This window comes from Nilaparvata lugens, chromosome X (assembly GCF_014356525.2).
Source record: "Nilaparvata lugens isolate BPH chromosome X, ASM1435652v1, whole genome shotgun sequence".
Classification (NCBI taxonomy): Eukaryota; Metazoa; Arthropoda; class Insecta; order Hemiptera; family Delphacidae; genus Nilaparvata; species Nilaparvata lugens.
In genome coordinates this window covers 95,943,507-96,015,595 of record NC_052518.1, presented here as the reverse complement: position 1 = coordinate 96,015,595, position 72,089 = coordinate 95,943,507, and positions in this window count along the sequence as shown.

Genomic DNA, 72,089 nt, shown 5'->3' with positions numbered 1-72,089 from the left:
CTGTGTCGCAGTGGTCCTTGCAAATATTGTGCTGAGGTAAATTCTGTAACTTGGCACAAGCTTTGCTCTGGATTTGGTGGTCGGGCTTGGTCTGCTGGTGGACAGAGCACGCGCGATCATACATTGATAGCGAAATTTCATAGACTGTAAAGGAGCCTGTGTAAGGTAGATTGATTGGAGGTGGGAGTGTAGGGAATTCTGAATCTTGCATTATGATATAATAGCAGAACTTACGTCTTTTTCTATCAACTGTAGGCTATTTCTATTGTTTCAGAGAAGAATCCTATTCCTTATCAAACAAATTATCTCGATTAGCGATAATCAAGTATCTTCAATTCTTCTCTTTAAATATAGCATTTTCAACATTCTTTCTATTTAATCGCAAAGCCTTAGTTATTATAACCTTACTTAATCTCTAATAGCATGGACCTCAACATTTCCTAGCTATTTTCCCCTTCAGTTCAAAACACAGTGGTTTTGTAATATAATTTATAATCATTCAGTACTGCTTTTCTTATCCAACTACTCTTTTGTGGAGTCTTGAGTAATTTTTATAGAGGCTTCTAGATAATAAATAAAATAATAGATTCCGTCATTTGACATTGATTGACTTGATTGTCTCTGTTGACTAATAATAAAATATATTCAAAATCTAATTGAGAGAGCAGCTTCTACTTTTGTTTATGAATAACTTTATTGAATTGCATGGTGGGTATTGCTTATTGTTGGTGTTGGATTATTTTTTGTTTAACTCATGTGTTTTCCCAAATAACTGGATTGCATGCTATACATTCATGCATTTAAACTGTGTTTGTCATATTAAGTGATTACATAACGAAGAAAATTATTCCCTTCCACTGGTTCTCATGATGAATTGTTCTTGTCATTGATCACTGATAGAAATTTCCCTTCCATTGTTATAGCAGCTACACCCCTATCTATTCTATTCATCTACTCCAAAAAATACTCAAAAAATTGAATTGACTGTAATCAACTAATCTTAATCTTCAATTCATTTCATTCCAATTCGTAGTATCTTTAACCAGGGTAGAATGATGAGAAACATGAAACTTTCTTGCTTGCAAGGAGTACCTCCTTTGTGTGGGATCCCACCAGTTGTTATCGAGTCGTCGTGCCGAGTGGTTGTGTTGAGTTCGTGCTGCTGCTCTGTGATAAGATTAGGCCTGCTGCTTGTTTTTCGTTTTTCGTTTTCTATTTTGTAATACTTAACCTAACACTTTTATAGTTAATAGTTTATTCAAATAGTTAATAATAACCAGGAACTACTTCAAAATTTAAATACATAATCTCTAACAGTAGTTTACTCTTATGACTACAAGATCTATAAAATAGCTATTAAAACATATAAATAGGAGTAATAGCTATCTCATATCATGTAATAATCTCTGTTTTTTTGTTTCATCTAATTCAATTTTCCAATTCATCTGAATAAATAATACTTCGAAACCTATATTTATAAAATTGAATAATAATAATTTTTCTTGACATATCTAATCTAATTCAATTTTCCAATTCATCTGAATAAATAATACTTTGAAACCTATATTTATAAAATTGAATAATAATAATTTTTATTGACATTCTACGTACACGGACTTAATAGCCTCTGATTTATTTTAAAGTTCATTTTGCCCAACTATTATAATAAACCCTTAGTTAGATAATAGAGAATGGTTCTTCTTAAACAAAGCTTTTAGAATATAACCTGTTTTCTTATACTTTAAATACTGTTTTCTTATACTTTATATTTTTAGGCCCTAAATTCCTAAACAATTGATCTATAATTCCTATTAATTTTTTTCTTTCTAGTCTGTTTCAAGATTTCATCGTAGAGCTTCTAATATTCTATAGATTCTCTTAATCCTGTTTCAATCAGATTATTGGCCTTTTAGTGGGCCTAATAGTCGTGTTTTTTCAGACTTCCTTATTCCCATGCATCCTGCTTTCACATTGTTGCTTATATAGCTTACGTATAATTATAGATAGTCTACTTATTTCAGCTGTATTTGGCTGTTTAAGCAAAGAAGTTTATGTAGCAAATTGTTTTGTTTTTTTTTTCACTTCTGTGTCGCAGTGGTCCTTGCAAATATTGTGCTGAGGTAAATTCTGTTAACTTGGCACAAGCTTTGCTCTGGATTTTGGTGGTCGGGCTTGGTCTGCTGGTGGACAGAGCACGCGCGATCATACATTGATAGCGAAATTTCATAGACTGTAAAGGAGCCTGTGTAAGGTAGATTGATTGGAGGTGGGAGTGTAGGGAATTCTGAATCTTGCATTATGATATAATAGCAGAACTTACGTCTTTTCTATCAACTGTAGGCTATTTCTATTGTTTCAGAGAAGAATCCTATTCCTTATCAAACAAATTATCTCGATTAGCGATAATCAAGTATCTTCAATTCTTCTCTTTAAATATAGCATTTTCAACATTCTTTCTATTTTAATCGCAAAGCCTTAGTTATTATAACCTTACTTAATCTCTAATAGCATGGACCTCAACATTTCCTAGCATATTTTCCCCTTCAGTTCAAAACACAGTGGTTTTGTAATATAATTTATAATCATTCAGTACTGCTTTTTCTTATCCAACTACTCTTTTGTGGAGTCTTGAGTAATTTTTATAGAGGCTTCTAGATAATAAATAAAATAATAGATTCCGTCATTTGACATTGATTGACTTGATTGTCTCTGTTGACTAATAATAAAATATATTCAAAATCTAATTGAGAGAGCAGCTTCTACTTTTGTTTATGAATAACTTTATTGAATTGCATGGTGGGTATTGCTTATTGTTGGTGTTGGATTATTTTTTGTTTAACTCATGTGTTTTCCCAAATAACTGTATTGCATGCTATACATTCATGCATTTAAACTGTGTTTGTCATATTAAGTGACTACATAGCGAAGAAAATTATTCCCTTCCACTGGTTCTCATGATGAATTGTTCTTGTCATTGATCACTAATAGAAATATTTGCTGCTGGTTGTCCCTTCGTTTTGCTGGTTGCTTCCTGGTGTTAGTATTGTGCTAGAAAAATTTATTTATTATTCTACTGTCCACTTCTTTCAAAATATGGAGAAATTTATACTGGGTATGACTAATAAAGGTAATCCAAAATTAAGTTTCAATAGATATGACTATAGGAAAGGTTCATCTAGAGTTAACGGAGATATAACATGGAGGTGTCTCAATAAAAAGTGTAAGGCTCAATTAATTACGGATAAGGATTCTAAAGCGATATTGGTTGCATCAGGCTCTAGGGTTCATAGTCATCCTGCTCCACTTCGAGAACTAGAGGAGAGTAGTGATGTGTCTCAGATATTTTGTTCAACGCCAAGTATTACAACCAATAATGATACAGGTGCCATCCGTGACTCGGTCTCTTTGGATAGAGTTGATGGTGCCGACAGTCAAACTGAATTGTGGTGTGCTAGCACGACAGATGACGGAACTTGTGGCTGCTCTGCACTTATTCAGAACGTGATTAATGAGAATAATAATTTGAAGTCAGATAACCTACGGCTTAAAGAACAGTGGGAGGTGGCGATTGATAGGTCTATCATTAATGATGTTCGTATCATGGAGTTAACTGATTGTCTGACAAAGCAGTGCAGTGATTCGAGTACACAGACGGATGTAGTCGTGAGTGATAAAACAGTTGATACTCCTCTTCTGTCGGTGGAGCAAATGAGACTAGCGAATAGTGTTGTTTTGCCTTTTGGATTGGATATTGATAGCTTACAGCTGCTTATTGAGGAAAATTGTAGTTTGATGGATCAATTGATTGCCGTAGGAGAGGAGTTAGAGATGACAAGGGAGGCGCTTACTCGTTTGCAGGGTTTAAGCGATAGTCTGGGGAATGGTCAGCATAATTCCCACACAATGTTGATAACAATGTTGTGTGGGATCTGTAGTGTTGAAATAGGAGGGATGGTAGATATTAGATTAAACTTTGCCGTGTCATATACTGCAGGATCGTTGCTCCCTTAATGCAGTTCAGTAATTGTGACGAACAAGTAAACTAAAACTAAACTAACTAAACTCCTTGCCTTCTGATGAAGTTACACCTTATCCTCTGAATATGGAACTCAGTGTCCTAAAACGCGTCCAGTCTTAAAAAGTAGATTATTGAAGTACTACTGTAAAAGTGAATAATGAAATCCATTCATAGAAATTAGGTTTAATTTCATTCTATAAAATAATGTTTAAACCTGCACACACTTTTAAGGAGCATACAGACTTGACTACCACAAACACGCGCATTTCACTTTTCATCACCTGATGCTATGTTTATTGTATCCGCATATCGGTGGGTCTGTACAGATACAGATATAATTAGAGTATTAGTACAGACTTAGTACAAAGCTAGTCTGTATGCACCTTTATATGTGCAAGTTGAAAGCAATTTAGACCTATGCTAAATGAAGTAAATTTCAATTCATTTACAGGAATCTTGTGACATGGAAGTTTCCGGAACAATTGGATCGGGGGCTAGCAATCGGATCCACATCCAACCCCGGAGAAAACGTCCAGCAACCGGCAATCGGTGAGTCTTGTGTTCCCTTAACTGCACCCACTGACAAACCAGTTGTTTATGTTCTGCATCATTATCCTAGCATGTACAATGACCACCCATAGCTTATTGTAGAATATTGAACATGAATTCAGTGAATTGTATTTTTAAATTGGTGACGTTCAACTGTATGCCTTATTATACAGTAATTTATCAAGAACCCCAACTTTGAGAAAGAAATTAAGAGGAAACTTTGAGATCATTAACGTCCTTTATTATCATAACTAATGATTCATATAAAACAAAAAGAGAGTCATATGTAATTACACCCCTTTATAGAGAAATTACTGTACTGAAGAATTTAAAATTTGAGATGAATAATAATTATTGTCAATATTATATTACTGTAGATATGAAAATATTATAGGAGTCTCGTATTCTACGGATTGCAGAATTTGAAGATTCAGTACCATAAAAACTCGTATGAAATTTGTATGTTGATATTATTCGATAATCAACTTGAAATGAGATTAATCGTAAGTAGGTTGAACATAAAATTATAACTTCAAGTACTTGGTGGAAGGTAACTTGACAGCTTGAGGCTTACACGCAATAGCTTGCACGACTGTGCTCTTTGCTAACAATAATGGCATCTCAGTACAGTTTTCTGAATAATTTTATTTTCATGTGTAGCTCACCATATTGCGACTTTTTCATGGTTTTCCCGTTCCAGAATGTTTGACTCCAAAATACATAATTACCATTTTTCAACACTAGTATGAAGCTGAAAGTTTTTCAACTTGTCCATGATAATAAGCTTTAAATTTCAATATTGAATTTAATATTAATGAATCAAGATTTATTCTATTTCCGAGCCCCCTTGAAAACCTGGTCAGAGGTATTATTCTCTGACACTGAATATCAGAATTCCAATATTACAATTTTTCAGGTCTGAGAATGTTTTTTCGCCCCACTTGGATGTAATGAGCTGTTTTCGTGCTTCATATGGAAGCCGAAAAGATTGTTTCCTGACCAGGCCGGTAAAAGTTTTACGGCCCTAGGGCTGTAAAATAACCTTGGAGTGAGCTGATTCTGATTTGATGTAACGTGTTTACAAAATGGTTTATGAAACAGAATCAGTTTATGCTTCTAGAATGAATAAATATTCTGCATAAGATACTATCATTTTATTTGGATGAATGAAATACAAATAAGATATTATAAACTATTCAAATTCAATTTTCAGAGTATAATAGAATCTACCCTCAAACCTCATAGTACTGCATTTATCACATAACCTGGTGGATAATTTTGGAAGTGCTTGGGCAATATCCATGGTGCTGACCGTTTTAAACAAAATATTTTATGAAAAACGGAATGGTCTCTCTCTCTCTGTGTGTGTGTGTGTGTGTGTGTGTGTGTGTGTGTGTGTGTGTGGTGTGTGTACGATATTCTCAAAAATAACTTGACCGATTTTTTTTCAAATTCATACCCTGTATAGTTATTTATCAGCTCTATCAACTGGCATGAGTCTCCTCTCTGGGAAACTAATGGGGGGTCCACCCATCCTTGAGTAATGGACTTAGTAATCTCCTTCTCATGCATGAGGTAGGTAGGTAGCGCAGTTCATAAAAAAACACATAGTCGAGATATTTCATCTGTAGAACAGCTGTTTTGACGACTTTAAAAAAATGACGACTAAAAAAATAATCGAATTTTACAATTTACACAAAGGAAAACGTACTCTGAAAACAATTATATATACACATATACAAAAGTCTGATCGTAGTTTCAAATATGAGAAAGGAAAGTTGTGTGAGTGTACCACACCAGAGTTTTTAGTAAGTTCCCAACTGAAGGAAGTGATCGCCGAGTTGAACAAACTCGCCTGTCTAGTTTTATAGAGACATTCCAAAGTTGTGCAAATACAAGTGGCTAATGACCGTCTGCACATTAACAGATTAATGGTGAAATAAATGCACAGTGCTGAGACTATATGTTTTGTGAATGTGAACTCACTTCTGTCATGAGAAAGGATATCTAACGCGACATCACAGCACATTTTTCCTTTCAGAAACATAAAATGACATTTGTTGAAAATGGACTCTGGGACTAATTAATCAATATTGTGTTTATTGTCCCTAACTTGGGATTCTTGAAACATTCATACTTTATTTTAACATTGAAGAGGACACAAAGGACAAGAGAGTTTTGTTTAATGATTCACTAGCTACACTATAATGATTTAGAAATGGTTTAGATATTCAAGTACGCGCGCTTATAAAATCGCCTGTCCTGCAGTTACTATTCATACTACAGCTTTGAATTTTCTCAATATTATGTACACAAAACTGGCTTTCAATGTGGTCCTCTACATTTTTGCGATAAACCGCATAGTTTTTCGTAAAAAAATAAAATATCTCGAAAAAATATATTTTTTTGTTATTTCTCGAATATTCAAGTCGTTTGCTGACTTAGAGGAAAAGGTTCCCGATAAACTTTATAGGTCGTTTCTTCCTGAATCCAGTGATATATATATATATATATATATATATTATATATATAAAATATATATATATTATATAGTGGGGGTTACGATCATAGATGCAGCGGCGGGAGGGGGATAAGTAGCACTGCTGCGGTGCGGTCCACCACCATGATTAATGCGCGTAATGGCCTGTCTATCGCATCGCTCCTACTAGTCTATGCATTCAAATTATGTATTTCAGGAACGCTATCTTATGTATTTTCGGTCGCTGAACACGGAAACTCTCAAGCCTCAATAATTGATAATGATAGATCATAATATACAAATTAAGGTCAAAATTACAAACTTCATCTCATTCTGCAAGGGAACTAAGAAATGACTGTTTGAAATAAACGAAACTTGAGTTTCAAGAAATATATTAAGATAGAATAATGATAATATGTATATGTGTTTATGTTTTATTGTTTTTATTTCAAATTAATTTATTGTGTTGCCCTGCAGGCTAAATTATTAATTACACCTGGCCACGCTTCCTTGATATTGCCCAGTGGTCAGTTAATTTCCAAGAAATGTTTGTGGAATTTCTTAGTTCTTTAATATGGTGGAAATGAAATACATCATTCATTCATTATCATAATTATTATGTTTAGTATGTATGTTAATCTTTCGTGAATCTTCAGTTTGTCGTCAGCTTTAGAAAAAGTATATCCAATATAATAATAGATATGTGTCAAATCAAAATGAAATGAAAATTTAAATGTTCATTCAAATTATTTCTAACAGTATTATAATGGTATTTCACTAACTCTTGATTGATTCATCCATTATGGTATTCCCGTTCAGACTGTTTTGAAATGGTAACAAGTTACTCAGTACCAAAATTTGGGAATAGAATAGTTTTGGGCCATGACCGTTATTCTTTCCCAAACATATTTATATGATTTGTAATTTTATCCTCAAATGAATGAATGAATTTATTCCTGCACGTAGCTAACGTATGGAGTATCCCTTTATACATAGATTATTGCATGTCAGATTAATAAATCTCTGCCACAGAATCAGAAATCAAGTCTCGATGGTTTGGAGAGAATATTATTGGAGTGATTCTTTTACTCTGCTGCTTGTAGTATGTTCACTACCTTTGTTTGAATTTAGAAAATAGACATGAAAAGCTATGTCCACCTGTTGTATCGCTTGTAACTCTTCTCATCACAAAGTTTCCATAATCTTGCAGCGTATTGAAGGTTTTGAAAAGTGAAGTAGTGGTTGAATTCAGGAGAGTCATGTCATCATTATGCGAATTTTTCAACGATATTCAGGGATTTAGTCAAATCCACGACTAGTTTCACTTACAATTTCATGGGCCAAGTGAGATTAGCGTTTTTTTTCAAATATCCAACAGATGTTGACAGAGATTGCAATTATTGTAGAAATGCATGCTGCACTAAAACTTCAATGCTGAATTATCTTTAAACAGCTACCTAGTAAAAATACAGAGATCAGATCTTTTTGTTCTAGAATGAACTAAGGATTTCTTATTTGATTGCATCGTGGAGAATGACAGAACTCTATTTCTTTTTATAGGTGAGAATACACTTCTACAATTTGCCACAACTATGTTCAGATAAAAATCGTTGAAGACCAAATAACTATTTTTTCTACATTTGAAAGAGAATCATACACAATTTTATTTTGTAACAATTGATCACTACTTGACAATTTAATTTGAGTTTGGAACATCTGGTACACAATTTTTGACTTTGTAGCTCAATGAAGACTAGTTGGGGGTAAATATAGCAAAAATACGCATCTCTAGCCCGTATTGAAGGTGTGGAGCTGCTAAGTTGACACTTGTTGCAGAGTTGAGAATTTCACCCCTCACATTGAATCTGCTATAACAATAGAAGCAAAATATTAAGTAGTGAAATAATAAATCAAATTGAAGAAAAAACAAAGCTTTACAAATCTACGGTGAGCATTCATTTTTACGATGCATTGTTGGAGAGTTGTAGGCCCTGAAAAATCAAAAAATAAGAATAAAAGCTGTTATTTCAACAATTTTACACTTTTAAGAGCGTATATCTCGAAAACTGTTGGAGATATCAGAATTCACCACGAAACAAATATTCCAGAGAATTTATCATGCTTCATTTCTGAATAGTTAGTCATGTCGGTTAAACGCATTTTTCTTAAGATATGAGCGAGTAAGCAGAACATTGGAAAATGCAACTTTTAAACCACCCTCATCCCTTTAGCACAAGGGGTAGGGATGGGGACTTTCGATATGTTCACGCCCTAACTGGTCCCAACAAAGCTGCGAAGTCAAAAATTGTGTTCAAAACATTCTCTCCAAATTCCTTTGTCAATTGGTCTATTTTTACATAACTGAAGATCTCACACTCAACACTGAAGCTGCTGCAACAGTCGTGGGGATGTGCGTAAATTTGTGAAACTACACATCAAATTGAAGAAAATTTGATGCTCTATAAGCTCATGATCAGAATGGATTCTTCCCATCAATATTCAAAAAGTTATAAGAGCAAAAATAGCAAAAAATTGAAGGAAAATGTGTTTTTTTTCAAAAATGTCACATCTTTTAGAGCGGATATCTCGAAAAGTGAAAGATATAAAGAAAAAGTTGTTGGATCAATATTGTTGGAAATTATGTAAGATTCAATTTCTGATAGAATATTCATGTCTGTAAAATGCATAATTTTCGAGTTATTTGCGAGAAACCAAAAAATGGTTCATGAGTCATTCTTGTAGACGTTGTTTCATTGAATTGATTGTTTGCTCTCACACCTTAATAATTATACTGATCTCCCCTCAATATATTTCCAACAGTATTTTCTCCAAATATTTCAGATTCAACAAAGATATCTCCTATTCCACTTCCATTCAAGTATCACCCCAAGACAATCAGTCAAACTCAGCCAGATGAAAAGTATCTATTCGTAGATATAATAAGTTACAGAAACCAGTTGATAAAGCTGCGTTTACACCAAAGTTATTAACAAAATGTTAATTTTATTAACTTAAGTAAGTGTATGAACTTACTTTTGTTAAGATAACCAAAATGTTAATAACTCAATCTTCATAGATTCTATTAGATTGAACGGAACTTGACAAACACATATGTTCATCATGTGTATGATAAGTTATATTCAATCTAATAGAATCTATAAAGATTAAGTTATTAACATCTCTTTAATAACTTTGGTGTAAACGCAGCTTTAGAGTTGTATTTCCTTTGTAATGAAATATTTAGTCATATCACATGGGAGTAATAGGCATTATTTGTGCTTCAACTGTAAATTTATATAAAGAAAATATTTTACTCCTGTTACACGGTGATCTATATGGGGTAGCCTATATTATTAGTTTAACTCCATTACTTGACTTTCGCAATTCCAAAGTGATCATTGAAGTAAATCGAATAATTATTCTCTCTTCATGGAATATTAGTTTTAGTGTGTGTGTGTGTGTGTGTGTGTGTGTGTGTTGTGTGTGTGTGTGTTGTGTGTGGTGTGGTGTGTGGTGTGTGTGTGTGTGTGTGTGGTGTGTGTGTGTGTGTGTGTGTGTGTGTGTGTTGTGTGTGTGTGTGTGTGGTGTGTGTGTGTGTGTGTGTGGTGTGTGTGTGTGTGTGTGTGGTGTGGTGTGTGTGTTGTGTGTGGTGTGTGTGTGTGTGTGTGTGTGTGTTGTGTGGTGTGTGTGTGTGTGTGGTGTGTGTGGTGTGTGTGTTGTGTGTGTGTGTGTGTGTGTGTGTGTGTGTGGTGTGTGTGTTGTGTGTTGTGTGTGTGTGTGGTGTGTGTGTGTGTGGTGTGTGTGTGTGTGTGTGTGTGGTGTGTGTGTGTGGTGGTGTGTGTGTGTGTTGTGTGTGTGTGGTGTGTGTGTGTGTGTGTGTGTGTGTGTGTGTGTGTGTGTGTTAATCAACCGATTTCTAAACTTAAGGTCCTTATACCACGAGGATCCGACAATAAGAGATTTAATAAAATTGAATCCAAAATGGCGGATAATTACTAAAAAAACCATGTTTTTCACGGTTTTCTCAAAAACTGCTCTAACGATTTTTTTCAAATTTATACCATGGATAGCTTTTTATAAGCCCTATTAACTGACATGAGTCTCATTTCTAGGAAAATTGCAGGAGCTCCGTAATATTTTTGAGAAAAATGGCGGATAATCACTAAAGAAACATGTTTTTCACGGTTTTCTCGAAAACGGCTCTAACGATTTCTTTCAAATTTATACCATGCATAGCTATTTATAAGCCCTATCAACTGACATTAGTCTTATTTCTAAGAAAATTGCAGGAGCTCCATAATATTTTTTGAAAAAAATGGCGGATAATTACTAAAAAACCATGTTTTTCACGATATTCTCAAAAATAACTTGACCGATTTTTTTTCAAATTCATACCCTGTATAGTTATTTATCAGCTCTATCAACTGGCATGAGTCTCCTCTCTGGGAAACTAATGGGGGGTCCACCCCATCCTTGAGTAATGGACTTAGTAATCTCCTTCTCATGCATGAGGTAGGTAGGTAGCGCAGTTCATAAAAATAACACATAGTCGAGATATTTCATCTGTAGAACAGCTGTTTTGACGACTTTAAAAAAATGACGACTAAAAAAAATAATCGAATTTTACAATTTACACAAAGGAAAACGTACTCTGAAAACAATTATATATACACATATACAAAAGTCTGATCGTAGTTTCAAATATGAGAAAGGAAAGTTGTGTGAGTGTACCACACCAGAGTTTTTAGTAAGTTCCCAACTGAAGGAAGTGATCGCCGAGTTGAACAAACTCGCCTGTCTAGTTTTATAGAGACATTCCAAAGTTGTGCAAATACAAGTGGCTAATGACCGTCTGCACATTAACAGATTAATGGTGAAATAAATGCACAGTGCTGAGACTATATTTGTTTTGTGAATGTGAACTCACTTCTGTCATGAGAAAGGATATCTAACGCGACATCACAGCACATTTTTTCCTTTCAGAAACATAAAATGACATTTGTTGAAAATGGACTCTGGGACTAATTAATCAATATTGTGTTTATTGTCTCTAACTTGGGATACTTGAAACATTCATACTTTATTTTAACATTGAAGAGGACACAAAGGACAAGAGAGTTTTTGTTTAATGATTCACTAGCTACACTATAATGATTTAGAATATGGTTTAGATATTCAAGTACGCGCGCTTATAAAATCGCCTGTCCTGCAGTTACTATTCATACTACAGCTTTGAATTTTTCTTAATATTATGTACACAAAACTGGCTTTCAATGTGGTCCTCTACATTTTTGCGATAAACCGCATAGTTTTTTCGTAAAAAAATAAAATATCTCGAAAAATATATTTTTTTGTTATTTCTCGAATATTCAAGTCGTTTGCTGACTTAGAGGAAAAGGTTCCCGATAAACTTTATAGGTCGTTTCTTCCTGAATCCAGTGATATATATATATATATATATATATATATATATATATATATATATTATATATATAGTTTGGGGGTTACGATCATAGATGCAGCGGCGGGAGGGGGATAAGTAGCACTGCTGCGGTGCGGTCCACCACCATGATTAATGCGCGTAATGGCCTGTCTATCGCATCGCTCCTACTAGTCTATGCATTCAAATTATGTATTTCAGGAACGCTATCTTATGTATTTTCGGTCGCTGAACACGGAAACTCTCAAGCCTCAATAATTGATAATTGATAGATCATAATATACAAATTAAGGTCAAAATTACAAACTTCATCTCATTCTGCAAGGGAACTAAGAAATGACTGTTTGAAATAAACGAAACTTGAGTTTCAAGAAATATATTAAGATAGAATAATGATAATATGTATATGTGTTTATGTTTTATTGTTTTTATTTCAAATTAATTTATTGTGTTGCCCTGCAGGCTAAATTATTAATTACACACTGGCCACGCTTCCTTGATATTGCCCAGTGGTCAGTTAATTTCCAAGAAATGTTTGTGGAATTTCTTAGTTCTTTAATATGGTGGAAATGAAATACATCATTCATTCATTATCATAATTATTATGTTTAGTATGTATATGTTAATCTTTCGTGAATCTTCAGTTTGTCGTCAGCTTTAGAAAAATTATATCCAATATAATAATAGATATGTGTCAAATCAAAATGAAATGAAAATTTAAATGTTCATTCAAATTATTTCTAACAGTATTATTATAATGGTATTTCACTAACTCTTGATTGATTCATCCATTATGGTATTCCCGTTCAGACTGTTTTGAAATGGTAACAAGTTACTCAGTACCAAAATTTGGGAATAGAATAGTTTTGGGCCATGACCGTTATTCTTTCCCAAACATATTTATATGATTTGTAATTTTATCCTCAAATGAATGAATGAATTTATTCCTGCACGTAGCTAACGTATGGAGTATCCCTTTATACATAGATTATTGCATGTCAGATTAATAAATCTCTGCCACAGAATCAGAAATCAAGTCTCGATGGTTTGGAGAGAATATTATTGGAGTGATTCTTTTACTCTGCTGCTTGTAGTATGTTCACTACCTTTGTTTGAATTTACAAAATAGACATGAAAAGCTATGTCCACCTGTTGTATCGCTCCATCTTCATTGAGAATTTTTATAACTCTTCTCATCACAAAGTTTCCATAATCTTGCAGCGTATTGAAGGTTTTGAAAAGTGAAGTAGTGGTTGAATTCAGGAGAGTCATGTCATCATTATGCGAATTTTTCAACGATATTCAGGGATTTAGTCAAATCCACGACTAGTTTCACTTACAATTTCATGGGCCAAGTGAGATTAGCGTTTTTTTTCAAATATCCAACAGATGTTGACAGAGATTGCAATTATTGTAGAAATGCATGCTGCACTAAAACTTCAATGCTGAATTATCTTTAAACAGCTACCTAGTAAAAATACAGAGATCAGATCTTTTTGTTCTAGAATGAACTAAGGATTTCTTATTTGATTGCATCGTGGAGAATGACAGAACTCTATTTCTTTTTATAGGTGAGAATACACTTCTACAATTTGCCACAACTATGTTCAGATAAAAATCGTTGAAGACCAAATAACTATTTTTTCTACATTTGAAAGAGAATCATACACAATTTTTATTTTGTAACAATTGATCACTACTTGACAATTTAATTTGAGTTTGGAACATCTGGTACACAATTTTTGACTTTGTAGCTCAATGAAGACTAGTTGGGGGTAAATATAGCAAAAATACGCATCTCTAGCCCGTATTGAAGGTGTGGAGCTGCTAAGTTGACACTTGTTGCAGAGTTGAGAATTTCACCCCTCACATTGAATCTGCTATAACAATAGAAGCAAAATATTAAGTAGTGAAATAATAAATCAAATTGAAGAAAAAACAAAGCTTTACAAATCTACGGTGAGCATTCATTTTTACGATGCATTGTTGGAGAGTTGTAGGCCCTGAAAAATCAAAAAATAAGAATAAAAGCTGTTATTTCAACAATTTTACACTTTTAAGAGCGTATATCTCGAAAACTGTTGGAGATATCAGAATTCACCACGAAACAAATATTCCAGAGAATTTATCATGCTTCATTTCTGAATAGTTAGTCATGTCGGTTAAACGCATTTTTCTTAAGATATGAGCGAGTAAGCAGAACATTGGAAAATGCAACTTTTAAACCACCCTCATCCCTTTAGCACAAGGGGTAGGGATGGGGACTTTCGATATGTTCACGCCCTAACTGGTCCCAACAAAGCTGCGAAGTCAAAAATTGTGTTCAAAACATTCTCTCCAAATTCCTTTGTCAATTGGTCTATTTTTACATAACTGAAGATCTCACACTCAACACTGAAGCTGCTGCAACAGTCGTGGGGATGTGCGTAAATTTGTGAAACTACACATCAAATTGAAGAAAATTTGATGCTCTATAAGCTCATGATCAGAATGGATTCTTCCCATCAATATTCAAAAAGTTATAAGAGCGAAAATAGCAAAAAATTGAAGGAAAATGTGTTTTTTTTTCAAAAATGTCATCTTTTAGAGCGGATATCTCGAAAAGTGAAAGATATAAAGAAAAAGTTGTTGGATCAATATTGTTGGAAATTATGTAAGATTCAATTTCTGATAGAATATTCATGTCTGTAAAATGCATAATTTTCGAGTTATTTGCGAGAAACCAAAAAATGGTTCATGAGTCATTCTTGTAGACGTTGTTTCATTGAATTGATTGTTTGCTCTCACACCTTAATAATTATACTGATCTCCCCTCAATATATTTCCAACAGTATTTTCTCCAAATATTTCAGATTCAACAAAGATATCTCCTATTCCACTTCCATTCAAGTATCACCCCAAGACAATCAGTCAAACTCAGCCAGATGAAAAGTATCTATTCGTAGATATAATAAGTTACAGAAACCAGTTGATAAAGCTGCGTTTACACCAAAGTTATTAACAAAATGTTAATTTTATTAACTTAAGTAAGTGTATGAACTTACTTTTGTTAAGATTAACAAAATGTTAATTTTGTTACTCAATCTTCATAGATTCTATTAGATTGAACGGAACTTGACAAACACATATGTTCATCATGTGTATGATAAGTTATATTCAATCTAATAGAATCTATAAAGATTAAGTTATTAACATCTCTTTAATAACTTTGGTGTAAACGCAGCTTTAGAGTTGTATTTCCTTTGTAATGAAATATTTAGTCATATCACATGGGAGTAATAGGCATTATTTGTGCTACAACTGTTAATTTATATAAAGAAAATATTTTACTCCTGTTACACGGTGATCTATATGGGGTAGCCTATATTATTAGTTTAACTCCATTACTTGACTTTCGCAATTCCAAAGTGATCATTGAAGTAAATCGAATAATTATTCTCTCTTCATGGAATATTAGTTTTTTATCGACTGAGAAACACATATTCCTAAAAAGATGGTTTATCATTACAATGTAATCATAAATAATGATAATGAGATGAAGTTTTTAATTTTGACCATAATTTGTATATTATGATGAGAATTATCAATTATTGAGGCTTGAAAGTTAAAAATCGTGTTCAGCGACCGAAAATACATAAGATAGCGTTCCTGAAATACATAATTTGTATGCATAGACTAGTAGGAGCGATGTGATAGACAGCCACTACGCGCATTAATCGGACCGCTCCGCAGCATAACAGTGCTACTTATCCCCCTCCCACAACCGCATCTATGATCGTAACCCCCGAACTATATTATATATCATTGGATTATGAAATGTAGTTCAAACTGCGAAAAAATGGGAGGAAGAATCACCAGTATAATTTTTGCATCAACATAATTCATGACAAGAGAGGGGAAAAAATGAAAAATAAAAGATGAGACATAACAGTGATAAATAAAACAATGTTTGCAGATCAAAGCTCAAAGCAAAGGTTAAACTTCAAAGGATACAGAAGTAACTACAGTAAAAAGGCCATACTACACTGAAATTCATATTCAATAATGGATTAGATATTAGCACCATGTGTTTCTCAGCTTACTACTTTGAATAAGTCTTCTACTTCTAATGGTGAATGAAGCCATAGCCAACTCTTCGTTTGTTTTAGAAATTTCTTGAGATTCAGTAGCTTTCTAATCCCATCTGGGAGAATATTAAAGAATTTAGGTCCAAGGAATAAAAAGCATCTCTGGAAGGTAGTGCTGTTTGGTTTGGGGAGTCTGATTAGCATCCTTGTAGTTTGCCTAGTTATCTGCTGATTTTGTTCAAGATTCCCCGTTTGATTCCTATCCCCACTCATTTTATAAAACAAAGATAAAACTTTCAGTACATATGTATCTGGAAGGTAGAATTCCAAAATAACCTGAATATTGGGAAAGTATGCGTTCGTCTATTAGCTCCAAACATTATTCTAACAATTGATTTTTGTAGGACTATACGATTTTTAAAATGAGACATGAAGGTAGATGCATAACATGAGATTCCGTATTCCAGCCTACTATTGAAGAAAGAGAAATACATTACACGAAGAATATTTACAGGGAAGAATTGACGCAGTTGATAGAAAGTCCTAACCAAGTATAAGAGGTACCCTTTTACTTTATTCACATGCAAATCACAATTTAGACTTTGATCTAATATTAGCCCAAGATATTTAATAGAGTCAGATTGTTGAATTACCTTACAGTCACAACTCACAGATCTGCAACCAACCTGATGATACCTGACAGGATCAGTGAAACTAAATGGTGATGATAATGAATAGTTTATATAGGAAGTCTTGCTCGCATTTAGTGCTACTTTGTTACAGTTGAACCAGCATCGCAAATCAAACAAATCCACCTGCATCATTTCATGCAGTTCTTCTTCATTTTTGGCAGAATACGCTAGGGCTGTGTCATCGGCAAAAGATGTATTGATCCAAAAAAATGTGTGGGGAAACAAATCATTTATGTAGACTAAAAACAATATAGGGCCCAAAACGGATCCTTGTGGAACGCCGTATTTAACTGTTGTCAGCTCACTATCACAACCCGAAATAGACACATACTGCTTTCTATCCATCAAGTATGATTTTAACCACATGTTGGTAACACCACGGACACCAGCAGCATGAAGCTTATTCAACAAGGTGCTGTGTTCAACTGTGTCGAAAGTCTTTTGGATGTCCAAGAATAGACCAGATGTTCTATTTTTATGTGGTGTGTTGATGCTGTGATAAATATCTGACATAAACTTATATAATGCCTGTTCTGTGTACAAGCCCTCCTGAAATCCAAATTGGTTTCTATTAAAATAGTTCACTTTATTGAAAAAGCTCATTAATCTTTTCTTAAAAAGTTTCTCTAGAATTTTTGAGAACACTGAAAGCAGTGAGATGGGTCTATAATTTGATATTTCTCTATTCGATCCACTCTTAAAAATAGGTATTACCTTAGCTGTTTTTAGATTTGATGGGAAATGGTCATTCAAAAAGCTGGCATTAAAAATGTGACACAGAACAGGAAAAATAGCATAAGCTATAGATTTTATTAAACTGGAGGGAATATTATCAGGACCTGGAGATTTTCCATTTTTCAATTTATTTATTTAAGTTAGTAGTTCTTGATAGCTAATAGGATTTAAGAAAAAAAAATTTGGATAAAATCACTTTTAAATTTTCTATCATAATTTTCTCTCATGGATTCATCTGGGTCATGTATGGAAGAAACTATTTCATCAGATATATTTATGAAGTGTTCATTGAATTTGTTAGCTAAAACGTTTCCATCTGTTATTAGATTATCTCCACAATGCAGATGGATCGACTTTCGTTTGGAAACTGATTTACTGCAATGATTATTTATAGTTTCCCATTGTTTTTTTACAGGAAAGGTATTCAAGTTGGAATAAAATTTAATCTTTTGATTTTTTATCAATTTATTGATGTTATTTTCTGCAGCCAAGTACTTAGCTTTTAATCTCTCATTTTGGGGAGATTTTCATTTATATTAATGTTAATGTCTCCAAGAATCATTAAGTCACCTTCATATCCTAGATTCTCCAGAAAATGGCTCAAACTATTCAGGAAAACATCTAATCCAACAGAGTGCCATCTGTACAAACTCAATAATCTAAATTTGAAGTTGGATTTTTTCAGAGTGAGTAAAATAGAATCGGCTCCATCAATCCGTGATTCATCTCGCGAACAAGCAAAACCTCTGCTAGACGAAACAAATATCATGATACCTGATGCTCTACTTATATCACTGCCAGTGGAGTAATTATCATATCCATCAATAATATAAGGGTTCACATCATTTATCGGTTGGAACCATGTTTCTGATAGGACAATTATATCAGGCTTCACTTTTCAACAGTTTATGTACAGTAAAAAGGAATCAAAATTTCTGTTCAGACTACAAATATTTTGATGAAAAATTGTAACATTATTACCGCTTGTTAGAAACACGAGTTAACCCTGGTGATATCCTCCACTAATTCACATGCATAATCGTATTTTTTGCAAGTGCATGAGAATAGTAACTCATTGTTATTCTATCATGACTAGGTAAATCATGTGCTCACTGTTAGAAATATGGAAATACAATCATATATAATTTAGATGTTGAAAATAAAATAATTTAGATGTTGAAATATAATATTTTATCAATACGAGAATACCTTCTGATGTTTTATCAAGAAAAAAATCTGCTACATTAAGGTATAATATCTTATGCCACGCAATAGTCTGTGACTCATTTGGGAATAGTTTCAGATAAAATTGAGTAAATAGAAGAAGAAATAATATCAAAATTTAAATTCAATTTTAGTGAATATCACAGTAGATAATTGTAAAATGTGAGGCAAATTTGTATCAGTTCTTCCCAAATTCATGTCTAGAAATGGATTCTCAAATCACTGTTGCCAAATAATCATTGTGAAAACAAAGTTGATATCCCTGTGAGTAATAGACTACATAAAATAAACGGTCTCATTGATGTAGTTGAAGAAGATTGTGCCAATGTCATGATCCCTGGCATATCAAACAATGTGTTAATTTTTTACAGCGGCAGTCAAAGAAGGTGGTTGACACTTGAAGCAGTGGTAGCAAACTGTGGGGCGTTGGAGGCCGTAACAACCAGTCAGGGCGGCAACCAGAGACAGCAACTCGCACTGGTCAATGTGAAGGCAGCCGCAGCCGAAGCAGGATATTGACACTTGAGGCAGTGGTAGCCAACTGTGGGGTGGTGGAGGCTATAACAGCCAGTTGGGGGCGGCAGGGACAGAACTCGCACTGATCCAAACTCAGTGTGAGTTTTGTATTCACATCCTGAAATGGTACAATATTAGCAAAATGGTGTATATGCCACATGCGCGTGACATGAAGGACAACGAGGATCAGTATCTTGGGATGTATTTTCATCGAGGCATGCCGTACCAAGCACAGTGATGGTGGGACCATTTGAAATGGACGAAGACCCCCTGATATTTGTTATCCGGGGTCGCAATCCAGTGTATGTCACACTGGCCAACAAATGGGGTGAGGACAAAGATTTCCTTGACATATTTTGGAACTGCCACAACAAAGTTCTATTGAAACATATCGTGGAATATGCCTATGCAAATCGTGCCTATGTCTACTAGACACGAAAGGCAGTCCAAGAAGGTGGTTGACACTTGAAGCAGTGGTAGCAAACTGTGGGGTGGTGGAGGCTATGACAGCCAGTTGGTGGCGGCAGAGACAGAACTCGCACTGATCCAAACTCAGTGTGAGTTTTGTATTCACATCCTGAAATGGTACAATATTAGCAAAATGGTGTATATGCCACATGCGCGTGACATGAAGGACAACGAGCACGAGGATCAGTATCTTGGGATGTATTTTCATCGAGGCATGCCGTACCAAGCACATTTATGGTGGGACCGTTTGAAATGGACGAAGACCCCCTGATATTTGTTATCTGGGGTCGCAATCCAGTGTATGTCACACTGGCCAACAAATGGGGTGAGGACAAAGATTTCCTTGACACATTTTGGAACTGCCACAACAAGGTTCTATTGAAACATATTGTGGAATATGCCTATGCAAATCGTGCCTATGTCTACTAGACACAGAAGCCAGAAGAAGTCAGGAGATCGCTGAATGTTTCCAATCATCAGACCCTGGTGAATTCTACGAGAAACTTGTCACCTTTGAGAGGTGGTGTACGCAGGGGTCACAAGGGGCACGTGCCCCACCTCACGATTTCCAAACGAATGTTATACAAGTTTTGAAATGTGGAACTTTGTGTGTGCACTTTCAGCCGCTGGAACAAGATGCCCTGAACTGATAAGAAGAAAGTAAATAGTAGAAGTTAAGATCTGAATATATATCAGAATTAAGAATGGAGTTGAAAAATGCTATGGGTTTCTCCGTACCACAGGTTTATATGACCTAAGCCTGTGGGAGCCTCTTCCCAAAAAAAAGAGTGACCCCCAAGAAGGTGGAAGAGGTTGACGATCCTTTGGGGGCTTCTTACTAACATTCCACCGGTCACTTTTATCAGTTCAAAAACTTCACATCACTAGTAAGTGTAATAAGTGATTGAAGTAAAACATGAAAATTACATACTGAATTTGACCATTCTTCTTCTTGAAATTCTTGTGTTAATTTTATCAAAGAAAAACGTTTTCAGATTGGAATTGTACTTCTGATAATTTTCACTCAAAAGCAGGTCTCCTTTCTAAAGAGTTTAGACTAAACACTTCAAAATCACTGCTTCTATTTTTAAAACTAAGATCTATATTGATTAATTATAAAATAAACCAGGTGGAGGATTCTAAATTAAAATTCACAAACGAGCTGATGATCTCCATCCAATTTTGGAGGAATATTGGAGATTGCATTCAATAAAACTGTTTACATTATTTGAGACTTTTCCTCAATCATCTAAAATTGCATATTATTGAACAAAGTGGTTCTTAATGCTTGTCCTCTGAAGACGTCATGTTTGATTCTCAGTCATTGATTGGGGACTGAGTTATATACAAATATTCGGAAACATCCCTGCCGGACAGAACCAATAGAGACAGAATAAAGAAAACCTTCTTCTATGTAGCTGATGTCTGCTGTCTGCTGACAGCAGGTTTCAGTATGTCAAGTTTTCAATTCTTGAATTTTCAGTTTAGAAAAGAATTTTTCTCGATGGTTCTATATGTATTTTGGGGCGCTGAATTCGAATCTGTAATTTTCTCACATGCCAGAGGGCGGCTAACCCTTTTTTTGTTCCGGAGCTACAAATTTTTAAAAAAAGAATATTTTCAAAATTATGCAAATGTACCACTTCTACCCTATACAACTCGGATATTTTTCTAGTATAGATAAAAAACCACACATCACGTAAAAGAACAATAAATTATGAACATGATTCCTTGGGAATTTTCGAATTGAGTAGAGGGGGGAGGGGGAATATACCCATAAATAGAAAATCATGTCCTACAGTCAAAATACAAATTTTTCATTATAATACCTTTTCAAAGCCTTCCTAACAGAAAAAAAACATATTTCGGCTGAAATCATCTCACGAGGGCTATTTTCTATGAGAATCACTCGTTATAGATATTTAATTTAGTATTTCCTAGTATGGGGGGTATGTCAGAAGGATACGTCAAAGGTCAAAACTTTAAACACTTATAGCTTTTGACAGATTGATCAGATCTCCCAATACTACAACGATTTATGAGAGCGAGAAGAGGAGAAAATTCTCTACAACCTTGACTACTTTTCGGATTTTTTATCTGAAATGTTTCACAAGATACGCAATTTTGAATATGCGAGAAATTTGTGATATGTCAATCATTTTCACAGTCTCGCATATTTAAAGTTACATATCTTGTGAAGCACTTCAGATAAAAAATCGAAAAAGTGGTCAATATTGTATAGAATTTTCTCACCTTTTCGCTCCCATGAATCGTTATTCTGATTTCAATACTGTTCAAAAGTTACAGCCAATTAAAAAAATGATTATTCTTATTTTCTCATTTTTCCGCGATTTTACTGTTATTCAAGAGTCTCTAAAACGAGTAATATACTTATATACATTAAAGAAACTTGCGATTGGTCTCAAATGGAAGAGAATTACATGCTCTATGAGCTACGTTAAATCCATCTTGCATAACTGTTCATTACCGAAAAACTGTTGAGTCTGTGAAAATGAATAAAATATTGCAAATTTATTGATTTTTGAAACAAACGTTTATTACTTCACGGTTATATTTCTACAAAATTAATTTATCTCACAAGAAAGAGGAGACTCTGTTCTTCAAATCAACACAAGTACCATTTTTTATCATTTTGGGTTACTGAGATACATAGTTTTGAATAAAGAAATTGGCCATTTTTCTGTGTATTTAAATATAGGCTAAAATACACTAAAGGAGGATTTTTTTATTTTTTCATCAAATTCCAGTTATAATACATGATTTTTATTGCCTTGACGAGCTGAGAAGAATGAGCTGTAGTACGAGGAGATCTGATCACTCTGTCAAAAGTTATAAGTGTATAAAATTTTGACCCTTGACATATCCTTATGACTTATGACGTATCCCTATAACCCCCCCCCCCAAATTATGGGGCTATTTCCAGTTAATACTGAAATTAAGTATTTATAACAAGTGATTCTCATAGAAAATAACCCTCGTTATATGATTTCAGCCGAAATATGTATTTTTTGTTAGGAAGGCCTTGAAAGGTATTATAATGAAAAAATTTTATTTTGGCTGTAGGACATGATTTTCTATTTTTGGGTGTATTCCCCCTCTCACCATTCTAAATTCGGAAATTCCTAGGGAGTCCTTTTCAGAATTGATATTTCTTCCACGTGATGTGTGGTTTTTTATCTATACTAGAGAAATATCCAAGTTGTATAGGGTAGAAGTGGTAGGTTTGCATAATATTATGAAAACCCCTTTGAAAGTACCCCTTATTTGAAAATTCGTAGCTCCGGAACAAAGAATGATAGAATCCTGCTCGACAACTCAATTTATTATTTTAAATTTTAGACCTGTTCAGGTCTATCACCCCCTATCACTTGCCTGTGTTTTATAATATGTGATAAGATATTATAAAGCATTATTATTACAACTGAGTATCTATTGTTTCAATGCACTTTTTCGGTTTCGGGGTGAGTAGCTAACTGCAAAGTCTGTTCATCAAAAATTCCATCACCAGCAGGGTGATTCCCAGCAGGGAGATAAACGGTCTTCTATTATGTAAGTGAACAATTTTCTCATACAAGACTTCAATCTTCTAGAATAGTGGCAAAGGTAGGAAATTTTTAATTGTTCGAGGCATGTAATGGACTGGAATATTATGGTTGAGAAAACCATGATACTGCCTAGTGTCAGAGATTGAATAATGGTATGGATGATCAATGATAAATTAACTTCTACTAATGAATGAAACTAATGATTGAATCAACCACTTTTTGTAATTAGTAAGTCAGAAACAATTTAAAATTCATGTTTAATTTTTATTAATCAGTACTAGTTATCACTGATCCATCATGATACAAGAGGATTATGATAAATCAGATAATTCAATTTTATATACTGTTAATAATGATACTGTCAATAATGTATGCCTTACATCTTGATTCATATTATGTATATAGAAAAATATGGTGTGTATTAATTAGCTGAATTCATGTCTCAGCGCATATGTGTGTTAACTCTCAAATGGCATCAGCTTTTTTAAATGAATGGAAAAATTGAAGAAATAGCATGCAATTAATTCCAGCTGACCAAATGATAAATCACAACTTCATTATTTCTTATGTGTAGTACATGGTTTTCTATTTTTGCAAGTAATCTTCCTCCATCCTATATTAAATTTCAAAATTCCTGAGAAATCTTGTCCTGAATAAAATGTACTTTCACATGATAATGTGATTATCCATCATTACTCTATAATACTCCAAGTTGTATGATTTTCTATTTTTGGGTTTATAGCCCCTCACCACTTCTAAACTCGGAGATTCCTAAGGAATCCTGTTCAGAATTGATTTTTCATCCATGATATGTGGTTTTTTTATCTATACTAGGAAAATATCCAAGTTGTATAGGGTAGAAGTGGTAGGTTTGCATAGTTTTGAAAACCTTTTTGAAAGTACCCCTTATTTGAAAATTCGTAGCTCCGGAACAAATAATGGTAGAATCCTGCTCATTGACTCAATTCATTGGGAAATTTATTATCAATTTTGTAGAGAATGAATTTTCTCTAAAAAATCAAAGTTTACGAGATTAAATGGAAAAAATTAAAAAAGTCCAAAATTTTAAGGGGGTTTGGAGGTGAAGCCGCCCTCTGGAGTGTCAGAAAATTCAGATTCAAATTTGGCACCCCAAAATACTCATAGAAATGTCGAGAAAAATTCTTTTGGGGCTGTTTCCTGAAAAACGGTCATTTGACTGGACTATGTTTTCTTATTATGTTATTATCACCTCTCTACAATCAATAGACACGAAATATAGGCTAATATTTCAGTATGATTACATTAATAGTTTATCTGAATTTTTGAAAGTGTTCATTATTGTGTATGATTGTTTGTATTATTCATTGTACCAATTCAAGTGTTTATGTTGTAATCCACTGTTCATTGTAAGTGGACTGCGCACTTACTTAGTGATTCTGTTTTCATCACCTCTCTACAATTAATAGACATGAAATACAGCTAATATTCCAGTATGATTACATAATTAACTTATCTGAAGTGTTCATGTATTCAGTGTAGCTATATTGTCCATAGTCGGCATGTTGGATGTTTTTCATCCTTAAGATATTGTATAATTTTTCTATCATTCCTTTGTCATAAATATAATTTGGAAACCAACCTTCATTGTTTTATTATATGTTGATACTATGACATGATATATTAATGAATGTTGGTTTTCAAATGTTGCTACTGCTCAATGATGTAGCATGTGAGGGAAAATCCATAGTGGAAATAATTATGCACTAGTTCTAATAGTAAACTCGAAAAAACTTCTTGCTTGGTGAAATTATTGGTCAGATTATTGCTGGTCAGATTTGCTAATGTGTTATTTATTCATACATTCGATTTTTCTGACCAGCTGAAAGCTGCAGCAGATGACAGCTGCGAGAAGAACATTCTAAATAGACAATCTATAACTTGACAACAATTAACAATCTGGCCGCACAGAACGTCTGGTTGGGATAACATGCTGTTCAGGTCTATCACCCCCTATCACTTGTCTGTGTTTTATAATATGTGATATTATATACACATCACATATTACTGTATGTAAAACCGATCAGAAATAAAACATAGACAATTGGTAGAGATGGGTCTGAAACAAGGATAGTACATAGCTATATACTGAAAATAGTATTGATTAGTGAATTAGTATTAATAGTATTAGGTAATAAGTATAAATTTTTATTTATTCTTGGACATGAACAGCTGATCATCCCCACCAGACACCTTGTGATTCTTTCTCCCATGATCTTGACATTGATCCGTGCAAAGTTGTTCATCTCAGTAGACCTCACCATTTATTTAACAGAAACCAAGACGAAGCTGGGTGGCCTTGTCATAGTGTTGCCGCCTCACTCACTCAAACTGCACAAACTGCCAACCAACAATTTAATATGGTTCCTTCATTGGTATGATGGCTGGTGCACTGTGCCTACAGGTGGATTGTCGGCCATCACTGCCCACACTGTAGCCAAACATGTCGCAGTAGAGCTCACCACATTGCCACGAGAATCGAGAATCGCTTCTTCCCCCTCAACTGAAGAAGCATATTACAACTGAGTATCTATTGTTTTAATGCGCTTTTTCGGTTTTGGGGTGAGTAGCTAACTGCAAAGTCTGATCATCAAAAATTCCATCACCAGCAGGGTGATTCCCAGCAGGGAGATAAACGGTCTTCTTTATGTAAGTGAACAATTTTCTCATACAAGACTTCAATCTTCTAGAATAGTGACAAAGGTGGGAAATTTTTAATTGTTCGAGGCATGTAATGGACTGGAATATTATGGTTGAGAAAACCATGATACTGCCTAGTGTCAGAGATTGAATAATGATTTTGGATGATCAGTGATAAATTAACTTCTACTAATGAATGAATCATCCACTTTTTGTAATTAGTAAGTCAGAAACAATTTAAAATTCATGTTTAATTTTTATTAGTCAGTACTAGTTATCACTGATCCATCATGATACAAGAGGATTATGATAAATCAGATAATTCAATTTTATATACTGTTAATAATGATACTGTCAATAATGTATGCCTTACATCTTGATTCATATTATGTATATAAAAAATATGGTGTGTATTAATTAGCTGAATTCATGTCTCAGCGCATATGTGTGTTAACTCTCAAATAGCATCAGCTTTTTTAAATGAATGGAAAAATTGAAGAAATAGCATGCAATTAATTCCAGCTGACCGAATGATAAATCACAACTTCATTATTTCTTATGTGTAGTACATGGATTTCTATTTTTGCAAGTAATCTTCCTCCACCCTATATTAAATTTCAAAATTCCTGAGAAATCTTGTCCTGAATAAAATGTACTTTCACATGATAATGTGATTATCCATTATTACTCTATAATACTCCAAGTTGTATGATTTTCTATTTTTGGGTGTATTCCCCCTCTCAATACTTCTAAACTCGGAGATTCCTATGGAATCCTGTTCAGAATTGATTTTTCATCCATGATATGTGGTTTTTTGACGTGACAACGTCTTATAAATTGGTTTGCCGGGTGACACTTCAAGAAACTGCATTACGTTCCCATGTTATGCGCTCACAATGAGAGCGAGTGAGAGCGTTCGTTTTGGTTCATGGTCGTCTGGAAAGAGCACGAATAGGAGCAGTGGCGAGCAACGCAGCAGCAATCCGAAGGCATTCACCTGGAGAGAGAGTGAAACGGAGTGATTGCGCAGGCGCCGCAAGCAATCTCCTGCGACTGCGCCTGCTTAGGTCAATAAGTGAATAAGTTATGTTGTAGTAATCACAATAATGCATAATCACATAATCATGCATAAGTGAATAGGTTATGTTGTAGTAATCACACAGTGAACTCTATACAACTGGAAGGGGCTATCCAATGCTAAGCTACAGCCAAAAGTGTGTAAGGCGGAGTGAGTGAGACAGGCCTACCATGTGGGATTCCCTTCTCTCTCGCACTCATACATTTAAACAGGTTGTTGCAGCTCTTGAGTATGATTTTTTATTTTTAAAGTTGAAAAACGGCTTTGAATGAGTATTAGGGCTATCAGTATTAGATCACAACTTTTTCTCTTAAATATTGTGATGTATTTGTCGTAAAATGTGTAGAATTGAATAAAAATATGACCAAGAAATGGTGATGTATTGTGTTGCATTTGGATGCAAGAATGGGCATGTAGAAGGAAATGAAATACCATTTCACAGGTAAGTCAAACATTTTCAGTCTATTAATTAATTTGAAGAAACCTTTTTGTTTTACATACATTTCCAATACTTTTTTCTATATTGATCAGTTTATTTGACCAAAAATAAAACAAAAAATTTGGTTATATTCCTAGTATATGATGATAGTTTCTATGCTAATTGAAAATTTAGGCCTACTTTATAGCATCTAAAATAAAGAAACATAGTTGAAGAACAAATAATTCCTTATTAAAAAAGAATAAATACAAATGATTAATAGTTCTGTGTTATCATCATGAGATGACAATTTATTTTAGGTACGGTACCTACTTTTATTTTGAAAAATATGATATTGCTATCAGCTGAATTGTGATTAATTTTTGAAACCTTTCCGTTTCAAATTAATAAATAATCGTTCAATTTACAATATTATAATAATTTTGAAATTGAAATTGAAATTTATTCATAACACTAACAATTTACAAACAAAAGTAAATTAACTTAACAAATCAGTACAATAATTTTGAAAAAATAAAAACTAAAATACATAATATAATATTATCTTCTAATTCTATTTATATAAATGAAAAAAATTAAAAACTAACAAAAACATTATGTAGCGTCAGAGTTATGATTAAGGTACTTCATAAGCTATTAGCTGAGTTGAAGTTACCTACTCTGAAAATTAAACTATTTGACCTTTGCAAGAGACAGAAGCCTCGAAAAAAAATTAACAGAAAATCTTTGTCTATTCAGTGAACATTAGGATTCAGTGAACAGGAGTGAACATTACAGAAGTTATTTATAGAAACCAAAAGGTATAATACAATCCTAGGAAAATAAATTAAGAAGAATTTGAGGACATATACATTTTTATATTAATATATGAACTAAAGTCATAATATATTAATGAAAAAAATAGATAAATAAAAATCCTGAGACAGAAAAATTGTTAGAACCCTAGGAAGCAATAGTAGAAATTCCCAAAAGAATGTAAAAAAGAATTCATGTGAAAAAGAACTCCTCAATCTCATCAAAATCAAAATTGAATAAAAAGTGCTTCAATTTCTTCAAAAATGTTATCAGTGAGCCTGTGGATGGTATATGTAGAGGTAACTTATTAAAGGAATTTGGAGCACTGTAATCGTAAAACCGTTTGAAGGCTTCACATGAAGGGTTTGCAAGAACAACCAAATTTCTGTCTCTCAATCTGTTTGAGAAAACTAAGGCATTCCCTGTAATCTGACCACTTCTTAAAAAGAATATTCTCAAGACCCTGAAAATATATAAATACCTTAAAGGCAATATATCCAAGGCCTGGAAGTAGGGAAATGAATGAGCTCTCCTATGTAATGATGTCATCATTCCAATCAATCTTTTTTGTGCAATAAATATAGAGTTTAAATTAGTTTTATATGCACCCCCCCAACAGCTTAGCCCATATTGAAGCTTGCTATTTGCAATAGCGAAATAAACAGATCTCAGAATTTTTCTAGGGCAAATGAATTTCAATAAATAAAATTTACGAAGCATCATATTCATGTGCTTTTTGAGTGATTGGATGTGAACCTTCCAATTGCAGTTCTCATCAAGCTCTAAACCAAGATATTTGATATTTTGCACTTGATCTATCTTCACACAAGATGTACAGAATTCATTATGATTAGATAGGCAGACACCACACTTGAATAGTAAGGGAACCTGCAAGATGGGCTTTGATCTCAAAGAGAAACGAACAAATTTGGTTTTAGTACTCAAAGCCAACCTATGCACTGAGAACCAAATTTTTATCCAATCTAAGTCACTTTGCATCTTAGAAGTTGCCGTATCAATTTCTTTTTCACAATATAGCAGAGCCGTATCATCCGCAAAACAAGTAACTGTTCCATTCAGATTACTTGCGCATAATTTATTTATATACACCAGGAATAAAATTGGTCCTAATACCGAGCCCTGGGGTACCCCACATGGGATGGTCAAATAAGAGCTCAGAACATTCTTAACCCGAACACACTGGCTCCTGCCCACCAAGAAACTTTTGAACCAGTTTAAAGCAATGCCTCTTATTCCAGCCTCCCTCAATCTATGCAAAAGAATGTTATGGTCCACAGAGTCAAAAGCTTTAGTTATATCAATGAACAGGCCCAAGACATTTAAGTTTTTGTTTAGCCCATTGAAAATTCCTGAACAGAAAGATAACAATGCATCCTCTGTACATTTCTTCTCAATAAAGCCATATTGGTTCTCACTCAGAAAATTATTTAAATTGAAGAATTTTTGAATTCTTGCTTTAACTATTTTTTCTATAATTTTCGAGAACACAGATAATAGTGAAATAGGCCTATAATTATTCAAATCCATGCAATCACCTTTTTTAAATAATGGGATGACTACCGCCCTCTTCAAGCATGCGGGAAATTCACCACTTTCAAAACTTAGATTGATCAAATGAGCTAGCACAGGACTTATGAATTCACTGGAAAGTTTAACGATAAACGCTGATATACCATCAATTATTCCAGATGCTTTATTTTGATTCAATTGAGAAATTATTCGTTTTACCTCATCTACACAAGTTGGGAAAAAGAAAAAGGAGTTTTGCACAGAAAGTGGAGGAAACATTTTATTAAAATCAGAAGGGTTCATATTGCTAGAGTCATCGATTTGATCGATAAGCTTTTCTACAATTGTGACGAAAAATTTATTAAACTCCTCAGCCACTTCAAGCGGTTGCTGAACAGTCAAATGTGGATTGTCAAATGTCCTAATTGAATCAAGGGTATTTTTCTTATTATTCGCTGTACCCAAAACTTTATTAATTGTATCCCATTGTTTTCGTGGGTTATTTTTATTCATATCAAACAAATTATGGTAGTATTGGTTCTTCCTATTTGCCATATCCTGTTTCAATTTAAATGCAAAAATGTCAAATTCTCTTTTCAATCTAAAATTTAGTGGATTTTTCTTTACTTTTTTATACAACCGATTTCTATGATGCTGTCTCTTACATAGCTCAACCGTCATCCAGGGTTTCAAAATCTTGACATTATTTATTTTATTTAATTTACTACTCTCAATGGTGGCTTTATTTACTATTTCGTGAAAAGTTTTTAAAAATATATCAAATCCATCAGACACATTCATTGTATTGAAAACTTCAGTCCAAACTGCATTTTTCAACAGATTAGAAAGCAAAGTCCTATCAATAGTTTTAGTTTTCTGATTTGTATAATAAAACGGTTTGACATTTGATAGAAAATAACTTGAATCCAAAAGGCAGATAGTTGCATCATGATCACTACGACCAGAAGATAATTCATGGGCCTCAGATTATATATTGTCTCTTGACCTGAGATAGATATGATCTATACATCGATTACCACGTGTGGGAGAATTTAATAGTTGCGTGAAACCGTGGCTATTCATTAAAGTCTGATATTCGTCTACAATTCGCGAAGATTCAAGTAAGCATAAATTTATATCGCCTATTAGCATTAAATTTCTATCATTGAATGAAGGTAAAATATCGTTAAGCTGCTCAATAAAAGTTGACACAGATACTTAATGAAGACGATAAACAGCGATAACAGAGAATTTGCGACCAGAGGCGAGATCAAGAGTAACCTTGATTGCATCGGCTGCTATCATATCTAACGGTATTGAAGTAACCGAATACTTTTACGAAACAAACACTAGTACACCACCTGATCTGTACATATTATTGCATTTCGTATACTGATTGTAACTGTCCAACTGATAGGAATCCGTTTCAAAATCCGATATCCAAATCTCTGATAAAACAATGCCAGCTGGTTTAGTTGTTAAAGAGTGTAAGTAAATGGAAAACCGATCAAAGTTTTCTCGTAAACTTCTAATATTTTGATGGAAAATGCTAATTTTGTTCGGAACCTCCAACAGATCATTAAACTCTACAAAATAATCATCACACATCGACTATAATAACATTTGAAATAATACATAATATGATTAAGAAGTAATTCAAAAATAAAGTAATTGTTCAACAAAAAGTTCTCGACACTATAACAAAAATCTGTAAATAAGAAAAACAAAAACGAAAAACATACCAGGAAACAAAAGCAATGAAACAAGAAATAAAGCTGTTATCAGTTCTTTTAAAAGTCGGTCTCAAAGGGAATTTAGAGTGTCCATAGATGTTATTCTTTTCACCTGTGATCCCTGCTCCTTTCTCATAAGGATGTGACCATTCTGCACCCAGAGATATGCGTATCCTTTATCCTTCTTCATCTGTCGCGCCGCTGTGTAAAGCTTCTTGTTACCTGGACTCAAACACTCGTTTATATAAACTGGCTGTTCTGGAACCTTGAGACCCAAGTGACGAGTAGAGAAATTTCTTTTCACTTTTCTCTTGTGAATTAAGTTCATTTTATCCTCTCTCCTAACAAATTTCACTATGATACCAGCCGGACGATTACTGCCTTGCATCTTTTTCAGGCGATGACAGACATCAATGTTCTCTCGTTTTATATCTAAATCTAGAGCAGTACACACACTTCTCACAACTTCATAGGTGTCTACTCCGGTCGTTTCAGGAACACCAAAAATTTCAACAGTGTTCATTCGCGTATACTGTTCGACGTGATCAACCCTATCCTCTAAATCCTTGACCTTTTTTTTAAAATTCACATTTTCCTGCGTAAGACTTTCTATAACCTTCAAATACTCAGCAAGTTTACTCGATTGTTCCACAATCAATTTATTTTGGTCCTCAATTTTATTATGAGCGAACTCGAAAGATTTGTTGAACTGTTCTTCCATCTTCTTACGATCTTCTCGAGCCTCCTCCAGCATAAAAATGACGTGGGAGTGGTTAGCTTCGCCATCCTCGGCCACCGATACTGCTGCCATGCTTTTCCTCCTAGATTCCGAGCATGTTGGGCAACGCCAAATTTGTTTTTGGGCTGATACATACTCGATATCCGCTTTGGACATATTTACACAGTTTCCATGACACGGTTTATTACAATCACTGCAAATAATTTTAGCATTACGTGTTGATACTGAATTTTTACAAACAGTGCACTCAGACATACTGTTAACTTGAGAAAGCAAACTGAACGGGGGAAAATATTCACGTATTTCACAGAAAGATGTTTTGTCGAAAAAATTCACGTATTTCACTGAATTTACACCGGATTTCACTGAAAGATGTTTTGTCGAAGCGAGTCACCAGAAATAAACACTCCGATTGATTTGAACACAAAGTGACAAAGTTCAACTATTGATAAGGGAGCAACTGTCTCTACCGACCGACTCTTACAACGTCTCAATCATCACTGTGTCAATCATCACTAATCATTTAACATATTTTACTGTTTGCTTATCATATGGTAATAATTATAATACAATTAATATAAATGTTTCTTCATAGATTTCTTTGCATCATTTCTGAAACTCCCACACTTACATGATTTGAAATGTTATCAGAATACCTAGTATATTGCTATCATTAATATTCAATAATCCTGTGTTATTGAATCATCATGAGTTCACATAATTAATTTTATTTACCTACTTTTATTTTAAAAAATATGAGATTGTTATCAGCTGAATTGTAATTAATTTTTGGAACCTCTTAATTTCAAATTGTTCATTTTACTCTGGTAATTATGTAGTATATTTTACTGTTTACTTATCATAGTCATATAATATAATAAAATGTTTCTTTTTTATTTGCTTCATTTCTGAAACTCCCACTCTTACAAATGATTTGAAATCACACCAATGCACACCTACATAATTCTACATTCATAGCCTGCTGTAAGTATGTCTATATCAAATCAAATAAATCAAATAATTTTTATTTTGCATCAAAACAAATACAACATATTATAGTACAAGTTCCTTCTCTTGAGTATAATAACATACTGTAATTTAAAACTAAAAAATATATATTATAAGAGAAAAGAAAAAAAAACAAACTTATGATTTTCACAGAGCAAAATAAAATTACTACTAACAAAAAAGAACAAAGTCTTTTGCCCGTTAGTAGGAGCTGACAACACTGCTAATTTTTATCAAAATGTACTTTCACACACGCAGACACACACACACTCTCACACATGCATATGGGAATCAATTTGAGCTTTACCATACAATTCAATAATAAATAGTCACAACCAACAACTAATTCTTGATTAAACTATTCATTCCATGGTAATAAAACAAGGCTTAGATTGCTCAAGTATAGATGACATTATGAAGAAAAAAGCAAAAAATAATGAACACTAGCTTTAAAAATAACATACAGACTGTCAACAAGGAAAAATAAATTCCTCACTTTGAAGTAAGACATTACAACAACAGTATCACAGTACAGACAAAATTGTGAAAAATTGCAATAATAATAATAATAATATCAAATTAAAGACAAGGTTGTATATAAAAAAAAACCTAATTAATGAGTACACAAAAATATTCAAGTTCATCAACACCACTGAGATGGTGTTTAATTATAGACAAAGTCGTAGAACTCAACAATGAGTACAACAAATAAAAAATAAATTAATAAAGGTGAAGAATAAAAGTATTATAGTTCATTAAACATCATTAAATCTTCAAATGATAAACTCAAAAGCCATTTCTTTACTTTCACTATTTGAATTGTGTCAAAGAATTGATTCTCCTTATGTCAGTAGGGAGCAAGTTGTAATATTTGCATCCTAAAAATACAAAACTCTTTTTATACCTGGTACAATAAGGCCTTGGTGTTGCTAGCAACTCTCTTGTTCTTTGCCATGTTACCACTTCACCCATTGGATGAGTTTCAGGCGCAATCCCCATATTTCGGTTCCCACTCATTTTAAAGAACAACGACAGCACCTTGAACACATACATGCTTCTCAAGGGCAGAACTTGCAAAATTTTGAAATAAGGGAACGAGTGAATCCTTCTTTTAACACCACAAATGATGCGTATTATGGCTTTCTGTAGAATTACAACTGGATTATAGTGACAAGCATATGTTGACATCCAGCAAGATAATCTAGTTTTGAGTGAAAAAATGCAAAATACAATTAACAGAGAATATATCTAGGTAAGAATTGTTGAAGATTATAAAATTTCCTAATTAAAAAAAGAAGTCTACATTTCAAATTTGTCCAAATTAATCTGTCATCCAAAGTCATACCAAGATACTTTAAGGAATTAGCTTGATAAATACTATTACATTTACATGACTCTGCTTGACAATCTATCTCGTGATACTTTAAAGGGACTGAGAATTCAAAAACCGTTGATAGGGAGAAATTAATGAAGTTAGTTTTAGAAGCATTTAACACTATTTTGTTCCCATCAAACCAGAGTCTCAAATTGCTCAAGTCTGACTGTAACATCATTTGTAATTCATTTATACTATTAGCTGAATAGGCCAGTGCAGTATCGTCAGCAAATGATGTTACAGATCTGATTGATTTGAAAATTCAATGAGAATAAGTCATTTATATATACTAAAAATAAGAGAGGCCCCAGGACTGAACCCTGAGGGACTCCACAATTGCTGTTTACAACCAATTCACTATTAATACCATTTATACTAACACATTGGCTCCTTTTCTCTAAATAAGATTTAAACCACTTTAAGGGGATTCCACGAACCCCAGACATGAACAACTTATTTATCAATATATCATGATCAACAGTGTCAAAAGCTTTTTTAATATCAAGGAAGAGCCCTGAAACTTTCATCTTACCACGAGTATTCAAACTATTATAAATATTTGTCATAAAGTGATTCAGCGCAATTTCAGTACTCAAACCCTGTTGAAAGCCGAATTGGCCACTGTAGAAGAATTTGTTAACATTGAAAAAATCTACAATTCTCTTCTTTACTAGTTTCTCTAGTATTTTAGAAAAAACTGAAAGCAAAGATACTGGCCTGTAATTGGCAATATCAGTTTTTGAACCTTTTTTATAGATAGGCACAACTTTGGCTATTTTCAAGGCATCAGGGAATACTCCACAAGAAATACTACTATTGAAAATGTCACAAAGAACGGGAATAATTGATGTAGACACTATTTTTAATAAACTACCACTAAATCCATCCATGCCTGGAGACTTGCCATTCTTTAAACTTTGAATTAACTTATCAATTTCATCAAAATGAAAAGGCTCAAGGAATATTGAATTGTAATAATTTTTTTTTAAATGTATTCCTTAACAGTTGCTTATTTTCATCAGATAAAGGTTTCACCGAAGAAGTTACTTCAACCACTGCTTTAGCAAAATAATTATTGAACTCCTTAGCTACAGTCTGATCTTCTCTAACAATTATTGTACCTCCTATCTGTAAACTAATTGTTTGTTTTCTTGACGCTTGACCACACAATTTATTAATTTCTTTCCATTGTTGCTGGATAGGTAAGACATTGAGATGAGAAAAATACCTGTGTTTTTGTTCATTTATCCACACAACTAACTTTTTCTTAAATTTCAAATAATCTGATTTTAATTTATTGTCATTTGGATTTCTGGACATTTTTTTGTAAAGCTTATCACGATTTTTTATAGCAGCACACAACCCTTCAGTCATCCAAGGTTTCAATTTCTTATCATGGCTGGTTAAATTTACAAGAATAGTGTACTTTGACTGTTTTAAGTAATTATTCAAAACACCAATAAATGTATTGAATTTAAAGTTAACATCATTAGAAAAATATACCGAACTCCAGTCATGATGCATTAGTAAGCTTTTTAATTTATCATAATCTATTATTGATTTCTCCGTTGAAGACAATCTGAAATTTTCACAACTACTTTTAGATAAGGAAACGGCTACAGCTCTGTGATCAGTAATCTGAGATTCAATTACTGCACTTGATACAGCTCTTTTATTTAAGGCTGATCTAAAAAATATATGATCCAAACAAGATGAACTATCATTCAATAAGCGAGTATCCATGTCTATAAGACACTCATACCCATTGCTAAACAACATTTCTAAGTATTTTAAAGTTTTAATATCACCAATTCTGCTTATATCAATATTAATGTCACCTATTATAAAACAATTTGCAGCTTGGTAGCCCTCCAACAATTCATTAAGACTATCAAGAAAATTCTCTATTTGTACACCATGCCATCTGTAAATACCAAGAATACTAAAACAATAGTTAAACATGCGACATTCAAGTAATACAAAATCAGCACCGATGATATTTGCTGTAATTTCAGAGCACGTTATACCCGCTTCAGTTGCAACAAATATTATAATACCAGAAGCTCTTGTGAAATCAGCACCAGCATGATATCTATCATACCCTTCAATGTTATACATAGCTGCATCATTTTCAGATTGAGTCCATGTTTCAGATAAAACTATAATATCCGGTCTTTTATTCCAACAATTCAAGTATGTGATAAAGGAGTCAAAATTACGGTTCATACTACGAATATTTTGGTGTATTATAGTAAGATTATTATTACCAGTAAGAAAACAATTGTTAACATCATCTACACTCTCAAAAAACTTCACATTAGCCCCCATAAAAGAATGATAAGATTGACATACAATTTAGAAAGTAGTGACAGAAAATTTATAAATAAATTTTTTATTCCCACATGCAACATTCACACTACATTCATACCTCATAATAAATGATATTTTAGACGAAATGCAGAAACAGATTGGGTCCTACATCTACAATAGGTACTGAATCTGAATAATAATGCACAAAGCAGGAGACTCCTCAAAGAAACTTTAAAAAAAAATCACATATAATGTGAAACACCAATATTGCCTATCACATGATTCACCGTTCATAAATTAATGTTAACGTTTTCAATTTAATCAATTAAACAAAATCAATAATAATAGAATTGAAATGAATTAATTCATCAACATATTGTAAAAACGTCTTAGTTCATAATAAAATAGAATGAAATATATTGAAAATTGATTGCAATCAACTTAATTATTCTTGTTCCACTCACATAGCATTCAAAACGTGTATCAGTTAATAAGCAAATTAGCATAATAATCAAATATCAAGCAAGCAAAATTATTGAAATCATAATAAGAATAGAATAAATAATATAAAAACATTAGACGGCAATTTGCACTCTCTACATGCCCACATAGCCTAGTATGACAAAAATAAATCAATCAATCAAAGTTTATCTTTTAGTAACTAACTTATTGAAGTCCTCAATTCTTGAAATGTGTACACTTTTGGAACGATCATCAGCTTTGACGAATACATTGCCATTTTTGAACCACACATATTTCAAATGACCTTGTTTTTGAAGTTCCTTTCCTTTGTTGAAGATAATCTTGCAGAACGGAGACATAGTTTCATTAATGTAGATTACACGAGCATCATTCGACCACCCAATATCACTGGCTAACATTCTTCCCTTTTTACCCTTGCATTGTAGGAACTTTTGTTTGTCTATGTTCTTAACAAATCTAACAATGATAGGAGGTGCCATCTCACGATTTTTACCGGACAACCTATGACAGTTAGAAATCACGCCCTTATTGAAATCAAAGTTCATGAACGAAGATATGCTTTTCAGGATATCAAAAATGTTCTCATTGTCCTGTACTGGCACTCCAACAATATTAATGCAGTCTTTTCGTGAGTACTGTTGCACACCTGCAATTTCACTATTGGCCCTATCTAGTTCATTTCGCAACTTTGCAATTTCACTTTTTGCCAAAGCTAAATCCTCAATACACGAATCGATTTTAACCCCTTGTTCAGTAATAGTTTTTTTATTGTCGCTGATACGTCCAAAACAGTTTTCAATTGAATTGATAATATCTTTCTGTTCCTTTTTAATTGCATCAATATCGCTTTTAATTTCATCAACGTCGCTTTTAATCGCCTTCAGTTCATCGATAATGAAGTCCAGTTTCCGATCAAGCCTCTGCGCCACGTTATCATCGAGTTGGTCGTTATCTGGGAAGGCCGGTTGATTGACGTTATCGCTAGCTGCTGCTTCGTCTCTTGAACCCTTTCTTTTAGGCGGCATGTTTAATATTGCACAACGAATATATTATAATATATTATTAAATTGAGATATTTTCTTAAACAATAAATCATAAATCTTTCCTTTAACAATAACAAAAAATAATATAATCCAAAAAACAATAGTATATCCTATCAAAATAAGCATAAGACTGTGTTTAATAGTTTCAATTAAACACAGCCCTCCTTTGGATTGTGTACGAACAAAATTCGGGATTGGAATAATAAGGACTATATGCCTGCTTTTTCATTCCCAATCATTTCATGACAGTTTATATTTGTCCTTGTTAAATAGATAAAAGTAAATAAAAGATACGCTTCTCTGAAATCTGGCCCAAAGTTATTCCCTTGCTTGTGAAAAGTTGACAATACTAAAACTGATGCAGTCACAAATGAAAAAAATCTTTTCTTTATTCATATTCAACCTATTTCATTATTTTTGCTCTCAAAAAGTTAACAATAAACTGCTTGATAAAGGAAAAATAACGCTTCCATGGAATAAGACATACAATATAAAAATAAAAGAGAAATTGAAACTGTGCAATGTATTTTTCCATAAGAGCCAATGTGTTAACAAAATGACGAATCCCACAGCAATGCGGGTTGCCTATCTTTACCAGCTGCCTCACTTTCTTTGTGTTGCTGGTCCATTCCAGTTAGTATAAAGTTCTGTGTAATCACAATGTTGTGGTTCAGTGCGAGATTCTTTGTATAAATTAATGTTTTAAATATAATTCTTTGTATAAATAAATGTTTTAAATTGTTACTATTATTTCATCCTTCTTCCTACTATACGAATGAATATTCACATTAAAATTATTTTACCACTCAAGTCGTTGTCACGTAAAACTTTCGCCTGTATACCGACTTTACAGGCAACCATGCAATTTTTTTATCTATACTAGGAAAATATCTAAGTTGTATAGGGTAGAAGTGGTAGGTTTGCATAGTTTTGAAAACCTTTTTGAAAGTACCCCTTATTTGAAAATTCGTAGCTCCGGAACAAATAATGGTAGAATCCTGCTCATCGACTCAATTCATTGGGAAATTTATTATCAATTTTGTAGAGAATGAATTTTCTCTAAAAAATCGAAGTTTACGAGATTAAATGTTAAAAATTGAAAAAGTCCAAAATTTTAAGGGGGTTTGGAGGTGAAGCCGCCCTCTGGAGTGTCAGAGAATTCAGATTCGAATTTGGCACCCCAAAATACTCATAGAAATGTCAAGAAAAATTCTTTTGGGGCTGTTTCCTGAAAAACGATCATTTGACTGGACTATGTTTTCTTATTATATTATTATCACCTCTCTACAATCAATAGACACGAAATATAGGCTAATATTTCAGTATGATTACATTAATAGTTTATCTGAATTTTTGAAAGTGTTCATTATTGTGTATTATTGTTTGTATTATTCATTGTACCAATTCAAGTGTTTATGTTGTAATTGTGCCTGACCTTTTTAAAAGATGATAAAGAAGATAATTTTGAATGAAATTTAGAATTTAGAAATAGGCAGACACATCTAGAAAATACCTGAGTCTATACCTAATTCATGCAGGTGAACGGGCTAGAGTCAAGAAAACTTCAATTAATCTTGCCATGCCTGATTTAATAGGTTTATACTATAGTATAACACTACAATTTGAAATAATTGAAAAATACAAACAGCTTCAATAAACATTGGCTACTAAAAGCGAACAACAGAAACAACAATTTCATGTTACTTAGTTGACATTCTTAATCTGATTTGGGGGCGCATTACTATCCTTCGTTTAGATAGCAATACGTCACAAAACCAAACAATATCAGTCATAAAATAACAAATTTATTTCAACATTAAATTACTCAAGAAAGAAAAGCCCGTTGAACCCAAATTTCGTTGATAGTAACCCATATAACCCATTTCATAATAATTTTGAATCCCCACTTTTGATTGACATTCTCGAATGAACCTTTGTTTCACTACACTGCACTTTCTTTGGTCTGTACGTTGCTTTATCGTCGGGGTTACAGTACCTTGTTTTTGGCGGTGAACTTTTACCGGTTGAATTTGGCTTGACGGCGACGTCCTCTTACGTCCCTAGACCTGTCGTCTGAACGGGTGTCTTGAAGCGGTGTTACATAAAGTTGCGGAACCAAAGGGGTGGTACATGAAGTTAGTTTGGGGACACACATGAACCGCTGTAAATAAATGTATTACAGCATTAATTTCTAACTCATCCTACAATTCATCAAAAGCTAAAACAGGAGTTTATTCTGTTATTTAATTTAGATTTTATCTTGACGTTCTGATTTCATTCTCAAAATTAAACAGATTGAATTAAAACGAATTTACTTGCCAGAGTGTCATTAATATACAATGCAACATTTATGAAAACACCCGTAATAAATTAATATAATGCTTTTAGAAAATGAATACTTCATTAATTATGATGTTAACTTTTATATAAATTGATATAATACTCTTAGAAATAATTCAGATTGAAATGATGCTAACTTATATGATATTTTTCGTTTGGTTTGCGAAATCAAATATAATTTTTCATATAGTAGCTCGACTAGTATTGTTGGAAACTTGTGCGCTAGCCAACATTTATTTTATTTATTATTTATGAACTATAGGACGCAATCCAAGTGTAAACAACGGGCATTCGCCCAAAACTGCTCAGAACCTTAATTTAAAATGAACAGTCCAGAGTTTATGATTTGATTTACCTACAAATACAAGTACAAAACAAGTATCAACAAGAATTATGAATTTATCCCAAAACAAAACAAGACACTTTATAACACAATAAAAGAAAAAAAATATTGAAAATTTCACTTTAAGGTAAAAATAATGTTTGCCCTATAAGATTCATCTTGTAGATAGTTTTTACCTTTACATAGAAAATAATTTAAATTGTATTAAAATTTGAACATTCATTAATATTAATTTCATGGAAAAGAGAAACTTTCTTCTTCGTCTATTAAGATTTCTATCATAAAAATTTACTAAATCATTCGAAAGCCTTAATGACATAAGAAAACAGAGTCTGAAAAATATAAAATTATAAAATGTCATAAACTCAATATGAACATAATCTTGCCCAAAAACGGTGAAACATACATCTTTACTCTTGTAGTGCTCCTAGCAAAGTGTCCTCCGAAACGTAATCTGATCTCGCGGCTGGGGAATCCCCCCACTACTGTATTTAGAAACAGGTCTCCTATTGGGCGAAGAGAATCAATTTGACCAATCGTCGCGTGGCTTCTAGAGCCTTTGGACCAAATAGTAACTGCAAAATCGGTAGTTTGTTATAATTTCAATGCTTGCTGTTTTCCAGCTTATCACACTCCATGTCGCGACAGGAAGGCTACGTTTTAGAGATAATTCCATAATCTACATTCCTCCACGACTCGGAGCCACAATTTTTAAATATCTATCATGGGAAACTCGAAGTCATGGCCGTTCATAATAGAGAGAGAAAATAATTTATTTCGCTAACTCACAATAATGGCTCTAGTCTATTGTGTATTAGATTTACTATTATAACTTGGGAAAAGGCCTGAATTAAAAATAGTGCTCAGCACATAATCCACTGTTCATTGTAAGTGGACTGCACACTTACTTAGTGATTCTGTTTTCATCACCTCTCTACAATTAATAGACATGAAATACAGCTAATATTCCAGTAAGATTACATAATTAACTTATCTGAAGTGTTCATGTATTCAGTGTAGCTATATTGTCCATAGTCGGCATGTTGGATGTTTTTCATCCTTAAGATACTGTATAATTTTTCTATCATTCCTTTGTCATAAATATAATTTGGAAACCAACATTCATTGTTTTATCATATGTTGATACAATGACATAATATATTAATGAATGTTGGTTTTCAAATGTTGCTACTGCTCAATGATGTAGCATGTGAGGGAAAATCCATAGTGGAAATAATTATGCACTAGTTCTAATAGTAAACTCGAAAAAACTTCTTGCTTGGTGAAATTTTTAGTCAGATTTGCTAATGTGTTATTTATTCATACATTCGATTTTTCTGACCAGCTGAAAGCTGCAGCAGATGACAGCTACGAGAAGAACATTCCAAATAGACAATCTATAACTTGACAACAATTAACAATCTGGCCGCACAGAACGTCTGGTTGGGATAACATGCTGTTCAGGTCTATCACCCCCTATCACTTGTCTGTGTTTTATTATATGTGATATTATATATACATCACATATTACTGTAAGTAAAACCGATCAGAAATAAAACATAGACAATTGGTAGAGATGGGTCTGAAACAAGGATAGTACATAGCTATATACTGAAAATAGTATTGATTAGTGAATTAGTATTAATAGTATTAGGTAATAAGTATAAATTTTTATTTATTCTTGGACATGAACAGCTGATCATCCCCACCAGACACCTTGTGATTCTTTCTCCCATGATCTCGACATTGATCCGTGCAAAGTTGTTCATCTCAGTAGACCTCACCATTTATTTCAACAGAAACCAAGACGAAGCTGGGTGGCCTTGTCATAGTGTTGCCGCCTCACTCACTCAAACTGCACAAACTGGCAACCAACAATTTAATATGGTTCCTTCATTGGTATGATGGCTGGTGCACTGTGCCTACAGGTGGATTGTCGGCCATCACTGCCCACACTGTAGCCAAACATGTCGCAGTAGAGCTCACCACATTGCCACGAGAATCGCTTCTTCCCCCTCAACTGAAGAAGCATATTACAACTGAGTATCTATTGTTTTAATGCGCTTTTTCAGTTTTGGGGTGAGTAGCTAACTGCAAAGTCTGATCATCAAAAATTCCATCACCAGCAGGGTGATTCCCAGCAGGGAGATAAACGGTCTTCTTTATGTAAGTGAACAATTTTCTCATACAAGACTCCAATCTTCTAGAATAGTGACAAAGGTGGGAAATTTTTAATTGTTCGAGGCATGTAATGGACTGGAATATTATGGTTGAGTAAACCATGATACTGCCCAGTGTCAGAGATTGAATAATGGTTTTGGATGATCAGTGATAAATTAACTTCTACTAATGAATGAATCATCCACTTTTTGTAATTAGTAAGTCAGAAACAATTTAAAATTCATGTTTAATTTTTATTAGTCAGTACTAGTTATCACTGATCCATCATGATACAAGAGGATTATGATAAATCAGATAATTCAATTTTATATACTGTTAATAATGATACTGTCAATAATGTATGCCTTACATCTTGATTCATATTATGTATATAAAAAATATGGTGTGTATTAATTAGCTGAATTCATGTTTCAGCGCATATGTGTGTTAACTCTCAAATAGCATCAGCTTTTTTAAATGAATGGAAAAATTGAAGAAATAGCATGCAATTAATTCCAGCTGACCAAATGATAAATCACAACTTCATTATTTCTTATGTGTAGTACATGGATTTCTATTTTTGCAAGTAATCTTCCTCCACCCTATATTAAATTTCAAAATTCCTGAGAAATCTTGTCCTGAATAAAATGTACTTTCACATGATAATGTGATTATCCATCATTACTCTATAATACTCCAAGTTGTATGATTTTCTATTTTTGGGTGTATTCCCCCTCTCCCCACTTCTAAACTCGGAGATTCCTAAGGAATCCTGTTCAGAATTGATTTTTCATCCATGATATGTGGTTTTTTGACGTGACAACGTCTTATAAATTGGTTTGCCGGGTGACACTTCGAGAAACTGCATTACGTTCCCACGTTATGCGCTCACAATGAGAGCGAGTGAGAGCGTTCGTTTCGGTTCACGGTTGTCTGGAAAGAGCACGAATAGGAGCAGTGGCGAGCAATGCAGCAGCAATCCGAAGGCATTCACCTGGAGAGAGAGTGAAACGGAGCAGTCAACCTGCGCAGGCGATGCAAGCAATCTCCTGCGACTGCACCTGCTTAGGTGAATAAGTGAATAGGTTATGTTGTAGTAATCACAATAATGCATAATCACATAATCATGCATAAGTGAATAGGTTATGTTGTAGTAATCACACAGTGAACTCTATACAACTGGAAGGGGCTATCCAATGCTAAGCTATAGCCAAAAGTGTGTAAGGCGGAGTGAGTGAGACAGGCCTACCGTGTGGGATTCCCTTCTCTCTCGCACTCATACATTTAAACAGGTTGTTGCAGCTCTTGAGTACGATTTTTCATTTTTAAAGTTGAGAAACAGATTTGAATGAGTATTAGGGCTATCAGTATTGGATCACAACCTTTTCTCTTAAATATTGTGATGTATTTGTCGTAAAATGCATAGAATTGAATAAAAATATGACCAAGAAATGATGATGTATTGTGTTGCATTTGGATGCAAGAATGGGCATGTTGAAGGAAATGAAATACCATTTCACAGGTAAGTCAAACATTTTTAGTCTATTAATTAATTTGAAGAAACCTTTTTGTTTTACATACATTTCCAATACTTTTTTCTATATTGATCAGTTTATTTGACCAAAAATAAAACAAAAAATTTGGTTATATTCCTAGTATATGATGATAGTTTCTATGCTAATTGAAAATTTAGGCCTACTTTATAGCATCTAAAATAAAGAAACATAGTTGAAGAACAAATAATTCCTTATTAAAAAAGAATAAATACAAATGATTAATAGTTCTGTGTTATCATCATGAGATGACATAATTTATTTTAGGTACGGTACCTACTTTTATTTTGAAAAATATGATATTGCTATCAGCTGAATTGTGATTAATTTTTGAAACCTTTCCGTTTCAAATTAATAAATAATCGTTCAATTTACAATATTATAATAATCATTTAACATATTTTACTGTTTGCTTATCATATGGTCATAATTATAATACAATTAATATAATTGTTTCTTCATAGATTTCTTTGCATCATTTCTGGAACTCCCACACTTACATGATTTGAAATGTTATCAGAGTACCTAGTATATTGCTATCATTAATATTCAATAATCCTGTGTTATTGAATCATCATGAGTCCACATAATTAATTTCATTTACCTACTTTTATTTTAAAAAATATGAGATTGTTATCAGCTGAATTGTAATTAATTTTTGGAACCTTTTAATTTCAAATTGTTCATTTTACTCTGGTAATTATGTAGTATATTTTACTGTTTGCTTATCATAGTTATATAATATAATAAAATGTTTCTTTTTTATTTGCTTCATTTCTGAAACTCCCACTCTTACAAATGATTTGAAATCACACCAATGCACACCTACATAATTCTACATTCATAGCCTGCTGTAAGTATGTCTATATTATTAAATTGAGATATTTTCTTAAACAATAAATCATAAATCTTTCCTTTAACAATAACAATAAATAATATAATCCAAAAAACAATAGTATATCCTATCAAAATAAGCATAAGACTGTGTTTAATAGTTTCAATTAAACACAGCCCTCCTTTGGACTGTGTACGAACAAAATTCGGGATTGGAATAATAAGGACTATATGCCTGCTTTTTCATTCCCAATCATTTCATGACAGTTTATATTTGTCCTTGTTAAATAGATAAAAGTAAATAAAAGATACGCTTCTCTGAAATCTGGCCCAAAGTTATTCCCTTGCTTGTGAAAAGTTGACAATACTAAAACTGATGCAGTCACAAATGAAATAAATCTTTTTTTATTCATATTCAACCTATTTCATTATTTTTGCTCTCAAAAAGTTAACAATAAACTGCTTGATAAAGGAAAAATAACGCTTCCATGGAATAAGACATACAATATAGAAATAAAAGAGAAATTGAAACTGTGCAATGTATTTTTCCATAAGAGCCAATGTGTTACAAAATGACGAATCCCACAGCAATGCGGGTTGCCTATCTTTACCAGCTGCCTCACTTTCTTTGTGTTGCTAGTCCATTCCAGTTAGTATAAAGTTCTGTGCAATCACAATGTTGTGGTTCAGTGCGAGATTCTTTGTATAAATTAATGTTTTAAATATAATTCTTTGTATAAATAAATGTTTTAAATTGTTACTATTATTTCACCCTTCTTCCTACTATACGAATGAATATTCACATTAAAATTATTTTACCACTCAAGTCGTTGTCATGTAAAACTTTCGCCCGTATACCGACTTTACAGGCAACCATGCAATTTTTTTATCTATACTAGGAAAATATCCAAGCTGTATAGGGTAGAAGTGGTAGGTTTGCATAGCTTTGAAAACCTTTTTGAAAGTACCCCTTATTTGAAAATTCGTAGCTCCGGAACAAATAATGGTAGAATCCTGCTCATCGACTCAATTCATTGGGAAATTTATTATCAATTTTGTAGAGAATGAATTTTCTCTAAAAAATCGAAGTTTACGAGATTAAATGTTAAAAATTAAAAAAGTCCAAAATTTTAAGGGGGTTTGGAGGTGAAGCCGCCCTCTGGAGTGTCAGAGAATTCAGATTCGAATTTGGCACCCCAAAATACTCATAGAAATGTCAAGAAAAATTCTTTTGGGGCTGTTTCCTGAAAAACGATCATTTGACTGGACTATGTTTTCTTATTATGTTATTATCACCTCTCTACAACCAATAGACACGAAATATAGGCTAATATTTCAGTATGATTACATTAATAGTTTATCTGAATTTTTGAAAGTGTTCATTATTGTGTATGATTGTTTGTATTATTCATTGTACCAATTCAAGTGTTTATGTTGTAATCCACTGTTCATTGTAAGTGGCATCTAGGGTGGAACTTTTATGGATATCCCTGGATTCATGAACATATAATTAATCCTATTTCCACTGATATTTTTCATTCACAGTCATTTTAAAACATATCATCCGCTGATTACATATTCCACTCCTTCAAACTTCATCTTATCACTGATCTTCTTAATTCCAAGCCATTTTAATATTCTCTTGTAAACAAGATCTGGACGGCAGGATAAACCTCCACCAAATATGTAAGCAATATGTGCCTACACCGAGTATGTAAAGGTGGGGAAATGAAAACAAGAAATGATCGTACTGGTTTTGATAATTAAAACAAAACAATAAATTATTTGTACAAAATTAGAATTATAATTAGAAATTATGAAATAACAATAAATAGATGAATATTTCAAGGGCTACTCGCTTGGCTGCTAGTGAAGATTAAATTTGTTGTGGTTATGGAAAATTTAAAACAATGACTCAGTAGTCACCTACCTTTATGATAATGGCCCCCAATTTGGCATCCACTGGTTAATCGCGACGTTAATTATTAATGAAAAATAAATAAAAAAACTGATCTAATGAAGTGGGTTCAGATCCCTTCCTATTCAATAATACAATTCTCTTTAAACTGCCCGAACTGTGACAGGAAAACTGTATTATAAAACAAGAACAAAATCTATCCCCTTCACCAGAACAGCCGGACTTTTACTCTCAGTCCTAACGAACGAGCTCACACACCACTAGTAAAATTTTGGGTATTAATATATAACTCAGTCAATGCCAAACATGAAGCCATTTCAAATACATATTTTTATCAGTCGCACAAGCCGAGCACGTTTGTTATGAAAAACAAAAGAGAAACTACAATAATTTTGATAACAAGTGAAATAAACAATCTTTCTGTCGATGACAAAACTGTTCAAAGGCAGAAACACCGTTCATTAAACTTTTCGTAAAATAAAACTCTAAAATCCTGATCAATATGAGATAAATATATGAATCATATATATGTCCCATATGACCAGGTGACACATCACCCATCCCGCTGAAAGACTCGTCCCTGAGTCTGTAGTCAAGAGGGGAACAAAAAAAAAAAAAAAATAATGATTAAACAAAATAATATACTCGGGAAACAAACGTGTGCCTGATTGACTTGATAATGCTACTATACATTGAAATCAAACTTTTACATAGAAAGGTAGGTTACTCAAACTAAATTACAAACATTCAAATCAAATTCAAAACGAAACTATGCTGCACAATAACATTGATTATATATGAAACTAACTTTCAATATTATACACATTAATATACATGAATATTCAACTTATTATGAAAAGAAAATCTCAATTGACAATAATTTATTTGTGAATCAACATTGAACTACTTCAAAAGCTGCAATAAAAATCGAAGAAAAAAAAAACTTTATAAGTACATTATGACTCATAACTATATAGTCAAGAAAAAAAACAATAAAACAGTTAATCCATCAAAAAGTAACTATATAACTCTTAACTATCGATTATATGTATCTTGGGTTGTGCTACCGTTACAGCAGATAATTTACACACATACAACTTGATGCCTAAATATGCACAGAATAAAGTTAAAAACCCTAACCAGCCAAATAATATATAAAAAACAAAACTAGAGGAATTTACAACATCTCCCCAAGAATTTGGAAGATCTACTTTGTGAAATATATCTGACGATATTACGTCTTGAACTGTAAATTCCGGAACCTTTATATCTATATCAGTTTTTAAAATTTCGCTAAAATTAACAAAATTAGGATTGAAATGCGGTTGCAAAACATCAATTTTTAACGAATTAAACTTAACCCAATGTAAAGGTAAGTAATGGAGAACCTGAGGTTGTTTATCAACATTTGCGTCACACGGAAAAGTCTTTCTCACCATTATTCTCCCGCCGACCGAAATCTCGCAATGACAGGGTAAAACCACATACATTGCTCCCGGAATAGGTTGAAGATGATGAAACGAACCTCCCTCGCAAGTGACTGTAGTGTTGGCCTGTATATTCGCGACGATATACTCCGAAGGCGAAAATTCGACGATCTCCAACTCCTGCTTAGCTGGACGACAGCTTAAACTGCAATATTGTTGGATGTCCTTCAGCTCTGTCGCCGCAAACAAGTGATGCATACATCTTGATGACATATGTCCTCCATGCACCAGCCGCGGAAGATAGCATAAGAAATCGTCCTGTGCCCGACAAGAAGAGAGATGATCTCCCGAGATGACCTGAATCTCACCGTCCTCCTGTCTCCGCGCCAAAACGAAATCCTGCTGCTGAAGCTGACAAATCTGGCCGTCGAAATACATAGGTGTCCTCACATACTTGTGCAATTGAAACTGTCCGCCGATGCTGACCAACGGTACTTTTAAGCTAAGCACCATGGAGTTCTCCTTCACCACGCAAGTCGTAAGTGGAAGATCAAAATATCGCTGCAAATCCGATAGAGGTATAGCTAACTGGTGTCCTTTCGACTTATATCCTTTCTCCAATCTGAAGAGATCTGAACGTAATAAATTGGGGTGTACCAGCGAAAAGGGTAAAAGCTTTTTATCACAGCGTTCCTTCGCAGTATTTATGAATTCCTGCCGTGATAAAATATTTACATGTGAGTAGAGGTGAAAAATGTAAATTAATAACTGGTTTGTGAACAGTGTTTTCTCCTCCGATACATTCTGTTGTACGAATAATCTCATACTGTCTGTTAATTTGCTATACGCATCGTGAAATTGCTGAGAAAAATTTCCAGCAAACTGCCTCAAGTTGCGAGAAATCCGAATTAAATCTTTGTGGTCGTCTGCAACCAACCCTTGGAATGCGTTGAGGTGATCAGCTACATGTTTTTCGTTGAATTCCAGCTTATGAAGTTCCCCATCCGTCGCGACTGCGCAACAAAAATGAAGAAAATCGCCGACAACATCGATCGCTCTGGTCTTTCGTGAAGCTTGAGTTCCCAAACGAATTGAAGAGTTGAAAGCAGCATGACTGTTGCGAAGAATTCCGTTTGTAGAATTATACAAAACTTCTACCGCATCCGCTAAACTGCAATCCTCTTGTTGACAGTTAGGCCAGAACACCCTTTCCGCCTGCAAGATGTCGAGCTGAGCTGCCGGGAAATCTACCTCGTATGTTAGTGGAACCGATGATTCATACGCTACAGCGTGACGTAGCTCCTTGTAGAAAACTCCCGCGAAGACCCTGACTGCCTCCAGTTGCGCCGTGAAAGTCGTGAGAATGAGAAATGACGCAAAATGTACCATAATTGACATGTTTATGCGTAACAGAACCTCTTACAAACAAAAAAAACTCTACTTGAAGCAACCGCAAATGAATCGTAATAAAAAAAAATCAAGAGAAACGTTTACAATAATATTAATAAACTCGACGTGAATATTACAATTAACAACTGGACTGGCTGGTTAGCATATATTATTAATCAGAAACCTAGAAATGATACAATTTATTAGAAGTGCATAGGCCTATATATATATATACTGGAACAATTCTGAAATCAGAACAATATATGAGTCATATGAAAACAAAATCACAATCATACAATAAATCATCAGAATATAAGAAACTTATACTCTAGTTATATTTTTATTGAGAAAGAAATTCAAGTCAAAATAAAAGTGAATAAAATATTCATCCATCAAAAATATAATTGTCTTATAACAGCTTCATTATGAATTTCTATTAGTGAACGTTTAAAAGTATCAATAACAACGTTTGTCACTCAATGAACGACCTTGCCCTGGATATGAATAACAAGATTGACAACTAAACAAAAATACGTGACAATTGCACTTTCTTAACGTAGGTCACATCAGTACAAACGCAAAAATAAAATAACAAAACAATGAATTACATTACTGTACTTTTTCGTGGCACCATATATTAAAACGTACCATGATTTATCGAGAAAAAAAAGAAAGTTATATCAGTGATAATGTTATATTACAAAAATGTAACATGTAATCAGAATATGTAATTATGTGAATGAAACATGACCATTTGGTTATCATAAAATGGTAAACTATCCATCAACCATATTTCCTGTTCATTTTCCTGGAATAACCATAATTTGAAATAACTGAGATATAATTATAATGACTATGAAATATAACATGGTTAATCATAACTGTAAAATCAATACAAAATCAATAATGCAACTGGTGAAATTAAATGTAAAACCCAGCCAAATACCAATTTTCATAGGTAACTGTACCCTAAAATTATAAATATGTAACCATGGAATAATAAACCCTCTTCTATAATAACTGATTCTATATCGTAAAACATGGTTCTACAATGATTACCAAAAATCACTTCTGAAAATAAAAACTCAACCATAATAATAAGCCCTAAACTCAACCTATTGTGCCAAAAGAAAAACTTTTCTACTCAAAACCATTAATATTAGAACCATGACACAATGAAACTCAAATATTATCATGAAATATAATCAAGAATATAGTAATCATTAGTTTATACTGAGAAAAAATTATAAAACGAAATTCAATTCAAAGATATAAACGTATAAAACTGAAACTCTGCTATCCATAGCTAAAAAATTCCCCTATAACCGTTTATTATAACCCATGGACAATAAGTTTGGTCTATATTACCATTGAAAAATATGGACTTCACCTCCAGCAACAATAATCAGTAATAATACTTTAATAAAATTTTACGAGGACTTATAATTATAGGCTTAAATCAAAGACCCCATCGAAAACAGATCAAATAAATAAAATATAATCCTATTATTCACCCACTGGATGATAAATCCATAAATATTATAATCAATTCTGATAAACAATGATGAAATGATAAATAATTACGAATAATATTTACAAAAATTCTCTTAGGGACTTTAATATAGCGCATGACTTCAAAAAAATACGACTTAAAAAAATGACTATCACCATTAAACCTTAATTATCAACACCTTATGACAACAAATTCAAATATTTAATTCATGAAATCTATCAACAAAATATCTACCTTTAATAACCCTTGAAAATATTTCAATAAAACTTATTCATAACCTTAATATAATGAAATATAAAATCCAAAGGGCCAAAATTCTAAAGTGAAATATCTCAGAACCCTTTGCCCTAAACAAAATTATAATTATCGCAATGCTAAAATCTATGCTAAGAAAATATGAAACTGCAATAAAATTTTTTTCGAAAATCGACTTTTTCCGAATTTGTCTGAAATTTCTAGACTAACAATCAAGATACGCCGCATACCTTGTAATCATCATAAATCGTAAAAAAAAGAACTCATCGGAATAAACGAATACCACTTATAACTGAAAACCAAAATCCAATATATGTAGAATACAACTATCCATCAAATATCATGAAACCAAAATGAAATCCCAACATAAACCATAGAAAAATAGCAGATAACCATTTAGCAAAAACGCGCGAAATTCAAAATCAGTAGATAACCATTCAGCAGAAACGCGCGAAATTCAAAATCCGTGTCTGACTGTAGCCGAAAATTTACTACCTATTGAAAAAACTCACGAACCTTCAAATATCTCAAAAATATCTACTTCACATATCCTATCCCATTTTAGAAATGCAAGCGAATGACCTAAAATTCATCTTTAAATTCAAAAAAAAAAAAAAAATTTTTGCTACTATACAAGGTCACCAACAAAAACTATAAAATGAAAAACCTCAAAACCCTTTGCTCTAAACAAACTTTTTCACAGAACAAAGTTGAACGTACTCATCCTAAAAAATAAGATTCCCGAAAAAAAAAATCGAAAATTCACAAAATTGTTTTCCATGAACTGGAGATTTCTGAATTTTTCGATAATTTCGCCTCTTGGCAGCCAGTAGAGCAAAAATTTAGTAGAAGTCAATCAATATCGAACGCTATCAAAATCGTTGTTTGAAAAACTTCCTTCACAACAGATTCGTTCGGTGAATTACATTGAATTTCCAGAATATGTCTCAAAATACTAAAACAAAACTTTATATGAAGAAAAAAATCACAAAACCCCAAAGAGAAAATTTTTGAAAATTATTGAAAATACCTAACTCAAAAACTACTGCCCTAATCGAAAAATTTTATTGGACATAAACGATTGAAATTATCACTACCTACAAGCTCAGTGAAAAAAAAATTATAAAATCCCAAAATTTAATTCACCTGTAACATGACTATCATCCCAACGAAAAAAAACTCAATATCTAGATTAAAGACGACATTATTATGGTATAATGATTGAAATGAAAATTTTTCACTTTTCCACACCTTGCTGTCATCTCTTAAAACATAATTTCTAGCTTTTCGTGCAATAGTTCTCTCCGCTGACTCTAAATCCAACAAAGCGTCATATATCTATTTCAAAAACGGATCCTGTTTTTGCAATAATCCTATATTTATACTAGTAATCATGTTAGCGGATTCTTGCGCATCATCTCTAAGTTGATTCTGTAGAGAAGTTATTTCTTCGCTCGTAATGACAAAAGAGAATTCAAAAAAATCGTTCTCAATATCGGACAATGATTATTTTCAATTTATCTGACATCGAATGATGTATTAGTCCCAAACAGTTCAGCGTTCTTCATTGAATGACAACTGCAAATCAGCTAAAAGGCCTCGTTCTACTAGCAATATTGTCTCATGTAATACTTTCGCTGAGTCTGCTGAGTCTGAGTTCGTTTTTCAAACCTCTCCAGAATTATTGTTTCAATAAATATTTCATCGCTATTAACGCTTAACTGGGACACGCTTTCCAAACTATTCAAAATTATGTCATCATATTTCTCTACCGAACTCTCATTAATAATAATTCCATCAGTTTCAATTTTATTATTCTTCATATCTTTCGGATAATTACAATAATTCAAATCTGACTCTGTATTTTCACCTTCACTGTTCACACAAATCGCTGATTCACATTTTTTCTGTAATCGGTTTAATATACTATTTCCATGGCCTGGTTCTTGTTTATCAATAATTGATTCATTCATCTTGTTAACAAAACTTTTATTATCTACATCACTTTTCAACTCTGAACATGAGTCAGTAATATTTCGTTCAAAACCATTATTTGCTGATCCACATTTCTGGCTATAATTAATTTTAATATCTACAAGATCAATCTCGTGTTTATGGGAGATTGAATATTTCTTATCATCAGTATTAGAATAGTTTCTTCTAACATATATCCCATTGTGCCTAACACCTTCCAAAGTAGAACCTGATTCAGTGACTATACAACCTCCTAATTCATTCCTTGAATTATCAATATTTGATGGACCGCCGTCTAAAACATTTTCATCAATATGCCTAGTACTAAACTCCTGTGTCCTATCAGTAAAATATGCTTTCTTACGTCTAGCATTTTCCGAAAACTTTCTTCCATCAAAAGAACACACTCTAATATCATAGCCTTCTTTTTCACAAATTCTATGCATCCTTTTATAAACCCGATAAGCATAATTAACGTTGTAAAAACAATTCCGCGTAAAATGATTATGTTTACCACAAACTTTACATTTCTTACGTCTTCTTTTTCTATTAGTCCTATTATTCACGAGACTAACATTCTGATGCATCTTGACTCCTCTAGATTCACAATCATTACGCATACCAGAGTTCACAAAATGTTCAAACGGCCTGTTATCAATCGTAAAAGAGAAATCCAAATCACTTTCCGATAAATCTGATAACTCTTCCTTAATCATTTCCCTATCTTTATCCTCTTTGTAAATTATATCTTCCTCATTCAAATCACAATCATTACAATTAAGAACTTCATCCAACCCATTTTCAATCTCGAAGTTACTAACATGACAATATACATCCACTTCATTTGAAACATAATAATTACAAGAATCAAAATCATCACAGATAATAGCATTTTCTAAACAATTCTCATTTTCAAACTCATTTCCGATTTCCAATAGTTCTTCAAATTCTGGTTCCATAATATCATTAATTACTTGCACCTGTCCAAATTTCCACTCATTCAAATACTGACATGATAATTCATATTTCTCAATATTTTTATACAATTCTACAATAGTACTATTTGATAACATTATAATTCTTTCAAATATATTTGAAGACAAACCTCTTAAAATTATCCTGATAATCCGAGATTCATGCATATTCGAATCTACTTTTCTACATAGGGATAAGACTCGTGCTACAAAATCTCTACCATCTTCTTCAAATTCCATTTTACAAGTATCTAATTCCTTTTCTAGTTTCCACAATTTGAGAGGAGATCGATAGAAATTAACCAATTTTTCTTTCACTGGCATATATTCAAATTTGTCCTGTCGAGTCAAATCATTCTCAATAACGTCAAAATATTTCTCAGCACTCCCTTTCAAACAAAACCGCAAGTATAATAAATTATCTTTTTCATCCCAACCGTTCGCTAAGGCAACCTTTTCAAAATAGTTGAAAAAATCATCAATGTCAAATTCTTCATCTTTTCCATCAAAAAATTTCGGTAATAGTAACGGTCTAAGTTTTTCCATTGTTAATCTGTTCCAATCCAATTCTATTCAATAATAAATAATAAATTTCCAATTAATCTGGTTTTAATAATCATAAATTCTCCATATCTCAAATATCTCTTCAGTAATAATAAATTTATCCTATTCAATCATATCTTAATTTCTCATCTCATCATAAATATCTAATTCTTTTTAATAAGAATTGATAATAAATCTTGCAATCGTACAAAATCTTCAATTGCCATAGCTTTTGCAGTTCAAAATCTCAAAATCAATAATCGTAAATCTTCCAATATCGTGAATCTATAAATTAATCTGTTCAATTATAATCATCATTCTCCATCCGTTCATTAAATCCATTATTAGTAATCAATTATTGTTCTACAATATTCCAATTCATTAAATACTCGAAATTCATCCTACAAACTGTTTTTACAGTCCCGTAAGGTTCAAACTCAACTATTTCACCCATAATTTCACTGAAATAAAAACATATATTCATAATAATGAAAAATGCAACCACAAAAATTGAATCTTCAATGAGGTAACCGGAAAAGTCCAAATTTTAAAAGCTGGATTAAATAACCCTTTGAGCCTCCACCAATTATGTAAACACGATCTGGACGGCAGGATAAACCTCCACCAAATATGTAAGCAATATGTGCCTACACCGAGTATGTAAAGGTGGGGAAATGAAAACAAGAAATGATCGTACTGGTTTTGATAATTAAAACAAAACAATAAATTATTAGTACAAAATTAGAATTATAATTAGAAAATATGAAATAACAATAAATAGATGAATATTTCAAGGGCTACTCGCTTGGCTGCTAGTGAAGATTAAATTTGTTGTGATTATGGAAAATTTAAAACAATGACTCAGTAGTCACCTACCTTTATGATAATGGCCCCCAATTTGGCATCCACTGGTTAATCGCGACGTTAATTATTAATGAAAAATAAATAAAAAAACTGATCTAATGAAGTGGGTTCAGATCCCTTCCTATTCAATAATACAATTCTCTTTAAACTGCCCGAACTGTGACAGGAAAACTGTATTATAAAACAAGAACAAAATCTATCCCCTTCACCAGAACAGCCGGACTTTTACTCTCAGTCCTAACGAACGAGCTCACCCACCAGTAAAATTTTGGGTATTAATATATAACTCAGTCAATGCCAAACATGAAGCCATTTCAAATACATATTTTTATCAGTCGCACAAGCCGAGCACGTTTGTTATGAAAAACAAAAGAGAAACTACAATAATTTTGATAACAAGTGAAATAAACAATCTTTCTGTCGATGACAAAACTGTTCAAAGGCAGAAACACCGTTCATTAAACTTTTCGTAAAATAAAACTCTAAAATCCTGATCAATATGAGATAAATATATGAATCATATATATGTCCCATATGACCAGGTGACATAATGTACTTGTAACCTTTGTTATGTCGAGCATATGGTTTCATCTCAACAAGGTCAGCCTGATAGAGATCGTCAAGACCTTTGACTGTAACCTTTCTTGTCGGAAAATTCCGACGAGCTTGTCTGTGCAGCTCTCGCGCTATCACTGTCTTATCCATAATGGTGATATGAATTTGTTAATAAGCATTTATATAGGCAACAAGTTCATCAGACCATGATGTTGGCGGAAGTCATGATTAACCAACTTCCTGCATAAAGATAAGTTTATCAGAGTAGGATGATTCCTATTGTATTGAATGACTAACAGTATAGGATGTAATTTATGTTTTATCTCACACCTTGTGCTTACTCTAGAAGTTGAAGGTTGTATGGAATAAAATGTACAACAATTGTGGTATTACTTGATGTTTATTTACAGTGTATGCATGAAAATATATGTAGTGCACAAAGATAATATTTCAGTCCAATATATGAAGAACTATGTAGTGATACAAATCTCCTAGTCGATTGCTTATTTCACAAAATCCTCTGCCGAACATGAATTTCAAGATGACTGCTCCCTTGCATAGATCGGTGCAGCTTGATACTTCAGCGTCGTGGAAGATGTATGTCAATGTCTTCAAGAAGTTTTGAGCTGTTCCAAACGGTTCAGGCAAGTCCTTATCTCCAAAGTTTAGGAATGGTTGTATGATCCATTGGTTGCTGGTTACTAGTAGACAGTCTCCACACTCACACATATCTGCTTGCTCCACTGCAGGCTGATGTTGTTACTGGGTCTGGCACAGTGGTAGGAGTTGTAGTAGCAGCAGTACTAGTTGGAGTGGTACTAGCGGGAGTTGTAGTGCTAGCAGGAGTTGTAGTACTAGCTTGAGTAGTTGTGATGCTAGCAGCAAGAGTTGTTGTAGCAGTTGCAGTACTCACTGGAGTAGTAATAACAATGGATGCTTGTTCTTCACAGCACTGTGCACAGACCTCGACTGACCTTGCAACAACCGCTTCCAGAAAGTCCAGCGATGTGGATGTAGGGTGAAGACAGGTGTGCAGATTGTATGCGCAGTGGACTCGTTTGCAGAGAGATCCCTCTGGGAAAACACGACTCGTGGATCGACAAAAGTGACTTGATCTAGGATGAGAGAGGTTGTACAACGGCAAAACCTGTTCAAAGTTATTGATTTCGATCGTGTGGTGAAAGGTTGTGGTCTGGAAATGGACAATAAGAAGAAGCGGCATGGTCCTTTGTTACCCAACCATATAAGATGCATTATATGTGGACCTTCAGGGTGTGGTAAGACAAATCTACTTTTCAACATGCTTTTTGATACAAATGGAATACACTTTTCAAATATACATCTTTTTTCAAAGACTACATTTCAGTCCAAGTACAAGCTACTTGAAACCATCATGCAGGGACTAGGTGATGAGATGGAATATGTAGAGTGTGATACAAGTGAGGAAATACCTGAACCACATGAACTGCCTGCCAATTCAATAATTATCTTTGATGACGTAATTTGTGAGCAACAGAATGCCATCAGGAAATACTTTAGTGCAGGCAGACACAGTGATGTCGATGTTTTCTATCTGGCACAGATCTATAGCCGCATTCCAAAACAACTGATTCGTGACAATGCAAATTTTCTAATCATGTTTGAACAGGATGAGCTGAACTTGAAGCATCTTTATAGAGACCATGTCGGTGCTGATATGACCTTTGATCAGTTCAAGGACATGTGTAACAAGGTTTGGTCATCAGCTGCACATGCATTCATTGTCATTGATCGCTCATCAGGAAAGAATGCTGGGTGCTACAGAAATGGTATCGACACCTATTTAGTTGAGGTGTAAGTCTAGTAGAGTATCAGTCTGTTATTGTGAGGCAAGAAGGATGGTTCGACCTCGTCAGAAGACATTGGAGGAGGTAGCTTCTACCATCAAAGAGATTGCAAAGCTAAGACGTAACATCAAGAGAAAGCATGAGGAGCTCACACTTGGAAGAGAATTGACAGAGGAGCAACATGCAAAACATTTCAAACCGCTAACTGAACCACTGGGAAAAATTATTGAGACTCTTCAGATTCCTGCAGCCCAGTAGCAACCACCTCCAGCTCAGCAACAAGCACCTCCAGCTCAGCAACAGCCACTGGCTCAACAATTAGCAGAACAACATCAGCTTATACCGCCTACACCGCCAACAACACCGATCCGACCCAGGCATGTTCGACATCCATTACCATCACAACTAGAAGTTGTTGAGGAGCAGGAGGAGGAGGAGGAGTCATCAACCTATGAATCATTTGGAGAAGCAGCACAGAAGAAGCAGACCTATGAATTGTCATAGAAGACACAGTTTTACAATACTCGCTAGGCAACATTGTCATATGGAATATGTTGAATCATATGGGCTTGCATTCTCTAATTGAATTGGAAATTAATTATTCTACAGAATCTTACAATGTCGCTATTCCCTGGATCAAGTGTTACATTTTTTTTTAGTCTTTTCACAGCAGTAACTAATTTGATTGGGGATACGCGTATTTATGAAAACAAATATTAAGAAATCAAAGTACATACACTTTTTTCAACTTTATTTTATTATTCACAAAATATTCAATGCATGTTTGACGCATTTTTGTCACATTAATGAGTCATCTTCACTCGGGCTAGAACCTATTTTTCTGAATGAGAAAAATTGAACATATTTTTCTTAGATTTTAATGACTTTGATAGTAGAAAGTGATATACAAAAACTGTTGATATATACATAATACATAATTGATATACATAATACTGGACTGCTTCACAAATTTTCAATAAGCTGTATCTGATGTAAGGTCACAGAGAAAACGGGAGACAAGGGAGAAGATAGAGCTCCAATAGGAAACTGAAAAACATCACGCCACTGTCATGTGACAAGGAATGACTCCACTAATGCTGATGCTAAGTGTGGATTAATGATGACAATATTGCTAATTGCTAATAAGAGATCAAGCAGGTAAACAATCTTTGCATTCAGAAATTACATGAAGCACGATTCCGTCTCAACCCGGTAGCTGTTTATCGTTGTAGTGATGTGGCTGCTGTTGACTGCAATGTTAGATAAACGGATCCTCAAACTCGTAAACAAGAACTACATATTTCTGGTTGAGAGTATAACGTCAATGGAAAAATGAATACGATTATGATGATCCGCCGGGTTGCTGAGTGGTAATCCCGTCCTGTCTCCAAACCTATGGATTGGGGTACAGTTAAGATTTAATTCACGAAAACGTCGACAACCCCAAAAGTAAGTCTTTAATTTGCACTAACCTTGGAACTGGCGAGGAAGTGGACTGTATCTCGTGTGTAGAGGTTACTGCTGACAATATCCTGTCTTTATGCGTAGTCCTATATGATATTGTACATATATCACGAAACGAAACGAGGTAATTGCGTTTAGCTTGAACGCCATGGAACGGAACGAAAAACGATGGTGATATCTCGACAACGCTTCTTGAAGTGCTGGGTGGAAAGATAAACGGGAAGGATGAAGGAGGGGTGAGGGAGAGAGGTTATCTTGCCTCTTTGGGAGAGGGGGAAGGGGAGGAAAGCGCAAACTAATCAGCCCACAATCAAGGCTGCCGATCCTCCGTGAATCCACCATCTCCGCCCGCCTTGGAATGCCCCATTTCCAAGAACATAAACTCAAAAAAAAAACTAAAATTTAAAGGTAAAAGAAAAACAAAACAACATGCACTGAACGGTAGGAAAGGAAAAACGAAGGGAAAAGGAATAGGAAAGGAAAACGGAAAACTAGGGGTGTGGGTTAAACTAATAGGGAAGTATGGGGGCAAGTTTCCTAACTGGCCTAACATACTCACCAGAGTTAGTTTTCACATGAGCTGAGCGCACAACACCCTTAGCATCACTTATGATTTGGGTGACTCTACCTAACGGGTATGATAAGGGTGATGAATTGTCCTCTTTAATCCATACTAACTGCCCTACCTGAAGGTTTGTGTCACTCTCAAACCACTTATTCTTCTGTTGAAGAGTGTGGAGGTATTCACTCTCCCACCTCTTCCACAATCTCTGAGTGAAGCGATTAACCTTTTCCCAACGAGACAGTCTGTACTTGTTGACATCACTCACGTCAATTTCAGGAACCGCCAACAGAGGGCGATGAACAAGGAAATGTCCGGGAGTCAGCGCCTTGTAGTCATCAGGAGATGAAGAGAGCGCATACAACGGTCTCAAATTGAGTATCGCCTCAATTTTCACCAACAGAGTGGAAAGCTCAACAATAGTTAGGACCAAATTTCCCACTTCATGAAACAAATGGAATTTCACATTTTTAATATTAGACTCACAGATTCCATTCATGAAAGGAGCATGTGGAATATTAAAACGAAATTGGATGCTTTTAGATGACATCGCATCACAGACGTTGGATTGATTTTCTGATGATCTGAGAAATTCAACAATTTCCTTCAATTGTCGCACAGCACCTTTGAAGTTCGTCCCTTGATCACAGAATATTTCTTTAGGCAATCCACGCCTAGAAACAAAACGATGGAGAGTGTTAATAAACTCTTCGGATGAAAGACTTGTAAGCACCTCAATGTGACAAGCTTTTGTTGCCAGACAGACAAACAGTGCAAAGTATGCCTTGTACGTACGAGCTTTGGGCCGAATACTCTCTTTGACAGTGAAAGGACCAGCTAGATCGACCGCAGCCTTCAGAAATGGAGCACTGGGAATAACACGAGAGCTGGGAAGATCACCCATGACGGGAGCAACAGGAGTTGCATTGAATAAGCGGCAACGAGTACAATTAAAAATCACATTTCTGATAACACTGTGTGCTCCAACAATCCAAAAATTATGCTGAATAAGAGCACGCACTATCCTTGGTCCAGCATGAAGATGAGAAATATGATAATACTCAATGAGGAGTTTAGTAAAATGACTATCTTTATGTATCAAACAAGGATGCTTGGCTTCATATCCTAAAGCACTATTTACCAATCTGCCACCAACACGAATCACACCATCACAATCCAAGAATACAGACAATTTTTGGAAACTCTTATCACAAGGTTTACCCTCTTTCAATAGGTCGAGTTCACGATTGAAATGACACTTTTGAACAATTTTAACACAATAAATTTGTGCACATTTCAACTCTTGAACACTAAGTGCGCCTGATTTACGACAAACACCACTAATTGATGCTTTACTGTTATTCACAAAACGTAAAACATAAGCACAGGAACGTAACAATCTCATGTATGAGGAGAAACGTGTTATCTGAATAACAGCAGTCTCTTCAGTGATATTCAAAACAACACCTTTATTTTGTTTCACATCAGGCAGAATTTCAGTAGCAGGGTAAGTCATAGATGACAACGGCCAACATGATAACGAATTAGAACACCATGTTGGAGCATTGAACCAATCTTGCGAATTGCACAAGTTTTGGGGAGAAATGCCTCTTGATCCAACGTCGGCAATATTGAAATCAGTAGCAATGTGATTCCAATCAGAAATATTAGTCAACTCTAATATTCTCACAACACGATTTGCAACAAACGTTTGCAACTTGTAAGGAGGTATATGCAACCAAGATAAAACAATAGTTGAATCACTGAACAGAAACGTAGATTGAAGATTGATTTTTTCCAGTGAAGGAAGGACTGAAACATACAATCGCGAAAGCAACAACGCAGCTTGAAGCTCTAATCGAGGAATAGACAGAGTTTTCAACGACACAAATTTAGTTTTAGCTTTCAACAGGAAGCATTTCACCGTAGATTCTGACAACACAACTCTCAAGAAGATACAAGCACATATTCCTTTCTGCGATGCGTCGGAAAAACCCAAGTATTTGACAAGAAAAAGCATCGCCATAAACGCATCGAGGAATTGAAATTGAACTTAGAGCAGGAAGCTCTCTCATCAGCTCGTTCCAGCATTCGTTGTAGTCAACAGGAATCGGCGTATCCCAATCGATGTCCAACTTCCACAGCTCTTGTAAAAAACATTTCATTTTGAATATTACTGGAGCTATAAAACCGAGAGGGTCATACAGACGCGTGATAATGGACAGAACAGTGCGCTTAGAGTTTTTCTTTTGAAACTCTGGAATGGAGACTTTAATATGAAAACAATCAGTAGTTGGGTTCCACATTATGCCAAGAACTTTCACATTTGAATTAGGCTCATCACTGATATGAAGTGGTACTTGAGTGTTTTCAGAACGAATCAAATCCAAGAACTCAGGAGAATTACTGCTCCATTTATTCAACTTGATATGAGCACAGTTTAGAAGATTACAAAGTTGTGATTTTATTTCACAGATTTCTTCCAACGAATTAGCACCTGTGAGAAAATCGTCGTGATATATATCATCACGAATAGCTGCTGCTGCCAACGAAAATTTATCTCCTTCATCTTTCGCCAGTTGAATGAGAGCACGTTGAGCAAGAAAACCAGACGGTTTCAAACCATATGTGATTGTTTTGAGCTCATAAACGACAATATCATTGGAAGGATCTTTACGAAACAATATGTGAAGGAAAGAACGATCTTCTTCATCAACGAGGATAGCACGATACATTTTCGTAACATCACACGTGAATACGAATGAGTGAAGTCTGAATCTAGTTAACACATCACATATGTCATTTAACAATTTTGGACCTGAATGAAGAACTTGATTCAATGAAATGTGACTCTTTTTAGCAGACCCATCAAATACAACACGAACCTTTGTTGTAGGTGATGACGGATTGAATACACAAAAATAAGGAATAAAATATTTACCTGGTTTTTTAGCAACTTCCATATGATCCAAAAGAAGATACTCTTCCATAAATGATACGCAATCAGATTTCAAACGAGCATCACGCAGCATACAACACTCCAACGACAGAAAACGATTTAAAGCAACATCATGAGATTCATGAAACTTGAGTTGATTAGTGTCAACTTTGAAAGGGAGATGAACAACATATCTTCCTTCAGTATCACGCGTGTGAGTTTCAGCAAAATGTTTCTTACAAAACTCATCATCGGGACTAGGAAATTTATGATTAGGAATTTCTTCACTTTCCCAAAACTTATGAACCAAATTATTCAACGAGTTCTCAGAGGTGGGACACGTCATTGATGCAGTCAATGACTGAATAAGAAGACCAGTGTAACGAAATATTCTTAGTGCGAAATAGTCTTAGTACGTTACGTCACAGGGCAATGTACGCACGCGCATACACATGCAGTGATATTCTTAGTCACTATGACGTCACCAGAATATTCTTAGGAACTATGACGTCGCACGGAATGCCGAGTATCCATAACCAACAGTAAGATAACCTAAAAGGGAACGTTTATTGCTCGAAGATCCTCTTTTACCCAGAATGGTAGTGCATAACGGAATGGTCCCTTGCAGCCATTTGAAAATATAATTACAACAGGGTACATCTTGCTATTTGTTACCTATGAAGTATATTGATTTATGCAAATAAAAGCTCCAAATCAATTTCCCTAATAAAACCAAAGGTAGTGCTCAATACATATCAAGTGATTATTATGTTTTAACAGTGTTATGAGAGTTATGACATTATATTTACATTCCTTAATCACAACATCAAATTAATGTTTGGGAGAGAATCAACAGGATAAACCCAAAACTGTTCCTCTCCCTAATTTTGATAAAAATAGTTCAAATGAGGTTATGAAAACACTTTTATAAAGATCACAAAAATTTACAGTCCAAATATACATTATACTAAAAAATTTGTATCTCGGTTGATCAGAAAGATGAAACAAATTATTATTACACTTGAAAAAGCATTAATAAATTGAAAAATATTAAAAAACTTGATAAATTATATTGAGAGTTATAACTTAATTATCAATCTAATTGAAGAGAAGCTTCAAAATCAGATGAATTTGAAAAGGTAGACCTTGTTGCACAGAAGCCGATTAAATTTTAACCATGATTAACTTTACGAGAACCAATCAGAGAAGGCCTTTTATAAAAGAAGGCTTCTCCGACAGGCTCTCGTAAAATTAATTACGTTCAAAATGAAAAAATGAAATGAAATTTATTGATTCCTTTTCACAAAAACATAGCAAATTACAGTTTACAAATAGGAACTAAGTTGATCACTCTAACCAGTATTCTCGTTAACTTACAGAAAAAAAAATCATCATTGGGTACTAAAAAAGTTACATAAATGGTTATGACTTGATTTGAAATTATACAAAATAAAATCCATTGATTTTTGAGTCCAGCATTAATTAAAAATCTCTTGCACTCCTTGACGTCTGCAAACCAATGAGAAAAAAATATACAACCAATACAATTTATCAGGAATATTCAAAAAATGTAGGCTATCATTATTATTTTTTATATGAATGTATTAAAAACCATTACTACTCAACTATTTATCTCTCACATGTGTTATTCACGATTCTAATTATCGAAAAGAGAAAAAATGTATATGTATATAATGCTGAATCTGTATATTATTATGTACCTGCTTCTACTACCTTATGTACCTACTATAAACATATTCATACTTATGTCAGTGTTGCATCAAGAAAAACTAATTCTTGGAAAGACACCAGCCAAGGTCTTAATAGTTTTTAAAAATCTGGCGCACTCACACAACTTTCCTTGCCGTTATGAAAATTGATCACCTGACGCTAGTGTTCACGCGCATCTCAAGTCTACTATTCCAAGATCTGAGCCAGCTGGGGACAGGAAAATAACGCTGGAGACACTCGAAGTCTGCTATCTCTTTATAGTGAATGTTTTAATAGAATCAACAGTTTGCAATTGAATAATAACATTTTCTCGAATTACGAGCTTATTTTCAATTTTAGGTGAAAATGTTACTGAACATTAATTGTACAGTTCTTCATGCTCAATCTTTTCCGCTAGAAATTGTTTAAATTGTATCTGAAGCCTGATAATTGGGAATCTAAAATCGAACTTTGCATAGATGGGGCGGAGCTCCTGAAATTTTTACAGAAATGGGACTTATGGCAGTTGATAGAGCTTATCAATGAATATATTAGGTATTAATTTGATCAAATCGTTGGAGCCGTTTTTGAGAAAATCGCGAAAAACCATGCTTTTCACAAAATTTTCGCCATTTTAGCCGCCATCAAGTATTGCATTTGATCGAAATTGTTCGTGTCGGATCATTATAGTGTAAGGACCTAAAGTTATTCCGTTAATTGGGAGATGAGATATCGTGTACACTGTCACACACACACACACACACACACACACACACACACACACACACACACACACACACACACACACACACACACATACTGGAACAAGGTAACAAACGGGGAGGTGAGAAATGAACATACATTGCGGGGAGGCTGATTTACACACATTTACACACATGTTGGAGACTTAATTTTTGTTTCAGAAAGTATATTAATATGTGTTCAATACAGTTGTAACTTTTTTTTTCTGTTAACTTGAAAAAAAAATTACGCATTAAACCTACAAAAAGGGGAGAAATGTGTGTACACTTTCACTGAACAAACCGAGGAGAAATGTGTGTACACTTCCACTGCACAAAGCGGGGAGAAATGGTGTTTACACTTCAAACCCACATTCCGGGGAGGAATTGTGTGTTTAGTTTAACTTACAAAGCGGGGACAAAACCGGTTCTTAACACAAGTTCTGGCTGCAACACTTATTTCGATATTTACTATTCTATTTGATCATAGAATACAATATCGTATGGGTCTTCGAAAGCCAGTTACATGCACGTTGATTTTTGTATGATTGTTTTTTGCCATCCTTATGAATTCGAATAAGTGCAACTTGTCAAACATCATCTGTTTGATCTAATAGAATTTTATAAGGACGGTAAAAAATCGATGTGTATGTAACTGGCTTTTACTAAACAGGCTTCACGAATTACAATACGATAATAGGATAGTTGATACAATACATGGTTTTAATTCAGATTCATTCATTGATAGAAATAAAAGGAGATTCCGGTGTCAATAGCATCGAAGTCGCCAGGCTGGTCTGGATCATTTATGAATTTCTCAGTATGCAGTATCCACTCAGCAGCTCTTATACAAACACAAACATTAGTTTCGTTTTACTTGGAATAGTAAGACATTATTTCATTATGTCCATTATTACAATAGATCAATTCAGATCCAGTTAGCTGTTAGAGTAATATAATGTAATTACATTCTATACTCACTGTTCAGATCAGCACAATGTTTATAGCCTACTGTATGCAGTGAGTATAGAATGTTACATTCTATACTCACTGACTGCATATTTATACTGTGTAATAGATTTTATTGATTGTTGCAAAGATTTTAAGTCAATGATTCAACAGGAAATCCATGGTAATATTCAACGATTTCAACCTAATGAATTAGATTGTTGTATGACAAAATTGAAATCCCGACAACGTAAATAATTCAGTGAAGTTGACTGTACAAGGTTACTTTTTCTCGTATTTTATTGAGTGATAATGGGAGATGATTTCTGATTCCATATTTGGATTCAACCTTTTGAAGTTTGAATCTTTCAAAGCTGGAATTTTTTTTTTAAACTAGAACTTTTAGGGCCGGTTTCCGAGCTCAGGATTTAGCTAAGTCCCAGACTCTAAACAGCAATAGTCAGAAAATTGGCTTTCCAAAAGGTCAGCTTTTATAATAGAAGTCTTAGTTTTTATTTTCTCATTTCTATAATTGGAAACGTTTTTCCTTGACGGAATTAGACATTCCTGAATAATTCAAAATAGCTGAAACTTTACACTATTTTCTCTTTATTTTATTTTGTGTTAAATTTTCTAGTTTTTCGAGATTTAATTCAAACGTGACTATGACAATGACTGCGACTACGCCCCGTCTTGGAAAACCAAATTTCTGACTCCAGCTGTTTAAAGTCTTGGACTCAGCTAAATCCCGAGCTCGGAAACCGGCCCCTAATGTTTTAAAATGTTCATGTTTGAACTTTTCAAGAGTGTTTAAAAGCTTCTAAAAACCTTTACCTGTGAGGCAGAAGTATTATTATCTTAGTAGGTACATTTTTACTAAACATAACTTTATGATAATGTAAAAGCTATATTAAAAACTGCTGTAACTCCTTTGTTTTTGGGTATTTTCGAAAATGGGACTTACGCTTTAAAAAATTTGGGGTCGCTGAATCCAAATCCGAATACTTTGAGAAAAGTAATGAGTCATACTCTGAGCAAACGCGTCTGAAATTTGAGATCCCCTTGTGAAAGCCTTCGAGCTGCGAAATATGAAATGATCTGAAATATGATCTTCAGGAGACGGGATTCTGCCGTGTGAAACTAGCCTAAGAAAAACACGACGGCCTTGTTCACTCCCCCCACCATGACTTCTCAGTAGCTTGACCCTAACATTTACATGATCCTAGAAAGTAGTCTACACCTATGTTCACAGAATAATTCAGAATAATGTATCCTATTTGAAAGAGTGGATGCATGCAAAAAAAAACAACTTTCAAAGATCCATGTTCATCAAGCCTTCTGTTAACTGCAAGAGATATTCTGTATCTTTGTGAGTGTCTTTGGGAGGCTCCTTTTCCTTTTATATTATGCAACATTTTGAAAAACTTCGTATATATGTCGACGCGGAATTTAAAAAGGAACATACCTGTTAAATTTCATGGAAATATATTGCCGTATATCGCTGTGAATGCGCAACATATAAACACAAAGAGAGATGCACAGCCGTCGACATGAATCTTAGACCTCACTTCCCTCGGTCAATTATATACAGTGATGTCGGAGTAATGAGGGATTCCTTCTCTTTTCATATTATCCTTAAAATGCAAAATTTGAAAAAAACCTTGTGTATTAATACATCGACGCGCAGTTGAAAAAGGAATATTTCTGCCAAATCTCATAGAATTCTATCAACGCGTTACATACATACATACAGACAGACAGACAGACAAAAGAAAATCCGAGTTAAAACATAGACCTCACTACAATAACTAAATTATTATGATGTAAAACTTTTGTGGGCTATTATTAATTATGCTAGGCTATTTTTGAGACTTGAATGCCAAGCTGAAGATTTTATTACTTTAGATTACATCAAACACTCAATGGAATTATCGAATGTGCATCCATTCACTAAGAGATTGGAAGTGAGCGAAAAATCTAACAAAATAAAAAATAGCAAAGGATAACATAATATTAAACGAACATGACTAATTACAATAAAATATTGTGATGCGAAACTGTTGTAAATATTATTCACATAACAATTAAAAATAATGTAGCCTATTTATAAGAATGGATGACTGCAAAAAATACATGAAAATATATATTATAGATAGTTACTGATTAATATCATGTTGATAAAGTATGAATATAAAGTGAAACATCATTCATTTTAATTTTGACTTCGTATTTCTATATAGACTCCTCAACATCGCAATAAATTTAGTCGACACTCCCAATTCACTCAGTTTAAAAAATAAAGCCTCTCTGTTCACACTATCGTAGCCCAAAAAGAAACAGTACAACTTCTTTGTAGGTCTATTCAACGTTTTCATTACTATATTGAATAGAACAAAAATATTATCAGTAGCCGAATAACCTCTCCGAAAGCCACACTGATTCTCTTTAATAATCTTTTCTCTTTCCTCCCACAACTGCAACCTTCTCAGTAAAATAAATGAAAATACTTTAGCGACAGCATTTATAAAAGATATGGCTCTATAATTATTCACTTCATTAGTATCACCTTTTTTATGCAATGGAAATATAATTGAACGTGGAAACCCTGTTGGTATCTGTCCACCTCTGACGATGGCATTGGAAAAAGTCAAAATAATCTCTTTGTAATTTTTTGACGCATTCTTGTAAAACTCAGCAGGAACTCTGTTATCACCTGGAGCCTTATTGTTGCGCATTGTCTTGAAGGCACTTTCCAATTCATTCATATCTATGTCTTTGTCAAGAGTTTGATCTTCAACATTCCTCGCCGCATAATATGTGACTACCCCGCAAACTGATCCAAACACTCGTCTGAAGTGTTCAACCCAATCCTCAGCACTCACAGTTCCCGAAATCTTGAACTCTCTACACTTGAATTTCTTTATCAGAGCCCACAAATCACTGGAATCCTTGACTCTTCTGAATTGTTCTTTTATATCGCATTATACGCTTGCCTTTTACTCTTTCATATAATTTTCTCTCACCTGCTCCGAATTTGATTTTCTAAACACATTCAATAGGCTGAACACTCGCTTTCTCATAACCGCACACTCTTTGTCGAACCACTTTTCTCTCCATCCTTCTCTCTTTCTATCAGGTTGGGGCACATAATTTGCAGCTCTATATACAAGATTATTTAATACTTCATAAGTCTCTTCACTACTCTCGGGAAGACCATTTATTTCTCTACAAGCATTGGTGAGTTTAGATATATATTCATTCTTCCTCGCTTCCTTCCATTTCAACTTCGGTAAGAGTGGTAAAATTGTGCTCTCTCTTTCTAGAGTATCAACCGTGATTAGCGTAGCTTCAATTGGGAAATGATCAGATAAAAATTCTGGCACAATAGAAAATTTTCCAACTATTTGCGCTAATTCGACAGCCATGCAACATAGATCTATTACGGAAGCCCCTCTGCCTATAAAAGTAAAGTCTCCCCACCTATCTCCACTTATCCTTCTATTCATAATGATGAAATTAAAAACCTCACAGAACTCCAATATTTTCTTACCTTTCATATTAATCACCTCATCCTTTGACTCTTGCTTATTACTCAGTGCATTTCCCAATTCTATTACATCTGTTAATTCCGACATGTCCTGTCCATTTCCTATTCTACCGTTAAAATCTCCAATTAAAATCATATTATTTCTATTATGCTCTTGCACTATCATAAACTTCCATAATGTATTGAATTCTCTCTCCCATTCCATGTCTCCTCCACCACTCAGGTAAATTGGAACTATATAATATTCATCCCGTTGTCCTGCATTCATGTGAATAACTTTCCTCTCAAGCGCATCGATTACCTTACAAAAACTCTCTATTCTTTTACTAATTTCTATTAACTTTCCTCCCTTTGCTCTACCTCAGTTTGATTCTCCAACTGCGAATTCCCAGTATAAATTGTAATCTGGAAAACAGTTTTCAAAATAAAATTGCTTTCCTCTTTCAACAAACGTCTCCAATAGTACAAAAACATCATAATTACAAATAAAATTATATACTTGAACAATCTTACCACTTAATCCAGCCACATTGTACGCTACTATACTCAACTGTCCCTTCTCACACGGACTGACGGCGTTATCTCAGCGGTTGCGGTCTTCGTCCTCGCCGCCTCACTCCTCCTCATCACACATGCTCCCGCTCACGGCCCGCATCACACTCTCATCGAACATGCTCCCGATCTTCTGCAGCCCATCCTCTCCCTCCGAGACCAGTCCATTCTCCTCATCCAGCGTGAAAACCCGA